This window comes from Glycine max, chromosome 1, assembly GCF_000004515.6.
Source record: "Glycine max cultivar Williams 82 chromosome 1, Glycine_max_v4.0, whole genome shotgun sequence".
In the NCBI taxonomy this organism is placed as follows: Eukaryota; Viridiplantae; Streptophyta; class Magnoliopsida; order Fabales; family Fabaceae; genus Glycine; species Glycine max.
This window is the reverse complement of record NC_016088.4, coordinates 23725033-23797121: the sequence shown is the minus strand read 5'-3', so window position 1 is coordinate 23797121 and position 72089 is coordinate 23725033. Positions and strand designations below refer to the sequence as shown.

At 33.4% G+C, this 72089-nt stretch overlaps 2 protein-coding genes across 2 annotated transcripts; both read right to left on the bottom strand.

Annotated features, from left to right (window-relative positions):
• Positions 1–31863: 31863 nt before the first annotated feature.
• LOC100810311 (protein NRT1/ PTR FAMILY 3.1) lies at positions 31864–36136 on the bottom strand. The gene is made up of 3 exons (XM_041017913.1): positions 35924–36136; positions 34767–35326; positions 31864–33136 (listed from the first exon to the last, which is right to left on the bottom strand). Exons 1-3 carry the CDS (start codon positions 36092–36094, stop codon positions 32251–32253), a joined length of 1617 nt encoding a protein of 538 aa, XP_040873847.1. The 5' UTR covers positions 36095–36136; the 3' UTR covers positions 31864–32250.
• Positions 36137–51423: 15287 nt separating this feature from the next.
• LOC100809610 (protein NRT1/ PTR FAMILY 3.1) lies at positions 51424–56568 on the bottom strand. Its single transcript, XM_006573175.3, has 4 exons — positions 56287–56568; positions 55919–56136; positions 54602–55161; positions 51424–52445 (listed from the first exon to the last, which is right to left on the bottom strand). The coding sequence occupies exons 1-4, from the start codon at positions 56351–56353 to the stop codon at positions 51560–51562; spliced, it is 1731 nt and encodes a 576-aa protein (XP_006573238.1). The 5' UTR covers positions 56354–56568; the 3' UTR covers positions 51424–51559.
• Positions 56569–72089: the final 15521 nt, after the last annotated feature.

The following is a 72089-nucleotide window of genomic DNA, read 5'->3' as shown; positions in this document are numbered from 1 at the left end:
GAGGATTTATCCCTAACCAGTTCAACCACTTAATCCAACCCTAAATTAAGCGAAAATTAACATAAGGCTGTCATTATGTGATTAAGCAACACATACACCAATTAATCATGAACGAAACTGATCATTAAGCATGAACGTAAATTAAGCGCAGAGACAATTAATCAAGCACTAAACATGCATGGATTAATAGCAACAAATACATAGTAATTGGTGAAGAGGAAAAATTGATCAGAATTCAATAGTAATAACAAAACCTCAAAGAGAGTTGTGCTTGATCCTCAAGAGAAAACAACGTTGGAGACTTAGCCTTCTATTAATCTGCAGAAAACGAAATTGTATATTGAAGCAGAAACGAAATTGCAGAAAACGAATTTTATTCTACGTGAACAGTGTGCATGAACAGTAATAAAAAACTGGAATTGCAAAACCCTAAAATTATTCTCCTCTTCCAAAAACTCCCTAAACTAAAACCCTGGTGTTGCTATATAGGTTCTCAACCCCAAAGCTTACAAATCTATTTTCAGTCCAAGCCCATAAACGAAATAAAATAAAATCTGGACAAGATAAGATAAGATTGGATGAAATAAAATCTGGATAAGATAAGATTTGATAAAATAAAATTGTGTGCTCTCTTCAAGTCCAAGCCCAATTTCGGATTCAAGCCCAATTGCTTATAATTCTCCTGAAATTAAATTAAAAACACAAAATTAGTCAAGTAGGCCCAAATGATAAAACTGCATAATTAATTTGACAATTAAGGCTAATCGGTAATTAAAATGGTGACAAAAAGGGTTAAGAAATAGGAGAAAATAATGACATATCAGTGACAACAACAAAGGTAAAATTCTTAGGGTCGGAAAAATAGGTACGAATCCATCTACCTCCATTGAAAATGTTTTACTTGTTGATGGTCTCAAGCATAGTTTACTAAGTATTAGCCAATTATGTGATAAAGGCTTTCTAGTATCATTTGATTCTCACAATTGTTTTATTGAAAATAAACATGACAAGAATATAAAACATATAGGATATAGAACTAATAATGTATACATGATAAATTTAGATAAAACATCAAATCATGTTCAATGCTTTTTAAGCAAAGATAATGATTTATGGTTATGACATAAGAGAATTGCTCATATAAATATGGATCATTTAAATAAATTAATTTCTAAAGATTTAGTAATCGGGTTACCAAAACTCAGATTTGAAAAAGATAGATTGTGTGATGCACGTCAAAAAGGAAAACAAGTAAGGGTCTCTTTCAAATAAAAAAATATTTTTTCTACCACTCAACCCTTACAACTTTTGCATATGGATCTCTTTGGTCCTTCTAGAACCATGAGTTTTGGTGGAAATTATTATGCCCTTGTTATAGTTGATGATTATTCAAGATTCACATGGACATTATTTCTTAATCACAAAAGTGATGCTTTTCATGCTTTTAAGAAACTTGCTAAACGCATTCAAAACAAGAAAAATCTTAACATTGTATCCATTAGGAGTGATCATGGAGGAGAATTTCAAAATAAATATTTTGAATTATTTTGTGATGAAAATTGTATTGAACATAATTTTTCTGCACCTAGAACCCCTCAACAAAATGGAGTTGTTGAGAGGGAAAATAGCTCTTTAGAAAAATGGCCAGAACTTTGCTAAATGATACAAATCTTCCTAAGTATTTATAGGCTGAAGTTGTTAATACGACATGCTATATAATGAATAGAGCTTTAATCAGACCTATCTTACAGAAAACACCATATGAATTGTACAAAGGAAGAAAACCAAACATTTCTTATCTTTATGTTTTTGGATGCAAGTGTTTTGTGTTAAATAATTGGAAAGACAACTTAGGTAAGTTTGATGCAAAATCAGATGAAGGTATATTCCTTGGCTATTCCTCAAATAGTAAAGCTTTTAGAATTTATAACAAAAGAACTATGATTATTGAAGAATCTATTCATGTTATTTTTTATGAGATGCAATCCTACCATGCAAGGACATTGGATAGAAGACTCCAAGTAGATTGGGCCAGAGATGCAAGAGAAGGCCCAAAGGTTCTCATGAGCCTTAGGGCAGATTTTGGGCCCGTGGGCTAAGTATGAGCCCACTTATCTCAGTACATATTAGATTAAGGTTTCATTATTTTTGGGCCTTGTATTTAGGGCTCCATAATGTAGGTAACGTATCCTAGAATTGTAGTATTTTTCAACCCTTGTATTTTAGGGCACCTAGACTAGTTTTTGTATTAAGGGTAGTCTTGTAATTTCACATGCATTAAGTGAATATTTGATGTGTGTGTTGGAAAATAAATTTAATTGAATTGGGATAAGTCCAATCCAATTAAATTTTAGAGGGGAACGTGAGAATTTGCTTGCTACACCCCATTGCCACATCATATAGTCACACTTTGTGCATGTGCTTCATGCTTTACATGCCTCATGCCACCTAAGCATACTTAGTGGAGAATCTTGGACTTGATCTTGAATTAGTGGGCTGAACCATAGCTAAAATTCACTAATCATAATTAGTGAAATTTTGGCTCCAAAGTTTGGCTCCACAAATTCAATTTCAAATTCAAGTAAAATTTGAATAGAAATTCAAATTTCCCTCCAATTTTGTGTGACACTTAGGCTATAAATAGAGGTCTTGTGTGTGCATTTCTTTTCAACTTTGATCATTTGAATATTAAATTTCAGATTTCAGAGCTCTTTTAGAGCACAAAATTTCGTGCTCTTCTCTTCCTCTCCCTTCATTCATCTCCTTCTTCCTCCAAGCTCTTATCCATGGCCTCTTATGGTGGTGAACTTCTTCTAGACTCATCTCCTTGAAGTGGCATCTCCTCTCTCTCTTCCTTCTCCATTACGCTGCCATTCATCTTCCAAGAAGCAAAGGAATCCATTGATGAAGAAGATCCTAGGCCTACAAGCTCCAATGGAGCTTACATTATGTGGTATCAAGAGCATCTTCATCTAGGTGATGTTCTTTTGCTTCCTCTATCTTTTTGTTCGGTGAATTCTCTTTAATTCCTTGTTCTTCATCTTATTCTCCATGTATATCCTCCATTTTCTTGTGGTTTGGTGCTGTTTAGAGTAGATTAAAAAAAATAAACTGATTAAATCTTAGATCTACACTTGTTCTTGCATTTCTATGGTTCAAATTTTGTAGATCTACTCTTGAATCATGTTTTTGTGTTGATTTTAGGTTCTATAATTTTTCATTCATAATATTCTGGTGCTGAACCTTAGATCTAAATTTTCTTCCAAAATATTGATTAGAAAAAAAAACACAAAAATCTAAGTGTAAATCACTTAATCCATGTTGTCTTAGAGTCATGTTTAGTCATAGTAATTGTCACTTTATGTTCTAAGTTTGTGTTGAATTTTTATTATGTTGATTTAATTCTAGATACATTTGTTCATGTATTCTTGTCATTCTTAGTCTATCTTTTGAATTTTGAGTCTAATTCATGCATGTTATTTAGTTCATAACATGTTCTAAATCAATTCCTAGAAGTAGTCTTGTTGTTGAACTCTTTTTTTTGTTTTCTAAGTTTCCTACATGATGTCTATGATGAAGTTGAGTTGTGGTGCTGAGTTGTGGCTGGATTTGTGAATCAAAATAAGTCTTAAGCTCTCTTGAATTGTGTTATTCAAGATAATTGAGCTTAAGCAAACACAACTTGTAACTATCCAAGCCTTAAGCAACATAAACACTACTCTTGATTTCTAGGTTGAAATTGCTGGTGCTGACAGCTTGAACATACGAACTTGTATAAATTACTGGGAATTGGTCACTACGTGTTTTGAGCTGAAATTTTTACTGAATTTTTTAGTCTGGACCAAAATTATGAAAAAAGAACCAAGCAATTTGGATTAAAGGAAAAAATAAAAAAAATCACACAAGTTGGCTGAAAAATCAGTGTCCAGGAAAAAAAAAGTGAAAGGGAAGTGTGCTTGTTGTTTTGGCTCAAAATTTGTTCTATAATTGGTGCCTATTTTATACCAATCCTAGTTCTGAAACTTCAATTGAAAATTATTGTGAAAACAAGTGCCAAAACTATAGGTTTCTTGAGTCTTTTTTTCTTTTTTTTATAGTTTTTCTACTCTACTCTAAAGCCATTCTAGGTTTCTCTTTGAGTCCTAGCTTGCTTTTGTGTGCTTTTCATTGCTTTAATTGTTGAATAATCCTTGAAAAATTGTCTTGTTAAAACTCTATTGGTTTAGCTTTCATTTCATTTTTTTTTGTCTTTGGTTATTGCTTATCTCTTTGTTTCCTTGCTTGTGAGTTGCCATATAGGGAATTGGAAAGGAGGATTGGTGTCATACCTTGAAGAATTTGAGTCAAGAAGCAAGGGGCCAACCACCTTAAGAGCTATTAGACTAAGAAGCACTCCAAATAGAGTGAAACACCAAAGAGAGAATAGCCACCACAATTGAGGACTTTTTTTTTGTAATTGGCAATTTGCTTTGCTTTCAAATTTTGTAACAAAAAGGCCTTTCATTGGAAGTAAGTTGGGAGCCTCCAATAGGTCACCCTACTTCCATTTGTGTGTAATAATTTTAGGTGATTTTCCCTTAGGATAGTGAGTGTTTTGTTGGGAACCTTAAATGAGGTCATCCAAACACTCTTAGGATCCGCCAAGTTTGCATTTCTTGCACTTTAATTTCTTGTTTACTTTCATAGTTTATTTTCTTTACTAGCCACACCTAGTTTATCTTGTTATTGCATATTACTTTCTTCTTTCTTATCACGCTTATCTTGAGTTCTTTTGGAACCTTAGCTTTTACCTTTTTTAACAAACCCCCAACTAGAAAGAACCACAACTTAGGAACCAACATGAGTCATCATTCATCTAGTGTTAATGGCAAGGGTACTAGTCATAAGGACCCTCTATCTAGAATCTTAGATGAGTTGAGTTCCCTCAAGTTATGGAAAGAAAAACTAGAAAGAAAAGAAAAAGGAAAAGAGAGGGTAAAACTAAATCAAGATGAGAGGTGTCATACCCTAATTTCGTCCGGGGACCATTGTTTGATGGCATGCAACCTTTGTTTGACCGCTTCGAGGTACTTGGCACCCTTTGTTACAATACGTGAAGTTCCAAGACATGCCGAAAATCAAAATGAAGCATTGTTACGCAATCCGTGAAATTCCGTAACATGCTGGAAATCAAAAGGAAGTATTGTTACGCAATCCATGAGTTTCCGTAACATTCTGAAAGCTAAAAAAAGAGTAATTACATGACCCGTAAGGTTCCGTAACCTTACGGAAAGAAAACAAGTATCGCTACGAAATTCATAAAGTTTCGTAACGTTACGGAAAGAGAATCACCAAAAAAAGCAAAGGGGTGTACTTAGTAAAAATAGGGGTGCAAATAGCAACTAGACCCATTTGGGCCTTCCAAAATATTCCTCCAGAAGGCGATTGCTTCTGGAGGAAGCAACCTGGCTCGCCTGGGCGAACTGGGTGGCAAGCTCCTCCCCTATTTTCCTATAAATAGGGGGAGGAGTGAAGAAGAAAGAGGTTCAACTCTCTTGGCATTTCGTAATCACTTAAAATTAGTGAGGAAAATTGTTTCCGTGAAGAAAATCCAAGCCGAGGCGCTTCTGTAACGTTTCCGCGGGTGATTTCGCGAAGATTTTCAACTGTTCTTCGTCGTTCGTCGTTTGTTCTTCGTCGTTCTTCGGTCTTCAACCGGTAAGTTCCCGAAATCGAACTTTTCAATTCATTCTATGTACCCGTGGTGGTCCCCATTTGTTTCGTGTACTTTTATTCTCGTTTCATTTACTTTCCGTACCCCCTTTTGACGTGCTTCAGCCATTTACTTAAGTCATTTTCTCGCCTAATCAAAAAATAAAATAAATTTCCACCGATCATTTGATTTGTAATATCCGTTAATTTCTGTTAAAATGAAATCCGACCGTTCGGTCATGCCGTAACCACGTTGGAAACCAAGAAGAGGTAAAATAATAACATAATAATCAAAAAAATATCTTTTAGTAAAATAAAGTAAAAAATCAATCAGACGTTTCTCTTTGGGATTTCTCTTTCTTAATTGAATTGACTAATAACTAAAGTGAAACTAAGGCTAAAATCAACTCGCAAAGTCAAGCTCGTCCGCAAAAAATCACTAAAAAGGATTTTAAGGTTCAATATCTCAGTTTTTCTTACCAAGTAAAAATGGATCATTTTTAAGGTCCAACGCCTTAAAAAGATCACATTCCAAGTAAAAAGAATCGCTTGATTCGCCCTTTAGAAAGAACTACGTAGGTCTGATTTCCTCTTCGATGGAGGGTACATAGGAGCAAGAGCCTTGCTTTTGTCGACCTCAAAAATAAAAAAGAAATAAAAGTTAGGGTACACAATTTCACACAATTCTAAAATTAAGGTTGATGTCCTTTGGGACAAATGTGAGAGGTGTTAATACCTTCCTCAAACATAAATACAACTCCCGAATCTGGAATATTCTTCATGACCGATTTCCTTCGGTTTTTTCGACATTTTCCACAAATAAACGTTGGTGGCGACTCCACGCATTTTCCTACTTTGGAAGACACACCCGTGAGCCTCGCCTCGCTCGCCCGCGAAAGGGTAGGTTGCGACAGTTGGCGACTCCACTGGAGACTGTTTTTGTGAGTTAGGCCTATTTTAGGAAAGTGTGGAATTATGAAACTTTGTGTGTGCGTTTTTTCTTGAACTATGTAAAAATAATAAATGTTGTCTTTTCCACATTTTTACACCGCATTCTAAGCACCCATGGGTTTGAGTAAAAAGGGGCCCTATACCCGGGTTCAGGAAATCTAAGGAGTTGAGGTGAATCTATGGTCATGCTAGGTCTTCGACTTGCTTGATAATAGTGAAACCTCATCTAGAGCTTTCTCTCTTTATAATGTGTTGTCGCTGGTATTCCATATCGCCGCAATATTATTATCTTGAGTGATGATACCTCTAGAAAACAGCCATGTGAGATATGGATCGTTAGGAGTAGTTATTAGAGACCCCTAGATATTATCCTATAGGTCCCTAAAATAGGGGCACAGAGCAAACACATTGCGTGCCATTTTTAACGCTGCCATGCATGTAGACCTAAAATGTCATGTACGCCTTTGCTGTATGATTATTTGTGGATATTGCCATGCTATGTGCATCCCCGTGTTATGCTTTTGTGCGTCTATATCATGTCGTCACATGCGTTGTGTGTTGGTCTCGTCTTTCGTCGTGGGAAGCCGGAAGATCCATATCACCTTCTTAAACTGCACACATGGGGCACTGCACCCCCAAATGCGCAAGTAAGAAGAGATAATTTTTCGGGCCCTCGTGTCCATAAATGCATTTGTATCATGCATCGCATAAGTATCTCTTCATGGCATCATAATGAACATATCATTCCTGCATTTGTCATTTATCATATTCTAGCATCACATTTTGCATGAGTCATTGCATCATCATGCATATGCATTCAACATACTTTTCATTCTACAAACTGCATACCTTTTGTTTTCATGCTCGCTCATGCATGATCCTTGCATTTTCCTCTGCAAAACAAAAACAAAAAGGGAAGCATGAAAATCCATGATGCATTCTTAGTTGCATATATTCGGTACCATGAGTCAACCATGTTGGGATCATAAACTCGTTTCACTTAAAAACAAAATGACTGAACATGGTACCTAATGCATGGTTAACTAGGAAATGATGTTTCTTCGGGCATCTCAATTTCATAATTACATTTTCCATGCATAGCTTAAAGTATACCCGAGTCATTCATCCCTATGAAATGTTGTTGAAGTATTGGCGATCAGAATTGTCATTCCTTGGATTATAGGGTTGAACCAAGCTCATGCTTTTACGAAAAGGTTCATCAAGTCAAGTTGAAGCATGGAAGTAACCATCTTGCAAAAAAATTGGGGCAAAAGATGGATCGAGTTACATCACTACTTCGTCTACTGCCAAACACATTTAGGATTGTCGATGTCCCTGTTACTTCCAGTTTCACATTGACGAAGATGTCATGGACCATGTTGAAAATCTAAATTGATTCAACCCCATGTCCTGCATAAAAATTCACAATACTTCAACTATGCATCATTCGCATACATCCATGCTTTTCATTGGTTGCATTCCTCATTGCATTCTTTCCTTGAAAAAAGAAAAAATGAACTTAACCATTGTTATAAAAAAGAAAAAAAAAACATGCTTTATGGTGCCCTTACCGAACCCGTGCTAGAGCTAGAGTAATGGATAAAGTGGAGGAGGTACAAGAGAAGATGAAGGCCGACATGGAGGTACGAATGTTGCTCAGGTACTTTGCCGCTACCAGCACTGTTGCTAAGGTGAACCCGATGCCCCCATCTGGCCTCAACCAAATGAATCATCCAACCTTAGCTATGGTAGGCAAAGATTTGGGAAGTATGAATGGCCCCATGATGTGCAAATTCAAAATGAGCACGCCTTCCCGCCACAATCTAGCCAGCTTCGAGCCTTGCCTCGGATATGCCACTGAAGGACAAGCAGTTGTTGATATACCCCTGCAAAACACATTGGAGGGCCCTTAGTATCACCCACAACTACACCTCTTGCATTCCACAACAAGTAAAAACCCTCGTGCTATGGCAGAAATGGGAAAGTTGGATCATCTAGAGGAGAGGCTCAGGGCCATTGAAGGAGGTGAAGATTATGCCTTTGCTAACCTAGAAGAGTTGTTCCTAGTACCCAATGTCATCACCCCTCCCAAGTTCAAGGTGCTGGACTTTGACAAGTACAAGGGGAGTACTTGCCCCAAGAACCATCTAAAGATGTATTGTCAGAAGATGGGGGCATACACAAAAGATGAGGAATTGCTAATACATTCCTTCCATGAAAGTCTTACTAGGGTAGCTGCTACCTGCTACACTAACTTGGAACCTTCCCGAGTCCATTCTTGGAAGGACCTAATGGTTGCCTCCGTTAGGCAGTGTCAGTATAATGTCTTCGGATAGGATGCAACTACAGAACATGTGCAAAGAAGGGGGCACAGATCTGTCAAAGAATACGCCCAAAGGCGGAGGGATCTGGCAGCCCAAGTGTTTCCCTCAATGACGAACAAAGAAATAATAACAATGATAGTAGACATATTACTAGTATTCTATTATGGAAAATGGTGGGTTAGACACCTTCAAGCTTTGCGGATTCGGTCTTCGCTGGCGAAATGATCGAAGTGGGTCTAAAAAGAGGCAAATCTGATCATCATGCTTTGATAAATTCAAAAAAAACTGGGGCAAGTGAAGAGGGTGAGAATGAGGGAGAAACCCATGCTGTGACTGCCATTCCTATATAGCCAAGTTTCCCACCAACCCAACAATGTCATTACTCAGCCAATGACAAACCTTCTCCTTCCCCACCACCCAATTATCCACAAAGGCCATCCCCAAATCAACCACAAAGCCTGTCTACCACACAACCAATGCTAAACACCACCTTTAGCACAAACCAAAACACCAACCAAAAAGGAATTTTGCAGCAAAAAGCCTGTAGGATTCACCCCAAATTTCGGTGTCATATGCTAAACTTGCTCACATATCTACCGATGTCATGGAGGAGCCCTGGGGCATTCCATTGAGCATTGTATGACCCTGAAGCATAAGGCGCAAAGTCTAATTGATGTGGGCTGACTGAAATTTGAGGAGAATCGCTTGTTGAATCCTAACACTGACAAGCGACACCACACATGGGGCAATTTTGAAAGCTGTTGTTAGATGTCTCTAATGACTCATCAGGATCTTCAAGTTTATGCCATTATTGTAAACCATAGTTACAATGCTAAATAAAATGGATAAATATGACATCTTTGTCCCTCATCCTCTCGTAATTACATCTTTGCTTCCACTGGAATGTGGGTGCAAGCTATTGGTTTGTTTGCTCGAGCGACATGCGCTCCAGAGTGCTGACTTCCAAGACTGTTCAATCAGAAATTACTCGTCTTGCACGTTGGTGGGGGTGCCATAAAAAAACGAGTAAAGTTCAAAACAAATAAGTTTCAAAATAGAAAAAAAAAGTTCAAAAAGAAAAAGAAAAAAAAAGCATTTGATTGACTGTGTTTTCAAGACGCTCATGTGACCTCATTTTATCATTCCGGAAAGTTTGTCTTTTTAGAGAGAAGTGAGTTATCAAGAATAGGATGTTGGACAAATGGCCTCAGTTATCTTAAGAAGGGGGGGTTGAATTAAGATACAAAGACTATTCCCCAATTAAACTTTCACTCTCTCTTTTTGGATTAACAATGCACCCTTAACATGAATTACTCAAAAGACAATTCAAAATAAACTTCTTTAAAGCAAAAGATAAATAGCAATAAATAAAAGAAGTTTAAGGGAAGAGAGGAATGCAAACTTGATTTATATTGGTTCGGCCACTTCCCGTGCCTGCGTCTAGTCCTCAAGCAACCCACTTGAGATTTTCCACTCTCTTTGTAAAACTCCTTTTACAAAGTCTGAACCACACAGGGACAACCATTCCCTTGTGTTCAAGAATCCTCTACAACAAGAGACCCACGGTCTCTTAATCCCTTTTCAAATATAAGAAGAAGAGAAGAAGAAATCTCTCTTAAAAGAGATAGATTGTACAATGAAGATCAATCAAAATTCCTTATTGAATATACAAGTGGTTGACCAAGGAATCTTTTTGAGAGGATAAGACATTTCAGTTCAGAAAAACTCTTAATCTTTTGAGAGGATAAAACTTTTTGGGCAATGAAAACTCTCTTTAAATTTGTGTTTCCAAGTCACCTTTGATGGTCATTCATAAACCATTTGAATAGATGTGACTCTTGGAAATTATTTTCTGAAAATCCCCTCTGGTAATTGATTACAAGACTTGTGTAATCAATTACATGCTTTAAAATTTGAATTAAAACATTCAATAAACTGCTGGTAATCAATTACTCATTATAAATTTTGAATTGAAATTTCTAGTGACTGTGATGAACATTTTCAGCTGCTGGTAATCAATTACCAGAGAGTAAATCTCAATTTAAAATGATTTAGATAGAATTCTTTGGCCAAACCTTTTGCTTTTTCAATTTGGAAACTTCTTCCTAAGATTCTAGAGATCAACTTGATCATATATCTTGATTTTCTTGGATTCTTGTCTTGAATAAAACTTAGAAGCACTTGATCCTTTGGCATCATCAAAACATCAAAGCATCTTGCTTCTACATAGGAGTCATTTGACTTAATCCGTCAACTGAAAAAATCCTTCAAACTATTTCTCGTCCTTGAAAAATTCTTTTTGCGAGAATCAAACCGCCTCTTTCATTCTTCCTTGCTACAAGGTCGTGAAAACAAAAAATGGATACCTCAAAGCCCTACACTGGGGAAATGAAAGGCACCATGCATAAACCTCAAACGAACCTAGGGGTTGATTAGAAGTTCTCACCCAATAGGTTCCTTGCTACAAGGTCATGACGAAAGACAATGATTGGTACCTCAAAGCCTTACACTGGGGCAATGAAAGGCACCATGCATAAACCTTAAGTGAACCTAGGGGCAGATTAGAAGTTCTCACCCAATAGGTTCCCTGCTACAAGGTCATGACGAAAGACGACGATTGGTACCTCAAAGCCTTACACTGGGGAAATGAGGGGCACCGTGCATGAGCCTCAAGTAAACATAGGGGCCGATCAAAAGTTCTCACCCATCGATGTTTATAAACAAAAAAAAAAAGGGACAAACCCTAGGATTTTCATGGATTGATTAAACATCAAATGACTCCATTGTCGTCACTCCAAAATGGTCAAGTGACTAAATCGAACAGAACACACACTCTGAGGGAGTTTCTGGAGAGACTTGCAAAAGATAGGATAAGGTTGCATGGACTATCACCTCTTTCAAAAGGACAGTCAATCTGTGTTTTCCAAAAAAATCAAATCAAAATCAAAATCACCAAAATAGGGAAAGAATGTCATGAACATTGTACAACTTTCCATTACATTGTTTCATATGAGGTCCGCATTTACCAAATTTCACGACAAAGGTTGCATGCATCTGCATCCCTAAAAATCATATTAACTGCATAGATTTCCTACATCTAATGTCCAATCTTTTGAATTTGGGATGATCGGCCCTCTCAATGAATCAATCTCTTGCTTTCTCATAAGGGTGGACCCTTGGGTACTGGTACCCTCACCTTTAGAGGGCTACAAGCCCTCGCCTTCATAGGGCTGCACGCCCTCGCCTTCAGAGGGCCACACGCCCTCGCCATCAGAGGGCTGCACGCCCTCACCTTCAGAGGACTGCACGTCCTCGCCTTTAGAGGGCTACGCGTCCTCATTTTCAGTGTGCTCCATATCCACACCTTAAGAGAATTTAAGGTCCTCTGCCTTTAAATGCTTAACCGAGACTTGCGCTCCCGGTTAAGGGGCCAGTAGTTCCCTTTTATTAGTTCCTGGGCCACCCCCTGATATTGAAGGGCGACCAACTGTGCGAGCACAACCAGAGAGGGAGGCTATCACGCAACTTCTATGCATACCGGGGCAAGATTTCACCTGTGCCGCTGCAAAGAGACGAGTGCGGGACATGCGCACCAACATGACCACTCATACACAGATATGGATGACGTTGCTACTTAGCAACATTCCACCCGGCGACCGCAATGTCGATCTCCCACTGTGGAAATATCAGTTGGTTTGTGTCGTTCCGACATAGGTAAGTATGCATTTCTCTCAACTGGTTTCTGATGTTATCTATTATTTCTAGGGATCGCGCCCGCAAGACACCCAGTGGACTCGGAGAAGTCCAACAGGGCCCTGGGGTTTCCAGCTCGGGTTATGGGCCTTTGACGGTCCTACAGGGTGCCCGTCCCCCCAGCAAGGTCATGCCATCATGACATTGGTAAGTATGCACATCGCTCAACTGATTTCTAATGTCATCTATTGTTTGCAGGGATCGCGCCCGCAAGACACCCAGTGGACCCGAAGAAGTCCAACAGGGTCCTAGGGTTTCTAGCTCTGATTACGGGCCTTTGTCAGTTCTACGAAGCACCCGTCACCCCCACCAAGTTCATCAGGCTCCCTATTAATCGGGCTTTCATCAAGAAGTACTGCACCCCCAGGCAGGCGCAGGGCGAGACACCACGGCAGCCTAAGGATGGCCGGCAACGAGCAACAGACGCACCGCCACCACCTCTAGAGTTCACCTCAGCTCATCCACAATAAGGTTAGAGCGTTGCCTATGACACATGGTCAACCAATAGGCGACCAAGTCCAAAGCCAAAGGTAAGCAAAGTACTAGGCCCGTGACCGACAAGTCATAAGGTGTCCAGCTCAAGACGTTAAAGAAGCGCTACTAGGAGGGAACCTAGTACCTTTTAAATCTCTGCTTGTTATTTGATCACCTTTGACACACCTAGCTGCTCAGGATCCTAGGAATTTAAATAAAACAAGCACAAGCTTGGAAGGTGGTCATACTTCACAAAATATATATGTATGTTTAGGTAGAAAGATACCTCGGATATGCATGTATGTAACAAAAATACTTCACAAAATATATATATGTATGTTTAGGTAGAAAGATACCTTGGATATGCATGTATGTAGCAAAAAATACTTCACAAAATATATATATATATATATATATATATATATATATATATATATATATATATATATATATATATGTGTGTGTGTGTGTGTGTGTGTGTGTGTGTGTGTGTGTGTGTGTGTGTGTGTGTGTATGTTTAGGTAGCAAGATACCTTGGATATGCATGTATATAGCAAAAATATCTCACAAAACATATATATGTATGTTTAGGTGGCAAGGTACCTTGGATATGCATGTATATAGCAAAATGTCTCACAAAACATATATATGTATGTTTAGGTAGCAAGAGACCTTAGATATGCATGTATATAGCAAAAATACCTCACAAAATATATATATGTATGTTTAGGTAGCAAGATACCTGGGATATGCATAGCAAAAATACCACACAAAAATATACATATGTTTAGGTAGCAAAATACCTCATAAAAAAAACAGAAAACAGAAAAGTAAAATATTGTCTAGCTGAAAAGTCAACATGCTTTTGAGAAGAGATAACCTCCAGCTTTTCTTTGAAAAAAATTTCACTGATCATAACCAGTTTTTGAAAGAAAATGTTTGTAATACACCTGAAAGGTGAATGCTGTGAAAATTTTCCCGAACACCCAAAATGGACTCGGATGAATGCATGAATTGATAAAAGAACATATTTTGGAAACATTGGGTTGACTTAAAATAGGGAAAATGAATCATGAGCCCTAGTGTCACATGACCGTAAAAACTTGATGCTTGAGTGTCCACATGGGTGCATGCATGACTAGTTTTGCATAAAATTTCCTAATCGTCATCGTTGCATGTGTGTCATGGAAATAATGTGGGGCATCCCCTTTATCCCTGAACCGCTGGCCAAACCAACACCCTGACATATATCATGACCAGCCGTTCTACAAGCCTTGAGCCAAAATCCCAACTTATCATAAACCTTGACCCAGGGTGAGAATGTCAATCCTTGCCCTCGGAAGAAAACAAAAAAAAAAGAAAAGGAAAATTCCCAATCAAAGAGTGGGAGAAAGCAAAAAAAGAAAGAAAGTTCCCAATCAAAGATCGGAAGAAAACCGAAGAAATATGCAGAAAGGTCTTTGGACCAGACAATATCTGAACAATACAGAATTGTCACCAAGTAAACAAGAAAAAGAAAGGAAACCACGACCTAAAGTGGTCCTCTCCCTTTGATTGCCAACCAAAATCCTGTGCGCTAGCGACTTTCTCGCCCCGCACTAAACAAAAATAGGAAAGGAAAAGGCAAAAACACTCAAAGCCAAATTCCCCACCAAAAAAAACCATTCCCAAGAAAAAGTCCTATTGATCCATGATCACGCATGTAATCTTTGATTTGATAGGAAATGATTTGCAAAATTAAGTTATGACATATCTATGATTCGGAATTAGGATAAAACACTTACCTGTGTGAGATTGATACACTTTGAGTGATTTTCTCCTATTTTTGTTGGACCCAGTGTTCCTCTAAATGGTCATTCAGAAACGAAAGGCTAACATCCAAAATCTCATTTATGGTTATGAGAAAATTTCATCAGCATGCTCTCCTTCCCCGATAGACACATTGTTTTTCATCCAAAAAGCATATGCTGCTCTGATCAGTTGGAAGTTTTGTCTCTTTACTAGAGCATGTTCACATTTTAGTGAAGAAAACACCGAGACTATTTTTAGTCTCCCAGTTATCAAGAACTACGTAGGTCTGAGTTCCTCATCACAAATTGAGGATACGTAGGAGCAAAAGCCCTGCTTTTGTCGACCACCCCACCTTTTGTTACCATGACCCAAGAGTCCGATGGCATGCGGAGCCACATGACCGTGGGATCCCTAGATTCATATTCTCTTTTATGTTTCCTCTTTTATCTGTTACATATCATTTTATTTTTATAAATTGAGGGAACTAACGTTTGTTTTGTTTTGATTGACCCTTGTTTTGTGCATAAATGTTGTTTGGACTGTTGCGTTGGTACTTACTTCGTTATTGTCGATAGTGTTTGTTGAAATTCCGAAACTGTGTAGAGTTTTCATTTAGGAACGTCGTCCTAAAAATAAAATGAACAAAAAATCATGATAACGCCAAGAATAGAAAAAAGAAAGAGGCGTTGTGAACAAATGTCATGTCTATATCTAAGGAAAAGAAAAGAGTTTTTATATGTAAAAATGTATGGAAAGATTTTGTGTGTGTGTAAATAATGTGCGAAAAGAAAATTCTTGTGTGTGAATAATGAGGGTATATAAAGAAATTTTTGTATAAACCACGAGTGTATGTTAAAAAAAACGAAAAAGAAATCTTTGAACAGGAATAGAGTTGTTATATAGATCGTGTTGATATAAAGAGAAAGAGTTTTAATGTGTGTGTATACAAAAAAAGTTTGTCGTGTATAGGATGTAGGTGTACAAAGAAAAAGTTTTTCTCATAGATAACGATGGATGTATAGTTTTTGCGAACATAAAAAAATGAAACACAAAAAAAGAAAAAGAAAGAAAGACCTCGAAGGTCGGCATGTTATGGTCATAGGAAGCTTAAATCATTCGTAGAGAGCAAACATATCTTTTGGAAACAAAGGACTGACGCTAAGAGTTTATTTTCCGGAATAACCAAGATAAGAATGGATGGATTCATTGAATCGATGAAAGAACATAATTTGGAAATATTGGGTCTACTTGTGTAAATCCCCAGCCGTAGTATCACAATGCCATAAACTGGATGCTTGAGTACCCACCTAGCTGTAGCCATGACTAATTTTGCACGTTGTTTCCAAATCATCATTGTTGTGCATGCCTTGTGGAAATGATATGGAAGTTTAATCTGAAACCGACACCCTGACACATGAATTTGTCTTGCCCCAAAAATCAAAATCGGGCACACACGATGAAAAGACCAGGTTGAGACACAACCTTAAGCTACTTTGAACCTTGGCCTATGAAGAGAATCCTAACCCTTTCCCCGAAGAGAAGGACGGCAGAATCTCCTCAAGGGAGAGCGAATAACAAATGTTAAAACCCGAATTCCCAAAGAAAGAAATGGAAAGGGAGAAATGAAAAGAAAGAAAAGAAAAGGAAAAGAAGGTTTCCTTATCAAAGATCGGAAGAAAGTAAAAAGGAAAAGATCGGAGGAAAACAGAATAATTCCCGATCAATAAAGGAAAGAAAGCAGAGGATCTTCAGACCAGATAAATTTTTAGCGAGGTAAAAAACCGCTGACAGAGGGAAAACCCTTTTTTTTAAGTGGTTCTTCCTTTGGGATTGCCATTCAAGGTCGCTCTCGACTGGCGATATCCCGCCCCACATAAACAAAGGGGAAAAGACTGAAACACCCAGCTTCCTCTCCAAAAACACTATCCTCGAGAAAATCCTATTGATCCGCGATCGTGAGTGTGATCTTTTGGTTCGACAGGAAATCATGTGCAAAGTAAAGTCATGGTGCAGTTATGGTTTGGGATTAGGGTAAAACACTTGCTTGTGTGAGTTTTTATACACTATGAGTGATTTTAATCCCAGTTTCAGTTTGACCCGACGTTTCCCCTGAATGTTCATTTAAAAGCTAAATGTTGACATCCTACCCTTCATTTTCGGTTACAAGGAAAATTACTTTTGGCATGGGTATATTGTTTCTCTAAGATATGGTGCTCTCGCGAATGATTTATTTTTCTTTGCTAAAAGCATGTTCGCCTTTTTAGGTGAAAAACCCGGTGGACCATTCGGTCCTACCCTCAAATCTTATTTGGAGACCCATGAATTGATTGCCTAGCGCTGTTCATGCATCCTCCACCAACGAGTCTGGAGCCCCGCGAATTGATTGCCTAGCGTTGTTCGCCTATCCTCCACCCTCAAATCTTATTCGAAGACCCATGAATTGATTGCCAAGCGCTGTTCATGCATCCTCCACCATCGAGTCTGGAGCCCCATGAATTGATTGCCTAGCGTTGTTCATGCATCCTCCACCATCGAGTTTGGAGCCCCGCGAATTGATTGCCTAGCGCTGTTCGCCTATCCTCCACCCTCAAATCTTATTCAGAGACCCATGAATTGATTGCCTAGCGTTGTTCATGTGTCCTCCACCATCGAGTCTGGAGCCCCGCGAATTGATTGCCTAGCGCTGTTCGCCTATCCTCAACCCTCAAATCTTATTTGGAGCCCCATGAATTGATTGTCATTCATGCATCCTCCACCAACGAGTCTGGAGCCCCGCGAATTGATTGCCTAGCGCTGTTCGCCTATCCTCCACCCTCAAGTCTTATTCGGAGACCCATGAATTGATTGCCTAGTGCTGTTCATGCGTCCTCCACCATCGAGTCTGGAGCCCCACGAATTGATTGCCTAGCGCTGTTCGCCTATCCTCCACCCTCAAATCTTAGTCGGAGCCCCATGAATTGATTGTCATTCATGCATCCTCCACCATCGAGTCTGGAGCCCCGCGAACTGATTGCCTAGCGCTGTTCGCCTATCCTCCACCCTCAAATCTTATTCGGAGTCCTATGAATTGATTGCCTATCGTTGTTCATGTGTCCTCCATTATTAAGCGCGGAGCCTCCTGTGACTGGGAAGTATGGTTTTTGTTATTTTCCCGGTCGGTTCCTTCGCCAAACATGTGTATATATGTATATTATGTTATTGGTGTTTTTGTTCTTTGTGTTTGTTTTGTGTTGTGCAGAGAAAGAAGAAGGAAAGACGGAAGTCGTCATAGACTAATCACAGAAAGGGCGAAGGCGGACGAAATCAGTGTTTTATCTTTGCTTTCCTCTTATCTCCGATAAAAGGTAAGTAAAGAGGGGCAACTGTCATACCCTAATTTATTTCGGGGACCATTGTTTGATGGCATGCAACCTTTGTTTGACCGCTTTGAGGTACTTGGCACCCTTTGTTGCACAATACATGAAGTTCTAAGACATGCCGGAAATCAAAAGGAAGCATAGTTACGCAATCCATGAAATTCCGTAACATGCCGGAAATCAAAAGGAAGTATTGTTACGCAATCCGTGAGTTTCCGTAACATTCCGAAAGCTAAAAAAAGAGTAATTACATGACCCATAAGGTTCCGTAACCTTACGGAAAGAAAACAAGTATCGTTACAAAATTCGTAAAGTTTCGTAACGTTACGGAGAATCACCAAAACAAGCAAAGGGGGTGTACTTAGTAAAAATGGGAGTGCAGATAGCAACCAGGCCCACTTGGGCCTTCCAGAATATTCCTCCAGAAGGCGGTTGCTTCTGGAGGAAGCAACCTGGCTCGCCTGGGCGAGCTGGGTGGCAAGCTCCTCCCCTATTTTCCTATAAATAGGGGGAGGAGTGAAGAAGAAAGAGGTTCAGCCCTCTTGGCATTTCGTAATCACTTAAAATTAGTGAGGAAAATTGTTTCCGTGAAGAAAATTCAAGCCGAGGCGCTTCCGTAACGTTTTCGTGGGTGATTTCGCGAAGATTTTCAACCGTTCTTCGTCATTCGTCATTCGTTCTTCGTCGCTCTTCGGTCTTCAACCGATAAGTTCCCGAAATCGAACTTTTCAATTCATTCTATGTACCCGTGGTGGTCCCCATTTGTTTCGTGTACTTTTATTCTTGTTTCATTTACTTTCCATACCCCCTTTTGGCGTGCTTCAGTCATTTACTTAAGTCATTTTCTCGCCTAATCAAAAAATAAAATAAATTTCCACTGATCATTTGATTTGTAATATCCGTTAATTTTTGTTAAAATGAAATCTGACCGTTCAGTCATACCGTAACCACGTTGGAAACCAAAAAGAGATAAAATAATAATATAATAATCAAAAAAAATATCTTTTAGTAAAATAAAGCAAAAAAGCAATCGGATGTTTCTCTTTGGGATTTCTCTTTCTTAATTGAATTGACTAATAACTAAAGTGAAACTAAGACTAAAATCAACTCGCAAAGTCAAGCTCGTCCGCAAAAAATCACTAAAAAGGATTTTAAGGTTCAATATCTCAATTTTTCTTACCAAGTAAAAATGGATCATTTTTAAGGTCCATCGCCTTAAAAAGATTGCATTCCAAGTAAAAAGAATCGCTTGATTCGCCCTTTAGAAAGAACTATGTAGGTCTGATTTCCTCTTCGATGGAGGGTACGTAGGAGCAAGAGCCCCGCTTTTGTCGACCTCAAAAATAAAAAAGAAATAAAATTTAAGGTACACAATTTCACACAATTCTAAAATTAAGGTTGTTGTCCTTTGGGACAAACGTGAAAGGTGCTAATACCTTCCTCAAACGTAAATACAACTCTCGAATCTGGAATATTCTTCATGACCAGTTTTCTTTGGTTTTTCCGACGTTTTCCACAAATAAACGTTGGTGGCGACTCCGTGCATTTTCCTCCTTTGGAAGACGCACCCGTGAGCCTCGCCTCGCTCACCCGCGAAAGGGTAGGTTGCAACAAGAGGGAACAAATAAGGGAAGAAGAAAGAAGGAAAATACTAAAAGAATTAAGAAAAGAAAAACATGCCTCCTATAGTAGTCATAACTCTTGCAAGAGCCTAAGTGAAGAACTTTGTGACTATTATGAAGGAAGGCATAGGTCACATCTTAGACCTCGCTCCCATATGAGAGAAAAGGAAAGAAAGCCTCAAGAGGCTAACATTAACCTCTCATACTTCCATGGGAAGGACAACGTAGAGGCTAACTTAGATTGGGAAATAAGGGTAGAGCAAAACTTAAAAGAAAATCTACTTTAAAATCTTATGGCTCTCACTCTTATCCAAAGAAAGACCAAGGTCTAGGCATCTTAGGGGCTGCACCTTCTAAGCCCGAAGATGATAAGGGGAAGACAATAGAAAAGTAACCCCTTAAGGCTAGTATGCAAGAGAAGACTAGCTCTATGAAGTGCTTTAAATGTCTTGAAAGAGAACACATTACTTCTCAATGCCCCACCAAGAAAACCATGATTTTGAGGGGCCAAGACATTTATAGTAGCCAAGATGAGGCTACTACTTCTCCTTCCTCTAGTGAATGTGAAGAAGCAAAAGGGGAAGAATCTAGTGAAAAAATCTACCCCCAAGAAGAAGGACAACCATTAATGGTTAAGGAGGAGTGTAAGGAGGTAATTGTCTCCTCCAAGAGGTTAGCTAAGAAGGAAAGTCATTTTACAATAAAGACAAACATTAAAGAAACTTCCCCTCTTAGACAACCTGCACATTTTCTCATTTGTAAAAAGACACTTGTTAGCATTGCCACACCTCTTGGGCTTAAGTTTATTCCTCAAGTAAAGGAGTTGTTGGATGAGGATTTGATTTGCAAGAGCTTAAATCCTTGTACTTTGTTGGTGCCCAAAATAGGTATTATTAGGCACCAAATTCCTAAAATAGGTGGTCTGATGAATGTTTTGAGTGGTGCAACCCTCGTTTATAAAATCACTCATGCACCACCATCTTCATGATTTGTGTACGTAAGGACTCATTAGGTAGGTTTGTTTTTATTTTTAATACAAACTTAGGTACTCATATGGGACACCTTAGGTTTGTCATACTTTTTGGTAGGAAAAATCAACATGAAAATACAGAAAAAGGTATGTTTTATTGCATTACTTTTCTTAATTTTTTAAATAGTGATCAAGGGGTTCCCATGAACCCTAAGAGAATAAAGGTCATTCCTGAATGGCCCACTCCACCAAGTATAAGAAAATTTTGGGACTTCCATAACTTAACAAACTTTTACAAAAGGTTTGTCCCATATTTTTCTATACTTGTAGCACCACTCATTGAGTTGGTGAGGTACCATGTTCCTTCATGGGAAGATGCCCAGGAAATGGGTTTGCAAACCTTACCTTACTTCAACATACCAAACATCACTAATATATATGTTTTTGTTCTTTTTACAGGTGTTCATGCATGATGTAAGCTCCATTGGAGCTTGTAGGTCTAGTATCTTCTTCATCAATGGATTCCTTTGCTTCTTGGAAGATGAATGGCAGCGGAATGGAGAAGGAAAAGAGAGAGGAGACGCCACTTCAAGGAGAAGATGAGTCTAGAAGAAGCTCACCACCATAGGAGGCCATGGATAAGAGCTTGGAGGAAGGAGGAGATGAATGAAGGGAGAGGAAGAGAAGAGCACGAAATTTTGTGCTCTAAAAGAGCTCTGAAATCTGAAGTTTAATATTCAAATGATCAAAGTTGAAAAAAATGCACACACAAAGCCTCTATTTATAGTCTAAGTGTCACACAAAATTGGAGGGAAATTTGAATTTCTATTCAAATTTCACTTGAATTTGAAATTGAATTTGTGGAGCCAAAATTTCACTAATTATGATTAGTGAATTTTAGCTATGGTTCAGCCCACTAATTCAAGATCAAGTCCAAGATTCTCCACTAAGTATGCTTAGGTGGCATGTAAAGCATGAAGCACATGCACAAAGTGTGACTATATGATGTGGCAATGGGGTGTAGCAAGCAAATGCTCACCTCCCCCTCAAAACTTTAATTGGATTGGGCTTCTCCCAATTCAATTAAATTTATTTTCCAACACACACATCAAATATTCACTTAATGCATGTGAAATTACAAAACTACCCCTAATACAAAAACTAGTCTAGGTGCCCTAAAATACAAGGGCTGAAAAATCTTACATTTCTAGGGTACCTTACCTACGTTATGGAGCCCTAAATACAAGGCCCAAAAATAATGAAACCTTAATCTAATATGTACTAAGATAAGTGGGCTCATACTTAGCCCATGGGCCCAAAATCTGCCCTAAGGCTCATGAGAACCTTAGGGCCTTCTCTTGCATCTTTGGCCCAATCTACTTGGAGTCTTCTATCCAATGCCCTTGCGGGGTAGGATTGCATCACTAACCCTATAAGGTCAAGAAAGGAAACACTTGATGATATTACAAATTCTTTAGAAAATATGCACATTCATGAGGAAGGGCACGAAGGCAAAGGAAATGGAAATGATGAAGACTCTCAAATTGATGAAACTAAAACAAGTACAGATCTTCCAAGAGAGTGGAGAACTTCAAGATATCATCCTCTTGACAATATCATCGGTGACATATCAAAAGGGGTAACAACTCGACAATCTCTCAAAGATGCATGCAATAATACGGCTTTTGTTTCTTTAATTGAACCTAAAAACTTAAATGATGTCATAATTGATGAACATTAGATCATTGCTATGCAAGAAGAGTTGAATCAATTTGAAAGAAATCAAGTCTAGGAATTAGTTGATAAATATAATAATCATCCAGTTATATGAACTAAATGGGTATGTAGAAACAAATTGGATGAACATGGAATAGTTATTAGAAACAAGGCCAGATTAGTGGCTAAAGGGTATAATCAAGAAGAAGGAATAGGTTATGAAGAAACATATGCTCCAGTAGCCATATTAGAAGCCATTAGAATGTTATTAGCCTTTGCATCCATAATGGATTTTGAATTTTATCAAATGGATGTTAAAAGTGTTTTTTTAAATGGTTTTATTCAAGAAGAAGTGTGTGTTAATCAACCTCCTGGTTTTGAAAATTCAGATATGCCCAATCATGTCTTTAAATTGAAAAAGGCTCTATATGGTTTAAAATAAGCCCCTAGGACTTGGTATGAACATTTGAGCAAATTTCTATTAGAAAAAGGCTTCACTAGAGGAAAGGTTGATACCACACTTTTTATCAAAAGAAAAATGAATGATATTCTTTAAGTACAAATTTCTGTTGATGATATAATCTTTGGGTCTACTAATGATTCTCTGTGCAAAGAATTTTCTCAAGATATGCAAAGTGAGTTTGAATGTCCATGATGGGAGAGTTGAATTTCTTCCTTGGACTACAAATAAAACAAACAAAGAATGGAATATTTATTAGTCAGTCAAAATATTGCAAGGAACTACTTAACAGGTTTGAGATGAAAAATGTTAAGCAAATGGCCACTCCTTTGATCACTGCTTGCTATCTGGATAAAGATGAAACCGGTCAATCAATAGACATAAAAAATATAGAGGTATGATCGGATCTCTTCTTTATTTATCAGCATGTAGACCTGATATAATGTTTATTGTTTGTATGTGTGCAAGATATCAATCAAATCCCAAAGAATCTCACCTTAGTGTCGTTAAAAGAATAATGAGATACTTATTAGGCACTATAAATCTAGGGTTATGGCATCCTAAGAGTTCCTCTTATAACTTAGTAGGATACTCTGATTCTGATTTTGTTGGATGCAAAACTAATAGAAAAAGTACCAGTGGAACTTTTCATTTTATTGGTTCTACTCTAGTATCATGGCATAGTAAAAAGTAAAATAATGTTGCCTTATCAACTGCAGAAGCGAAATATATTTCTGCTGGAAGTTGTTGTGCACAAATCCTTTGGATGAGACAACAACTTTTTGATTATGGCCTAAAACTAGATCATATATCTATCCGTTGTGCCAATACAAGTGCAATCAATCTGTCCAAAAATCCTATTTTGCACTCTAGAACAAAGCATATTGAAATAAGGCATCACTTCCTTCGAGACCATGTTCAAAAAGGGGATTGCATATTAGAATTTGTTGACACAAAGAATCAGTTAGTTGATATCTTTACAAAACCTCTCCCCAAAGAAAATTTATTTGCCATTAGAAGAGAATTAGGACTCATAGACCTAAATAACTTAGATTCCTAGGCCACTTTGATTGTTTATAATAATTATTTTTTATGGTTGTTTATCATGCTTGTTTATGATGATTGTTTACTTTGATTGTTTATAATAATTGTTTTTTATGGTTGCTTATCATGCTTGTTTATTATGATTGTTCACTTTGATTGTTTATAATAATTGTTTTTTATGGATGTTTATCATGCTTGTAATAATTGTTTATCATGCTTGATTGTTCATTTTGATTGTTTATAATAATTGTGTATATTGCTTACTTATAATAACATGTTTGTCATGATTATTAGACTTAAAACTTATATTTTAGGGTCTGGTAATCAATTACCAATCCCTGTAATCGATTACAATAGGCTGTAATTGATTACCAGAGGCTATGGGCAGTTATAGGTTAAGCCTGTAATCGATTACCATGAGTTGTAATCGATTACAGCTCATCCCTGTCTATAAATATAGCTTTTTCTCTCTCCTTACGCGGAACCCTCTTCCTCCCTCTCTCCTTGACGGCGCCCTCCATTCCAAAATATTCAAATCCTCATAACTTTCTCGTTTCTTAACCAAATCCTTTCAAACAAAGTGAAAACTTCATCATTTTCAATTTTCTACAAACCCCACCGATCAAAATCTGCAGAAAATGCACCAAATGGTAGAATCATCTAAGAAGCGCAAAGGTTCAACTTCAACTACTACCGCTACAAGCCAACGTTGCCACGGCACTTCCGGTGACTCTACCGCACCACCAAATCCCACCATTTCTTCCCCATGCTCCTTAACTCTATTTTCCTTCAACGATCAATGTCAAAGGTACTATTCCTCATTTTCTAGTCGAGTCATTCTTGATCCCAAATATTTAGACTTAGAATTCTTTGAAGGAGAGACTTTCGATTGTTATCAAGTCTTTCAAAATTTTGAATTAATCGATTTTATGACTCTTTAACTGCCATACTATCTTGAGTTACTCCGTGTCTTTTATAATAATCTGAAAATTCAAAATGGTGTTATCTTTTCTGAGGTGCATAAAATTCCCATTGTGGTTGATCAATCTTTATTTTATTCATTAACAAAATTAAGTAGTCAAGGTGTACCTTTTGAGGACACTTTGGTTGATGACTGGAAGCATATTTATTCAAATCATGATGCCCGCAAAATGGTTTGCACTGAATATTCTGATATGACTGGTCGATTGCTTGCTAGTTTATTCACTTTTGAATGTCGTATCATGCACTATATTTTGTGTCGTATCTTGCTTCCCCGTTCAACAAATCTTGCTCAGGCTTCTAAGGAGGATTTGATTCTGTTGTGGGCCCTTCAAACTGGTTGTCAAATTGACTAGGCCCATCTTGTCCGGTACCGTGTGCATAAGGCATTACGGGCAAATGCACCTCTTTCATACCCCCAACTTGTCACTCTTTTTCTCCAACATTTTAATGTCCCTTTAGATGAGGAACCCTTTGTTAAGGTTAAATGTTCTTTTGCCATTGGAGCTGCGGCTGTTGCATCCTTTGGGTATCGGAAAGATATGGATGGTCAGTGGGTATGGAAACAAGACCTTTCACCTACTGTTCCTGATGAAAGTACACCCTCACCACCACCACAAAGGGATTCCTCGTCTTCATTGCTGCATGATGTTCTCACAAAACTTCAGGATCTTCGGGCCTTTGTAGGTGATCATTTTGATGTTATGGATTCATGTATAACGCGTCTTGAGGATGACTTGAGCTTCATTCATCAATGCTTTGATCCTCCGGTAGATCCTTAGAGCTTTTTCCGTACTATTTTCTCTAGCATTATCTATCTTTAAATTTTTTGTTATTTCAAACTTTTTGCATTTTGTTTATAACTTGGTCATTTCTAATTCTATTTTGGACTTGCTATATTTAGCACTTGGTTGCTTATTATGTGAATGCTTTGGTCCTTTATAACTCTGTTTTGGACTTGATAAGTTTAGCACTTGGTTGATTGTTATGTGAATGATTAGTCAATTCTAGACTTGTATGGATCTTTCTAGACAATGTGGATGATTGTTTATTTTATGGTGCTTCCTTATTTTTGATGTTGCCAAAAGGGGGAGAGAACTATGTAAGTTACAGGGCATATTTTCTAAAAATATTTATTCTACTAAGCAATGATTGCAACTTTAAGGGGGAGTGATCGTATCACGAAAAATGTTTTCTGTACATTCTTTCAGATGGTTGTCATCATCAAAAAGGGGGAGAATGTGAATGTATGTGTATGAAGGTTTTGATAATGCCAAGATGTAAGCAACACAAGAGTACTTCAAGTCAAAATTCAAGATCAAGAAAATAAGATAAGACTTAGTTTATTATTGTTAAAAGAATCTCTTATTGGTTGAAAAGGTTTGGCCTCAAAACATGATTTTCAAAATGATTACAAATTTTTTTTAAAATATTTTATCATTGCTAAAATAAGGGTTTTTCCACTGGTAATCGATTACTAGGCATTGTAATTGATTGCCAGAGACAGATTACTATAGAAACTTTTCAAAAAGAAGTTTGAAATTTGAAATTTAAATACTATAATCGATTACCACTTGCTTGTAATTGATTACTAGTAATGAAACTTCAGAAGTTCAAATTGAAAAGTCATGACCCTTCAATTTGTAATTGTGTAATTGATTACCAAGAGGCTGTAATCGATTACCAGTAAGATAATTTTTGAAATATATTCTGAAAAGTCACATCTCTTCAAAAGTTTTTGAAAATCCATCAAGGGCCTATAAATATGTGACTTGTCTACAAAAATCTTCAAAGTTTTTCAGAACCTTATTGTCTTATTCTCTCATAAACAAATCATTGGCCAAACACTTGTAAATCATTTGAGTATTCTTCTAAAATCTTCAACTTGTATTATCATCTCTAAAAGAGAGAAAAACATTTGTACATTCTAAAAATATTTATTGTGATCAAGGGATTGTTTGTCTCTTGAATTGTGAGAATCTTGAACACAAGGGAGGGGAATCCCTAGGTGGTTCTGAAGTTGTAAAAGAGTTTTACAAAGATAGTAAATATCTCAAGTGGGTTGCTTGAGGACTAGACGTAGGCAGGGGAAGTGGCCGAACCAGTATAAATCGAGTAAAAGGAGGTTAAAACTTGTTAAAAACATCTTGCACGTTTAAAGAACATCGATTAAATTGATTGCTTCTTCATCTTCTGCATTATAAATCTACCATATATCATTTAAAGAGGGGATTAAAACTTGTTAGTTAGAAATTTTTAGAACTTAATTCACCCTCCCCCCCCCCCCCCCTCTTAAGTTATTAAGGCCACTTGTCCAACAAGAACATGGCAACCAAAGGTCCTGATAATCTCCGAGTCCAAAGATCTTACCTCCATCACACATGCTGAGCCATTCGGAAAATTAAGAGAATATGAAATGGACATGACTAGGATGGCTGGAGAGGAGGCTAAGGAGAAGAAGAGTAGAGGCTTAGTACTAAAATCCTCTAAACCATATCTAATGATGAGAGTGATAAAGAAAATGCAGAAGGTACTGAGAGTGAGAATCCAACATTAATTGTTAGAAAGTTTAAACAGAAGAAGAACTTTAAGAAGAATGACTCAACCTCCTATAATTTTACTTGTTTCGAGTATGGCAAATCGAGCCGCATAAAATCTGAAAGCTCAATCTTTCTAAAGAAACAACAAGAAGGAGAAAAGAAGGAAAAATGTTATAATTAGAAGAAGAAGGCTTAAATAGCATGGAAAGAGAATGATATTTCTTGACTATGACATATAAGGGTAGCTCACATTCATATGAATCATTTAAACAAACTTATCCTTAAAGAGTCATTTGAAGGACTTCCTAAACTCAAGTTTATGAAGGATGGGTTGTGTGATTCATGTAAAAAGGGAAAGCAATCTAGAGTTTCTTTTAAAGCTAAAAATATGATTTCAACCTTTACACTGCTTGAACTCTTGCATTTAGACTTGTTTGGTACTTCTAGAACTATGAGCATCGGAGAGAACTATTATACCTTAGTGATTGTGAATAACTATTCTAGATTTACATGGACCTTGTTTTTATCCTTGAAAAACAATGCTTTCAAAGCTTTTTGTAAACTAGCCAAATTGATTCAAAATGAAAAAGATTTGAAAATCAAAGCTTTGAGAAGTGATCATGGGGGCAAATTTCAAAATGAGAAATTTGAAACTTTTTGTAAAGAAATGGTATTAAACATAATTTTTCAGCTCCAATAACCCCTTAACAGAATGAAGTTGTGGAGAGAAAAAATAGATCTCTTGAGGAATTAGCAAGAACAATGCTAAATGAAAACCATCTACCTAAATATTTTTGGACAGATGCGGTAAGTACAACTTGCTATGTTCTCAATAGAGTGATTATAAGACCACTTTTGAAATTGACACCATATGAGATCTACAAAGGTAGAAAGCCAAATATATCACATCTCAAGGTTAGTGGTTGTAAGAGCTTTGTGTTAAACAATGGTAAAGAATCACTTGGCAAGTTTGATGCAAAAGCCGATGAAGATTTATTTCTAGGATACTCATCTACTAGCAAGGCATATAGAGTTTTCAGTAAGAACTCATTAAAGATTGAAGAATTTTTCCATGTTGTGTTTGATGAGTCTAATCCCCAAAAGGAGGGAAAGGTGTCTATTTTTTATGATGATGTAGGGAGTCCAAGAGAAGCTTATCTAAGGAGTGAAGAGGTGGTGAGCAATAAACCTCAAGAATGACCCTCATCACAACACAATTATCTTCCCAAGAAATGGAGAGCACCAAGGGATTTCTTTGTAGGAAACATCATTGGAGACATATAAAAAGGAGTAACTACTAGACACTCTTTGAACTTATTTTGTGAGCATATTGCATTTGTGTCACAAGTAGAACCCTTGTCTATATAGAAGGCACTCAAAGATAAGTTTTGGATAATGTTCATGCATGAGGAGGTGAACCAAATTAAAAGAAACGATGTATGGCAATTGGTACCTTATTCTAAAAACATGAATATCATTGGCACTAAATGGATGTTTAAAAATAAATTGGATGAACATGGTTTGATCACTGGGAATAGGACAAGGCTAGTGGCCAAGGGCTATAACTAACATGAGGGTACATATAGACTTTGGTGAAACCTATGCACCGGTAGCTAGACTAGAGATCGTAAGATTGCTACTTGCTTATGTTGTGGAAGCAATGCTTTCCAAGTTTATTTTGATGATGCCAAAGACTCAAGTCAAGAATCAAGAGTCAAGCAAGTTTCAAGAATCAAAGAATCGTTCAATCAAGAATCAAGATTCAAGTGAAGATTCAAGAGAAGACTCAAGATATGCAAGAACATCAAGAAAAGCATCAAGATAAGTATAAAAATATTTTTTCAAAAGAAAAGATTCAATAGCACAATTTGTCCAAGAAAAATCTTTTATCATAATTTTTACTCTCTGGTAATCGATTACCAGAAGGCAGTAATCGATTACCAGAAGCCCAAACAGTTTTATAACTGTTTTACAAAGTAGTAATCGATTACCATGGACATGTAATCGATTACCAATGTTTTTAAACGTTGGATTTCAAATTTCAAGAGTCACAACTTGTGATAAAAACATTTTCAAACTTGTGTAATCAATTACACAATATATGTAATCGATTACCAGTGTTTCTAAACGTTGATTTTCAAATTTAAACATGAAGAGTCACATCTGTTGATGTGTAATCGATTACACTACAATGGTAATCGATTACCAGTGACTTATTTTGAAAATTAAATTACCAAAAGTCACAATTCTTAAAGTGACTAGTTTCTGAAGATTTTTTAAAGAGTCACAACTTTTAAAGTGACTAGTTTTAAAGAAATTGCCAAGAGTCACAAACTTTAACTTGAGTCATCAAATGACTATAAATATGTGACCATGACACGAATTTCAAAGAGAGATTTCTTTCATTCATTCAAAGCATTCATCTAAGAGTTTTTTGTTCAATACTTTCTTTATTCAAGAAAAGTTCGTTGGCCAAAAACTTGTGCTATTCTTCTTCTTCATGCCTTCTCCCTTTTGCCAAAAGAATTAAAAGAACTAACCGTCTGAGAATTCTTTTGATTCTTTCCTTCTCCCTGTTGCCAAAAGAATTCAAAGAACTAACCGTCTAAGAATTCTTTTGATTCCCCAAACAAAGAATTCAAAGAACTAACCATCTGAGAATTCTTTGCCCAAACATTGAATTCAAAAAACTAACCGTCTAAGAATTCTGTGTAAGAAGCGGGTAGCTTATTGGTTGTTATAGTGAACACAAGGAGGGTACATCCTTTGTGGTTCGCTTCAAGTAGAGGGTACATCTACTTGGTTGTTCAAAGAGAATAGGGGAGGGTACATCCCTTGTGGATCTTTGCTTGTAAAGGATTTTACAAGATTATTGGAAATCTCAAGAACCGTGGGTTGCTTGGGGACTGGACGTAGGCACGGGTTGTGGCCGAACCAGTATAAATCTTGTATTTGCTTTCTTCTTCCCTACACTCTTTACTTTTTCACTGTGCACTTTTTATTTCCACTTTACGTTTGTCTAAGTTATTGTTTCTGTTCTTTACTTTCATAACTTAGTAGTAAAGCCTAATTGAATCTAGTAATATTAAGAAGGATAAATTTTAATTAGTCAAGACACATTAATAATTAATTCAACCCCCCTTCTTAATTATTCTGAGGCCACTTGATCCAACATATGCTTGTGTTATGGATTTCAAATTATATCAAACGAATATCAAAAGTGTTTTCCTAAATGCATACATTGAAGAGAAAATTTATGTTTCCCAACCTCCTAGTTTTGAGGATCATAAAAATCCAAATTATGTATACATGCTTAAGAAAGCTCTTTATGGACTTAAACAAACAAAAAGACAATGGTTTGAGAGACTAAGCAACTTGCCTCTTGAAAAAAAGTTGAGAGAGGAAAAGTTGATAAAAAACACTTTTCATTGAAAATTCATCTCATAACATTTTACTTGTGCAAGTTTATGTGGATATATTTTTGGTTCCACTAACAAATCTCTTTGTGAATATTTTGTGCATTAGATGCAAGGGAGTTTGAAATATCAATTATGTGAGAGTTAAATTACTTTTTTGGTCTTTAAGTAAAGCAAATGGACCATGGAAAATTTCTTTCATTTCTTTTAATTTGATTTGAAATTTTATGAATGTTTTAATACATTTAAAAACTATAAAAAGGACCCTAAAACTTTAGGCAGACTATTTTGGAGGAAATTGTTTTGATAGTGTATATTCTTTTTTTAATAATAAACTTAGTATTCAGAGAGGAATTCACACCAAAAAGTTAATCATGATATTTCATGATTTGTTGTGGATTCTAAAATATTGGTTGGTATTTTTTTGGTTCGCCTTTTTTCTTGTAATTAATTAAGAAGGCTAATTGGTCTGTAGAAACCAACAACTGCCTACAAAAGTGGTTTTATAAAGTAAAACAAGCTGCAGCTGCAATGCTAAAATGGATTTCTTTTTTATTTAATTTTTACATATTAAAGTTATGCGAAGGAGGAAATTTACTTAGACTATAGAGATTTAAAAAAGATATTGACTTACAAGAGAATCAATAACAACCAATTATGTCATAAATAGTTTAAGTACAAAAGATTCTATGACATGTTTAAGAAACATTCAGTTCTGGCACTTCCACATTAAAAACTTGAGAATAGAACTTCTTATAACTCTAATGATCTTTGCGAGTTTAGGGATTCATCCCATTGGTGTTGGTGATCAAGATAAAAAACTACTTCTGTTTTGAGGCTTCGACATATTCCTTGATTGTTGCCTATTTACTTCTCTTATTTCTATGGTAACAATCATTATTTATAGTAAAGACATATTAAAACATACAAGCTAATGTAGTCACTTTTTCCTAGTCTCTAAGCATGGTAATAATAATAATAATTAGTATTATTTATTGTTTAGTAGTAATAACAATTTGACCACGTACCCACATGCCACAACCCCAATCTCAATAACGGAGGCATTTTTTTTCATGCTTTCCTTATTGTTTAAGGATAATAATATATAGCACATGGTTCTCATGGTCTCTAAGCATGGTCCCAATCCCTACAGCGTCACACTTAAACTGTGCTAGAGAGCTCAATTTGATTCCCTTTTGAGCTACTATCCCCTTTGTCTTGGAATTCAATTGGCTTGTAAGTATACAATTTGGCACAAATCAAGTAGTAAATAAGATTGAAAATTTGCAGTATTGTGATGAGCCAATAAAAGTACTCCAACTTCCCCTTGTTGAGGTTGTTGTCAGGGAGCCAATTTGACCCGTTAGGCCTAGCACTAAACTTGTGGACCAAAGTAACCAAAAGGGTACTCACATAATTCCCAGCAGAAATTGAAGCCCAAAATAGTGCCATGGCAGTGCTCCTCATACTCTCAGGAGCCTGGTCATAAAAAAACTCCAAGTGCCCAATTGACATAAAGGCCTCGGCCATTCCATTAAGGCTATATTGTGGCAAAAGCCAAAACACTGATATTGGGATTATGGCATGTGGATGGTCAAGAAGCCCATGGGCCGAAGCTGCCTTCTTTCTCATCATTTCAACAAACCCAGCAACCAATGTGGCCAAGGTTGAGATCACAAACCCAATACCCATTCTTTGGAGTAAGCTTATGCCACGGTCCAACCCAGTGAACCTACGAGCCACTTTGATGAAGACTCGGTCGTAGAAGGCAGTGGTTATGAGCATGGTGAGGATGTTGAAGACAAACATGGATCCTGCTGGGATTTGAAAGGTTTTGGTTAGGTGTCTATCCATGGTCTTGGCTTGTTGGAGAAAGAATGTGTGTTGTTGGGCAACAGCTGTGATGAGAAAAATGCCTGAGGCCCCTATTGGGCCCATCCTTATTATGGTCTTCAATTCCTCCACTCTATGAACAGTGTTTAATCTCCACAAGTTAGATATTTTGTTGTCATCTTCTTCTGTCACAATTGCAGCCTTATCCAAAAATCTGTATCAATTTTGAAGACAAAAAAGTAATTTAGTTAAAAAAATAAAAATCCAATTCAACTTTACTCCATTTACAATTTTCTCCTGTCATTCAAAGGTCATTTTTGTAGAAATTAATATTTTTATCACAATTATTTAAATGAAAATGATAAAATTTAGACGAAAATATACTTTTGATCCTTCATTTTAATTTTTATATATATATTTAATTCCCTAAATTTTAAAAAATATATACTTTGATCCCTTTTTTCCTTCTTTCAATTTTTGCACCAATGGAATTAGTTTTGGTTGATGTGATAAATACCTATTTGTTATAATATTTCTCACATTTTGTTACATCTCACCTAGTTATGGGATGACTAACTTGATTTAAAAAAGACATCTTCAGGGACTAAGGGAAATTTTTTTAAGCTTAGGATATCATAGTAAAATAAAAACAATAAAATGAGAAACTAAAAATATGTTGACCTAAAATTTTCTGTACCAAAAATAAGATGTAAAAAGAAAAGTTTAAAAGAAAACCCAAACTTTACATCATGTTGTTGTTGACTTTGATGACACTAAGAGACAGAGAGATAAATTACACTAACAATTTATATTATAAACGGCACACAAAATTCAGGAACTTTAAAGAGTTATTTTTTATAAGCCAATAGAATTAAAAGATAAGAAACCTGGAGGTACATAAGAAAGGGAAGGGCCCCCTCAGGTCTTAGAATTGGCCTAAGCATCTTACAAACAAATCACAAACTAGCAATTTAGGCCACCACATGACAGACCAAAATAAACCACCAAAGTATGACATCCACTATAAGTAATGAACCCCAGAGCTACCACGTAAGCACGTAACCATAACCTGCATTATATGAAAACTGTACACCTGATAATGTGAATTATTAGTTTAATTACATTTTTAATACACATGCTGTCATCAAAACTTAAATTCGGTTCTTCATTTTTTTGTGCGAATTTAATCATTTATTCTTTTAATTGTGTAATTTTTATTTATCTAATAATTTAGATGTTTGATATATTTACAAAAATACTGATATGATTAATGCAGCAGAGGAACTAATAGAATCATCCTAGTGGTAAGGATTTTGAGAATTATACATAACTGTTGTCACTATTTGAAAAAAAAAATACAACAGAGTATCACATATTCATTTATGTTAAATACTAAATATCAAATTAATAAATATAGACCGAAATAGTAAAATTAAAACAGTGTGAAAAGATCAAATTCAAAAAAAAAATGGGAAAAGTAAATTTAACTTTAATAACAATAGGAAACCAAAAGTTTAAGCCTTATTTATTTCATCTGGTTATTAATACACAATAAAATATGCTTATCAGCTGATAAAAGAATCTGCTAATCAAAATATATAACTGAGAGAGAAAAAAACATGTGTTTGGTTTTTAAAAATGTATTTTTTTTTATAAAAAAAAGAGTCCTTATTTAAATATTTTAAATTTAATTTTTAAATATTATAAGAATTATGTATTTTTAGTTAATCATGACAAAATTAAAAAATTATTTTTATTGAATATAGAAATTAAAAAATATATTAAAATCTCATATTTTCAAAGATTAAAATCTATTCAAGCTAAAGAAGATTTCAGACACTTACTTCATCTGTTCAGTATGAAGAAGCTTCCCTTCCAAAGAAATAGAGGCATCTAGTTCATCATTTTGGTAGAGCAAACTAGGGTTTGACAAATACGGAACATTTCTCTTGTGAAATGCAGCCACAATCACTTGCACCAACCGAGTATACGGGCTCCCATCCGGGTTCAAGTTGCGGTAAAGTGGGTACCCGACAATGAATGCAGCAATTGAGAAGAACATTGCAATGGTGGGGATTCCAAGGCCTATTCCCCATCCAATGTTGTCCTGAATGTACACCAAAACAGTCACAGCCACAAGCATTGCTACTCCCATGACAAAGTAGTACCAGTTGAAGTAAGACCAAGTCTTTGTATTCTGCTTGGGATCCGACTCATGGAACTGGTCTGCCCCGAAGGCAACTATGCAGGGTCGGATCCCACCCGACCCGAGTGCCCCAAGAAGGAGTGAGATGTAGAGCACTGCCAGCTGTCCTGCACTTGCTTGCCGGCACACCTCTTCACCTTTGCAGGGAGGTGGCCTAAACTGTGGAAGCACTGCTGATAGGGTCAAACTAATCATCCCCTGATTAGTTACAAAAAAAAAGTGACAAAATAGGGAAAAAAGTTACTTTTGTAAACATTCATTCAAGTGGGGAAGACAATTTATATGACATGACATGTTTGACAAAAAAAAATCAAAGAATCTACTCTGATTTATTTTATAAAAAAAATAATCATTCATAAATAAGACTTTCATATTTTTTATTTTATCTTTAGACTAAGCAGCATGGATGCTCATATCTAATTATCTGCTCTAGTGACAAAAACTAACAAAACTAACCGATTGAGTTGGTAGTTGAGTATTGTAGAAGTAAAAAAGAGATACTAAATTTAAATTTCTCTCACTAATAAAAACTAATAAAAATAATCATAATAACTAACCAATAAAAAACAAAATATTCCGATACAATTTTCAATAAAATTAGGGTTAGGGAAAGGGTTCCCTTGATCCTCTAGCTCCATTACCCTAATAATAATATCCATATCACTGCAGATAACATTCTACTTTTCTCGAATGGTAAGAATACAAAATACATGATTGGAACACCAAGAAGTTAAAATTTGATATATAAGTAATACTTGTCAATCATAAGAAAAAGAGTCGGGAGAGGATCTTTACTATCTGGTATAAAATGGAAGCAACAGTAACAGTCCAGAACTTTCCAGCATAAGAATCAGCAATGAAAGCACCAAGCAATGGTGTCAAGCTTGCAGTTCCACCAAAGTTAGTGAGGGTGTTAGCTGCTTTCGTTAATGGCATATGAAGCTGTGTTGTCAAGTAGCTATTCATGTTTGTGTTGAAACCGACCACAGCCAGCTTCTCACAAACCTCATTAGCTGCACCAAAAACAAATTATATAATGAAAAGCTTATACGTCAGATCCAAAACCATATATTAAAAAAAACATATATTTAGAGTGTTGTGTTTGGAGGAACTAGTTAGCAAGGTTTTGCATTCTTTTTGAAAAACTAAAAATATATTGAATAAAAACGTGAACTTTATTTAAAAAAAAAAAAGATCTAGAGTGAATGAAGCAAAGACCACTGGTGACTTGCCCAGCCATATCAGTACACAAAAAAGTCCATGATAACACAACAATCTTAACAATTGAAAAATAGCCTCGTATACATAAGCTTCCCACGTGACAATAAAAAAAAAAAAAAAAAAAACCATGCAGTGACAGTATTCCAATTAGGCTCAGAAAACTGCAACAACGACACATGAATCGCAAGATATATCTCCGAATAGGCACCAAATAATTTACATAACATCCTCTGCACTATTTTCATGTTATTGCCTCAGTGCATGATCCTGGGTCATTTAAGCATTTCTATTTTTCCACGAGCAAGGTTTTGCATTCTAATGGATTTAATAAAGTTTCTATATATTCTTTTCTATTTTTCCACAAGCAAGGCTTTACATTCTAATGGATGCAATAAAGTTTCTAGATATTCTGAAGCTTACCAAAGATGAAGGGCATTGTGATGAGCCCTCCCTTTTTCCTTATACCATCATTTTCTTTCTGGTCCATCTTTTCCAAAACCAAAACCCCTTATCGATTCGTATTCTAGTGCATAATATGGTGTCACAAAGTTGAGTATTTATAGTCTGAGCTTGAGGTTTGGAGGATCTGTGCATTCCTTGGCAAGCGTTCACACAGAACACTTGTGGATTTATGACCACCAATAATATATATATATATATATATATATATATATATATATATATATATATATATATATATATATATATATATATATATATATATATAAGGGAGTAATCTTTTATTACTTAAATTAGTTTAATTGTCAAATATAATAACGGGTCACACTATATTGATATTGATACTATACATAAAAATTGACATATTAATTGTATACTGATTGACAAATTAATATGGATAATTTATATCGAATTCAGTAAGAATAAATTGACAGATTAATTATTTGATTGTGTGATTACTGAATAATTCAACATTACTGATAGATTAATATGGAATAAAAGGATGTAAAAAAAGATTAATATGGAATGTAACAGTTTCAAAATAATATATGAAATGTAACACGCATCCGTAAATGGTCCTGAATATATTAGTATTAATTGAATTCTTTATACAAAAATGCTGTTATTCGTTATGAATGTTTTTTTTGTTCAAATCACACGTAGTCAGACTATTTTCATCAAATTATGTACTTCCTGTTTTTAAATTTTTTTAATCAATATTTACTTTAACAAACTATAACTATTTACTTCACTTTTTTTACAATTCGTACGTTTTAGTTTCCATGACAAATAGTTGACTTAATTATATAGATAAGCATTGTATAAAAGTTAGTGATATCTTTGACTTATATATTTAGTTATAAATAAAAACTTAGACATAATTGGACACAAGGAATAGAGATTCTTAAGACACTATCTCTATGATAAAAGGTGAAGTTTGTTTGATATTTTAAAAAAGCAAAGTATATTCTTTAAAAATTATATAATGATATTTTTATTATTTTTATATATTTTGGTTTAAAAAACTTAAAAATATATATTTATTATTTAATTTATTTGAAAAAATTAATATATTTTATTATAAAATTCAGCTATACTTAAAATAATTTATTATAGTAAATCTAGTTTTATCAAATACCAACATATGATATTCTTTACGTTGTTTTAAATTTTTTTTCAATAATAATTGGATGCAATTAGTGTGAAATCAATTAATCGTACGATTATTTAATAATTGTTCCTTTTAAAGGTTTAAAATAATATATCATAATATATATATATATATATATATATATATATATATATATAATACATATTATATCTCAATTTGATAATTTGATTCTTTTTTTTATTAAATTATTACTCAATGATTTATTCTGCCATTAATACTGATTACTCTGTCATTAATATATCTTTCTTATTACTTTACAAAATCATAATTAATAAATTGAATTATAGAATTGATATTGTCTTTATTTTTTTAGATGTAATTGATATTTTCGTTACTCCTAATGTTGATATATAAAGTTAATATTTTTTATTAAATTACTTTGCGCTTTAATCTACCATTAATACGTCTCTTAATTTATTTTGTTTACCTTTAAGTAATTATTATTTTTTATTAAAGGTTTTTTTACTTCCATTAAGGTTAATTTTGAGGACTTGAAATTGTCAATAAAAAAATTATAACATTAAATATTAATATTGACCAATTATTATATATGTAGCATTAAAAACGGTTAAATGTTATTTTTAGTCTTTTATATTCTAGTATTTTTTTTTTCATTTTGATATATTAAATTTTTGAAGTCTCATTTTGATGTTTATGTTTTTGAATAGTTTTATTTTGATTTCTTAAGTATTAATAATAATTTATCCTTATTCTTATGGGGTTCTCAAGAAATTTTTTTTTTATAAATTTGTATTATTTTTTTGCAATTTTTTATGCAAAATTTGTAATGACTTTGGAAAAAATGTAAGTATTTCCCTAAATTCTTTGAAAAATCTGTATACAGTTTTAATGTTTTATTTTTTGTGTATCCTAGTATAATTTTTATTTTGTATAAAAAATTAATGTTTTTGTAGTTTCACAAAAATAAATTAAAGAAAATTTATTTACTGTTTTATTCAATAAATGATTAGATCAAAAGTCATAAAAAACTTTAAGAGTGTTTTTAATAAACACAAAAAAATATATTTTAGTGTCATAAAAATAAAATAACATTTGAATAGTATTGTTAAAAGCTTAAATTTGCTTGTGACAAAAAAAACCTTAAAATTGAAATATCAAATATCACACTAAAAAGATATTGAATAGTGTTAACTAATGTACAACAAATCAAATTAGAAGGAGAGTTGAATAATGTCTTAATCAAAATATAAAACATTTTCGAAACGAAAGATATTAGAATAAACAAATTTATAAAAACCGTCGTTCAATGAGATGTAAAATTTATCTTTCAATACCTTATGGACAGAGTATATCAATAATGGACAATGAAATACTTTAATAAAATAATGAATAACAGTAACAATACTTCATTTTATATTGGTTCATTCAACCTGAGTTACGTCCTGTTTTCATTTATCAACCAGTAAAAGTGTTAGTGCTTAGCTCTACTGAGTGTTTAAAAGATTGGCTAAGATTTTGTTAAAACATAAGCACTTAGACAATGAAGGAAAGCTGGAGTTGCTGCACATGATGTCCAACGTTATGTCAAGGAATAAGATCGGGCTGCACAATGCACAAGGCAAGATAAAATGTCAAATGAAGAATTGAAGCTGCAGGATCCACGATGTCGGATACAATGTCCTGGACATCCTGCCCGAAAACACTGGAGGTGCTGCACAATGCACAAGTCAAGATAAAAGTCAAATGAAGCTGCAGGATTCACGATGTCGGACACGATGTCCTGACATCCGGCCCGAAAATACTGGACACATAAATCTGTTATCTCTTTAACAGATTATTGTGCAGTTAGCAACAGATTAGACGATCTATCTTTAGGAACGAATTAAAAGATAATTAAAGTTCGAATTTCAAAGTAGAAGAGTTCGTTCAGGGATTAAAGATTAAAGATAAAAACTAAAAGATCAAACTGTATCTTTTAGATCTTTAAGCGCAGATTTTCAGGAAGAATGATAGATCTCATCCAGCACAAGAAGTTGCAGTCCAGAAACGCACACTGCTATATAAACATGGAGGCTGCACGAGTTCGGTACTAAGTCCGGGATTGAAGAGTTATTTTGTGAGTTTTGGGACTTGAGTCTTTTGTGAGCCACCTTGATGTTACTCTAACATCAAGTGTTGGACCTGAGTGTGTAGAGTTGATCTCTAGAGTGTGTAGAGTTGATCTCTATAGTGTGTGGAGTTGATCTCTATTGTTCAGAGAGCAATCTCTGGTGTGTATTTGATTTGATTGTAAACACGGGAGAGTGTTTGAGAGGGAGTGAGAGGGGTTTCTCATATCTAAGAGTGGCTCTTAGGTAGAGATTGCACGGGTAGTGGTTAGGTGAGAAGGTTGTAAACAGTGGCTGTTAGATCTTCGAACTAACACTATTTTAGTGAATTTCCTCCCTGGCTTGGTAGCCCCCAGATGTAGGTGAGGTTGCACCGAACTGGGTTAACAATTCTCTTGTGTTATTTACTTGCTTAATCTGTTCATACAGTCAAATATAATCTCCACGTTCTGAAGCGTGATGTCGTGACATCTGGTACGACATCTGACCTCTGTATCAGAATTTCAAAAAGGTTTCACTAATCATTCTTGATTACAACAACTATTCTTTCGTGCCACTTCTGGCTTACAAGAATTCTCATGGTCACTCCCAATACAAACTTTAGACTCCCCTTAAATCTAATAGCACCCCAAGTATTGTTTTGTCATTAATTATTTCCTGTCTTTCATAAACAGAAGTTTGATACAAAATCAGAGATTCTTTACAACACTCAAATAGTGGGTTTACAATAAGGTTCAAATCTTTCATAGGTATTTTGTATACTACAAAGGATGAACTCTCTTAAGCGCAATGTGTTTCTCAACAAATGTTTTCCTTTCTCCCGTTTCTTGATTCACGACTCATCTTTCTATGTACGTTCATCAATGTTCTTCAATCTTTGATGTCATATTTATAGGTAGAGAGACACTCATAATTGTGGAGAATATCTTCATAATTGAATGTTTTGACCATAGTACAAATTGATCTTGTTTCTTGAAATAAGTGGATACTACATGTTTCTGTCTGATAGGATCAAGACTTTTCATATTTGTCATTCATAACTCAATATGACCATTAAACATATAAAAGGAAATAAAAGATAGATTCATAGATATGTCCCTTTTTAACAAAATCATATAAACTAGAATAAATTAATAATTCAAAAAAAGTGCTTATTCCACTCATTGTTTGGATAGACTGGACGAGTACTTCCTGCTTCCAGTAGACAAGGTATCCATTAATGGATAAGTCTTGCTTAGTGTTGCTTCTAGTCATCAAACCTATTAACTTACATGCAGCAAAGTGCTTAACACAAATTTATATCTTTGTTTTTTTATCAAAATCGTAAGACACGTTTGGGTTGTCTAGTGATGGATCGTCCGGTGTCAAACATTAACCGAAGATATAAACTTTTTCACAAAGGAGTGATTTTCACAAGTTAATATGCAAGAATACAGAGATTGATTGTGACGTCCAATGAGTTAAAAATAGTTTTAGTGAAAAAAAAAATTGTCATCCAATGTATGATAAAATAGTTTTCACAAAGGTTTTACAAATAACACTTGTGTGACTTAATGTGTCAAAGTAAACTTGTAAAACTACTAGTTAAAGCTTAAGAAATAAATAGAAACATTTAGTTTGTACCAGTTCACTCAAACTGAGCTACATCTTGCTCTCCTTTACAAAATGTAAAGAGTTCCACCAATCAATAATGATTAAAAACAAGTTTTCTAATATATCACTCTTGGCTACACAAGTATTCTCAAGGTCACTGTTGGCTCACATCTTAGACTTCCTCTGAATCTAAGAACACTCAAGTATTGTTTAATCACTAAGTCACTCCTGACTTTCACAAATAGATTGTTTGTTTGAATACAATGATTCACAGACTCAATGTTTGGATAAAATAATAAGCTCGAATGCAAAAGATAACTTTGCTAAGCTAAGGATGAAACTATTTTAAGTACATAATGTATCATCCAATGACTATAGAAAATATCATTTTCACTTTGTTGCTTCACTTCCTGTTTCACTTTAGAAATTGAGTCTTTATATATAGACTTTAGTGAATTATTCGTTGAGGGATCTGTTCTCGCTTTCTTGATATGACCATTGTCTCACATCTAGGCATAGAGTAACATGACACACTTTGGTTGGAGACAATTGCGAACAAGGCATATATAGTTGCATTTGTCTCTTCTTGCAAAATCAACCCAAGAGGGTTCATTCCTTTCTTTCTAACATTACCTTAAATTCAAATGTTAACAATTTAAACATAAGAGAGACAAAATAAAATTTCAAGAGGTTAGGTTTCTGCACTTCCTTTTTTGTCGCCAACACTAAACTTAGAACTATCAAGGACATCACTTATCCGTTATATAGAAAAGATAGTGTAAGTGATTAGGTCCATTGGACGCGAATAAAAAAAACATAGTGTATAGGCACTGGTTTTCACAGAAGAGCAAAGAATAGTTTTATAACAACACATTGGACACTTGATATTACTTTTAATAAAACAATTTCCACTTAATAATTTGACGCGTACTTATAAGAGTTGTAAAGTATGAAATAATACAAAATGTGCTCATATGTAGTAGGTCTTGTTCACTTAAAAATAGCTCATTAGTTTATCGACAATTTATACCTTTGTAATCATCAAAATCATGGGCAAGGACAAATCGTCTAGTTATATCATTGAATTGTCCAATCTGAACAAAAATCACTCATAACAAATGATACTATCAAAATTTAACGACCCGCCTTCAATACATATCTAACAATATGCAAGATTTATTTCTTATTTATCTGTAAAGCAATTGAATTGGTGCATTTGTGAAAATGCTAACAAATTTTTCATAGATCTAAAACTAGCAGTTAGAGGACAAACCCTAAAGATAGACCATTCATAAACAAACATATGTTTATAACTCTTTGCAAGGTAATACATAAAATCCTAAGTTGGTCCCACTATACATATATGAATGACTATAAAACAACACAAAAGAAAATGTAGTCTTCACTTCCAAATGCATATGTCCATGATGCTTCATAAGGAACGATCCATCTCCAAGAAGAAGACCTACTTGAATACCATTTGCTCCCCTGTAAACAAAGTTCGGGATCATCACAGGCATGAATCACACATGCAACATGCAAGGGTAAGCTCACTAGAAAAAACATAAAAATACAAATAATCCAAAATAATTTATTGAAAAAGGAGAATACTAAATTTTATATATTTTGCAAATACTTTTCGAACCAGTTATAATAAAACCTAATTCATACACTTACCTCAAAGCCCAATTTGTATAATAGACATATTCTATTGTTCAACAATAAACATCAATATGCATCATATCGGATCATCCATCTTAATCAATATATATATAACATAACCTTAAAACACATTCCTTAAACTATTAACAACAACATAGTTCCATCACCATTCATCATCACGAGTCACATAAAATCACAGTTGACATCAATTGTCACAAATTCTTGCCATACTCAATCAACACAACTGATAAACACTGACATTCAACCTGACCACTACTAGCATACACCAACAACTAACTAGGTCACCCTAAACTCAGACATCAACATTGACTCTACTCCATGGAGTTTCAACACAATATGAGAGGTCCCCTATGAGCTTCATCCCCTAACACAGTGTTCACTTTGACCATTCAGGGAGTTTCTTGGGCTGACCCTATGGAAGAAATGTGATTTTATCAAATATAGACAAGTGTGTGTATTGGCTTACCTTTGTAGGTTTGCAAGACCATACATCTAAAGGGATTTGTCCACTCGTTTATTCTATAGCCCCATTCCCGTTAGTCATCACAAAAACCTCCATCACTAGGTTGAGAGCCCACCCAATACCCTCAACTTACGTGCCTACTCATATGTCTGTGCACCTTCCATATACCAATGTCAACAATACATCTTTGTGCACCTAAGTGTTCTAACAACAACAATTGTATATTTTTGTGCACACATTGTGCATCAATAGCAATAACAACAACAACTCATTCGCTATACACCAAATTCGTCAACTAAATCTCTTGGGAAGTAGTTTTAAGCACTCTAACAAGTCATTCAAAGTCAAAACATAGGGATGATTCTCATACAAGACATCCATTATTTTCAACATTACATTTCATTAAGTTCTTAATATCACATCCAACCCAATCATTTCCAATACCAAAACCATAACCCACACATCATCTTATCTATAGTATATTTAGCACACTAGAGAACATAATTATCTCGACATCAATATAATATAATGTTCTTAACAATAAAAAGAAAAGTCATAGACTAACCAAAATATTCCAACACCAATCCACACTCACATGATACTTTTCATTATATTAATCATCAAAGTTTAGTAAGTTAAACCATATTAAGATAAAACTTTGTTCTATTAATACCGTAATCATTTCAATAATATAGTTATCTTGATAACAATAAACACTTAGGATCGTGGCCTAGCATCAAGAAATGACCTTCTTCCATTCTTACGCAAGGCCACAACTCATTTGGAGGTATATACACCATTTTGTCACTTTCTGGCCCAGCCAAACAAATTCTTGTTGGGCTAAATCCCCCTAAAGTGAAAACACCATTCTTTCACTTTTCTGGCCCAACCATAACAAGCTCTCGTAGGGCCAAAACTCCTTTGTTACATTTCTGGCTTAGTTGAACGCAAGTCTAGTTGGGTCATAACCCCCTGAAGCTTAAAGCTCCACTCTATCTCACTCATGCCTAGCCGAAACAAGCTCTTGTTGGGCTGAAACCTCTATGGAGCTTAATGCTCCACTTTGTCATGCTTTGGTCAGTCAAAACAAAACTTCGGTTGGGCCGAAATGAAAATGAAGTTGCGAATTGCAAACTACATGGCCAATAATGGTATACCTACTCATCCCAACCTTCTGCAAAGACTCACCCAAACTTATAAATATCAATAAACACCAAAAACATCATCATTCCAAGCATTAGTCACACAATCAAAATAAAATTTAGAGCTTCCCTTACCTAATCAACCTTCCCAGGGTTCCAAGTTTCTTGTGAAGGTAGAAATGCAAGAATGCACCTCAATGAATCTCTAGGATCTTTCTTAGATTTTGATTCAAGAGCAACTACTGAGACCTAGATCAACATCAAAAAAGCTTTGATAACTGCTAAATATGAGTTTTTTTATAAAAATATATTGAAAATATCTTTAAAAATATTTATTTAGCAGTTATTTTTGGCTTAAATGATAGGAATTGATATTTTTCTTATTTATGGCTTGCATATATGTAAAGAAAAGATTAAAAGAAAAAAAATCCAGAAGATATCAAAAATATAAATAAGGAAGAATTTTTGGCATCAGGCCTAAGTCCACTCCAGCAACTATAGAAAGAGAGTCAAGCCCAAGTCCACTTCAGAAACTATAAAAAGGGAGTCAAGCCAAGGAGAAAAGACACACTTAGGGGTGGGAATAGGCTAGGGCAGGCCAGGCTTTAAAAGGCCTGAGCCTAGCCTACGATTAATTTTTGAGGCCTGAGCCTGGCCTATAGCCTATGAAAGGCTTTTATTTTGGCTCAGCCTGTCCTTTTTAAAAGCCTAGCCTGGCCTGGTAGCCTATTTAAAAGTCTTCTTCACATTAAATCTTTAATATTCCTAGTTGTTTTTACCAAAAAAAAAAAATAACACACCTTCTATAATAGGCTAAACACAGAATGTTAATTACCTCTATCAAAAAGCTTGAAGTGAAAAGGATATGATTTTTGTTTGGTTACGAACATAATAGGAAAGTTAAAAAAAAAAAAAGGAAACCTAATAGAAAAAGGATATGATTTTTGTATATGAACTTAATAGGATATGATAGGATATGATTTTTGTATAGGAATGTAATAGGATATGATAGGATATGATTTTTGTTTGGTTAGGAATGTAATAGGAAAGTTAAAAATAAAAAAAAAAAACCTGATAGAAAAAGGATATGATTTTTGTATAGGAACGTAATAGGATATAATAGGATATGATTTTTATTTGTTCTAGAATACATGAACGTAATAAAAGAAAAAGGAAACCTAATAGGAATAGAAAAAGGAACTGTTAATAGAAATAGGAAAACTAATAAAAAAATGAGAAATATAAAGGAACACCTGACTCACACCTTGTAATTAAAATTTTACTTAATTATAGGGATGGAATCTGCTAGTTTTTTAAAAAATAATATTAATTGTATCCAAAAAATAATATAAGTATATATATATATATATATATATATATAAGTGTATATATATATAGGCCGGCCTATCAGGCTTATAAGGCTTTTTAATAAGCCTAAGCTTGGTCTATTTAATTTAATAGGCTTTTAAAAAAGCCTGAGCCTAGCCTTTTAATTAAATAGGCCAGGCTAGGCTAGACTTTATGTAGGCCAGGTCGTAGGCCCCTGTAGGCCGGCCTAGCCTATTCCCACCCCTAGACACACTGAGTCTCAGAGCACTCTAATACACACTTAAAGCCTGAGAACTCTTCCTTAGAGAATTCTTTCTTCTTTTCATCATCTTTTATTCCCTTTTTCTATCCCTTCTCTTCCATCAGTTCTTATACCCCTTTTCTATTGTAAGGTCCCTTATGACTATGAGAGGTTAAACACTTAGTTAGGGCCGAGCAGGCCTAAAAAGTCAAAAGATGTATTGTACATTTCATATTTATCAATGCAAACATGTGTTTTCTTTCCTATTATCCTTTCTTACTTTTAATTTCATGCATTATTCATCCTTGCATCATCTTTGGGGTTAAGTGTTCGAGAGATGGTAATCCTTAATAGAAAAACAAGGAAGGTTTTGCATGCATCTGTTTTAGGAATTAGTCGCTCGACAGAGGATAATTTCTAATAGAACTAAAAGGAAGGGGTATCTTAATAAAATCATTACTAGACATAGAGTGATTGCATTATGCCCATGCATCAAAGCAAACATCTAGAATTATAACTTCATGCATTTTATCTATTGACTCTTTGCAAAGACATTTGGGAGATAGATAAGTAAAATAGACTTGTCATCGTGAGACATCAGGGGCAAGTATTCTAACATATGTGGGTAGGATAAATTCACCTGATTGATAGAGAAAAATCACAAATAATACATCTTAGGAAAACAAGACATGTTAGGTCCTAACATTCTTATCTCATTGAATTCCCTATTATTTCTTTTGTTTTCTATTAATAGTTATTATTTTATACTTTGTTCTTTTATATTTATCTTTTATACCTCATCTCATCTTTTTCTCTTATAAATTGGAAATTATCCAAACAAGTACAAAACAAAGTCCTTGTGGAATTGATTACACAGAGACCTTTTCCCCTGTATCTAAGAAAGACTCTCTTCGAGTAATTTTGGCATTAGTAGCTCATTTTGATCTTGAGCTACATCAAATGGATGTGAAAACGATGTTCCTGAATGGTGATATAGAAGAAGAGGTTTACATGAAACAACCTGAGGGATTCTTATCTAGTGTTGGTGAGCACTTAGACTGCAAGCTTAATAGATCCATCTATGGATTGAAACAAGCCTCCCGCCAGTGGTATTTAAAATTTCATGAGGTCATTTCTTCATTCAGCTTTGAAGAGAATGTCATGGATCACTATATATACCAGAAGGTCAGTGGGAGTAAGATTTGTTTCCTTGTATTATACATAGATGATATTCTGCTTGTGACTAATGATAAGGGTATGCTATATGAGGTGAAATAATTTCTCTCAAAGAACTTTGACATGAAGGATATGGGAGAGGCATCTTATGTCATAGGCATAAAGATCCATAGAGAAAGATCTCGAGGCATTTTAGGCTTGTCTCAAGAAACCTATATCAACAAAGTTTTAGAGAGATTTAACATGAAAGATTGTTCACCAAGTGTAGCTCCCATTGTGAAGGGTGACAAACTCGCTTTGATTCAGTGCCCCAAAAATGATTTTGAGCGGGAACACATGAAAAATATTCCATATGCTTCAACAGTTGGAAGCCTTATGTATGCTCAGGTTTGCACTAGACCTGATATTGCGTTCGCTGTTGGAGTCTTGGGAAGATATCAAAGTAATCCAGGTATTGACCACTGGAAAGCTGCAAAGAAAGTGATGAGATATTTTCAAGGAACAAAGGATTACATGCTCATGTACAGACAAACTGATTGTCTGGAAGTGATTGGCTACTTCGACTCAGACTTTGTTGGTTGCATTGATTCACGAAGATCAACATCTGGTTATATTTTTATGTTAGCCCGTAGAGCTATATCTTGGAGAAGTGCCAAGCAAACCTTAACTGCTACTTCCACTATGGAGGTTGAGTTCATTTCCTGTTTTGAGGCTACCTCGCATGGTGTACGGTTGAAGAGTTTCATGTCTGACCTTAGAGTTATGGACTCTATTTCTAGGCCATTAAAGTTGTATTGTGACAACTTTGTTGCGGTGTTTATGGCTAAAAACTACAAAAGTGGAAGTCGAAGTAAGCACATCGACATCAAGTACTTAGCCATAAGAGAACGTGTTAAAGAAAAGAAAGTGGTCATTGAACACGTCAACACTGAGTTGATGATTGCTGATCCTTTAACTAAAGGCATGCCACCAAAGAATTTTAAGGATCATGTAGTACGAATGGGACTTGGTTCTATGATGTAATTTCATTGTACGTACATTTTTTATTTTCAATGAAACTCTTATTCAGTTAGAAATTTTCTCATATGGTTTTGTGCACATATTTATTTATTTCAAGAAAAATCATTCGGTTTAAATATAGAATAAACATATGGTTTATTCATTAAGTTGGGAGCTAGTGTTGAGAGACTTGATATATTGTGGTACATGAAAGATATTACTCATCATCAGAGGACCTATCATCATGACTCATATATTATGTTTCTTATTACGGTTGATGTTGAGTTAAATGGATCAAGTTGGAGAATGATGGAGTGGCCCACGTTCAAGCTTTATTTTTCCCCACATTTCACGTTCTGTTTTAGTTATTTCCCATTGCAAATTTTGGGAATTTTGTTATTTCAGTATCTGGTCTATTTTTCATCCACATTCAACCCCCTTATCACTGCCACCTTCAGTAACAAACTCACGTACCTATCCTCAAGCCCACGTTCTGATAACAAGTTGGTTGAGCTCTGTGATGGACAGACTCTATAAATAGGATAAAGTGCTCTCAATTTTGCATCACCAAACCCACTTCTCTATTCAGAAAAATACATCATTTATTCAAAGCGAGTAAAGGTCTGGAAGAACAAAACTGCCTTCAGGTTCGTGTATACACTGCTTTGCGTTCGATTTGCAATGACTTGAGGTATGCTTGTAATATTTAATTTCCTCCGAATATGCCATTTAAATTGATTTGCAAGTTTAGATCAATATCTGTATATTTTTTTATCAACATTGACTTGATTTCCCTGGTGAAAAATACTGAAAATGAAAATCTAAAATGAGAAAATAAAATAACGTGAGTATCATTATATCAAAATTAATGTTTTACAATAATAATAAAAAAAAACTAGTATTCTGATAGGAATCCACATCAAAAAGTTAGTCATATTATATCATGATTTGCTGTCGGATTCTAAAATATTGTTTAGTACTTGCTTTAATTTTTTGTTCGTCTTTTCCTTGCAATTAAGAAGGCTACTTGACCCGTAGCAACTGCCTACATATATTATTTTCACACACAAGTGGTTTTAAAAAGTAAAACAAGGTGCAGTGCTGAAATGGATTTTTTTTACATAATAAAGTCACGCGAAGGAAGAAATTTACATAGACCATAAAGAAAATAATTTGTTTTAAATGTAAAGTAGACAAGATATTGACTTACAAAAGACTCAATAACAACTAATTATGTCATATAAATAGTTAAGACTAAGGAAGTTCTATGTCCTGTTTCGGAAATTTCAGTCCTGACACTTCGTGTTTCATATCTTGATTTGACTTTTTAAACGTTCAAAGATGTTAATTAGACATTATCTTTGTTCTAATTGAATACTACTCTTATACTCTTATCTACATTTCATTTGAGTTTTCGGCAAGTTAAATGTCAGATTTAGAGTAGATAATGAAATACAAAATGATAATCAATTCAAATTAAAATTTCACTTGTACTGCGAGAATGGGATTCGAGGGGCCCAATCCTGGCTAGTGCAGTGATAAAACCTTTTTAAGCAATAGTTATCCATGATAATTGCCTAATGTTATTAATCGTTAGTTCTCTAGGATTATTACTTGTACTTGTAGTGATCGGTAGTTGATTTGGATATTGCTAGTGATTTTATATTTATAGGTGTGTTATGTTTTCAGAGAATAATGAAAAATACTATTTCAGCTTCTTTTGGTTTTTGAGTGTGTATCATTTAGTAGCAGAGCTATCTTATTATGAAGATTCTAACTTCCTTGGCCTCCAAGGCTTCCACTTTATATAATGTGGGGGATATCTCCTTAATAAATTCTAATTCTTTATTTCATTGAAGAAGACTTTCCTTATTCTTTCCCTCCTTTTCACACTTAAAGAATCACCTAGCTAACTTAGGAATGCGAATGTTTCTGTAAGTACATCTTCTATCTATTCTATTGTCAAGGAGTAAGAATATCCAAGTAATAACACAAACAAGCGATAAAACTCAAAAGGTAGAAAGAGGAGGGGAGCATGGTGGGAGGAAAAAATGAATATGAATAAATAATATAGCCATATAGGGATGATTGAGGAGTACAAACATGAACATTGTGGAGGTCCTTTGTTCTCACAAATAACATATTTATGGGTTTTTTTTTCTTTTTATCACAGTTTACTTGATTGGGCGTTATACCACATTGAAAATGAATATGAATAAATAATATAGCCATATAGGGATGATTGAGGAGTACAAACATGAACATTGTGGAGGTCCTTTGTTCTCACAAATAACATATTTATGGGTTTTTTTTTCTTTTTATCACAGTTTACTTGATTGGGCGTTATATCACATTGAAAATTCATGTTGACCTTGAAAGTTGAAACTACCATACAATGCGTTAAGAAAAATGTGTGTTGATGACAATGTCACCGTGCATCAGGACATGTGCACTATCCATCTTATTCCACATTTTCTTTTCCCACCTCTCTTAGTTGTAGAAGAATTTATTAAAAACATGAGAATAGAACTTCTCATAACTTTTCTCTAAAAAAAAAAAAAAACTTTAAATGCCTTCAATGATTTTTGTGAGTATAGGGATTCATCCCTTTGGTGTTGGTAACCAAGATAAAAAAGGCTTTTGGGACTTCAACATAATCCTTGATTGTTGCCTTTACTTCTGTTATTTTGTAGCAACAATCATTATTTATAGTAAAGACATGTTTAAGTATACAAGCTAATGGAAGCACTTTTTCAACTATTTTAGTAATTAATATTAGTATTTATTATTTATATACAACACGTGAGACTCCCAATCTCTAAGCATGGACACTAAAAGGGTAAGAAACTCTAAATCTAAACCACTTAATCCCTACAACACCACACTTAAACCGTGGTAGAGAGCTCAATTTGGTTCCCTTCTGAATTGCTATCCCCTTTGTCATGGACCTGAATTGGCTTGTAGGTGTACAATTTGGCACAAACCAAGTAGTAAATAAGATTGAGAAACTGCAATATGGTGATAAGCCAGTAAAAGTACTCCAACTTCCCTTTGTTGAGGTTGTTGTCAGGGAGCCAATTTGACCCATTAGACCCAGCACTGAACTTGTGGACCAAAGTAACCATAATGGTACTCACATAGTTCCCAGCAGCGATAGCAGTCCAAAATAATGCCATGGCAGTGCTCCTCATACTCTCAGGGGCCTGGTCATAGAAAAACTCCAAGTGTCCAATTGACATAAAGGCCTCAGCCATTCCATGAAGGCTGTATTGAGGGACAAGCCAGAACACTGAGATTGGGATTATGGCATGTGGGTGGTCAAAAAGCCCATGGGCCAAAGCTGCCTTCTTTCTTTTCATTTCAACAAACCCAGCAACCAATGTGGCTAAGGTTGAGATCACAAACCCAATGCCCATTCTGTGGAGGAAGCTTATGCCACGGTCCAGCCCGGTGAACCTACGAGCCACTTTGATGAAGACTCGGTCATAGAAGGCAGTGGTGGTGAGCATGGTAAGGATGGTGAAGACAGACATGGACCCAGCTGGGATTTGAAAGGTTTTGGTTAGGTGTCTGTCCATGGTCTTGGCTTGTTGGAGGGAGAATGTGTTTTGTTGGGCATAAGCTGTGATGAGGAGAATTCCTGATGCCCATATTGGACCCATTCTGATTATGGACTTCAATTCCTCCACTCTATGAATTGTGTTTAATCTCCATAAGTTAGGTGTTTTGTTGTCATCTTCTTCTGTAACTATTGCTGCCTTGTCCAAAAATCTGTATCAATTTTCAAGACAAAAAAGTTATGAAAAAATTTCAAGACAAAAAGGTAATTTAGTTATGAAAAGGAAAAATCTCATTCAACTTTTACTCCATTCACTATTTTCTCCTAATCATTTGAAGGTGCATTTGTTGATAGAAATTGAGATTTTTGTCACAAAGTTTTTTATATTGATAATGAAAATGATAAAATTTAGACAAAAATACACTTTTGATCTCTCATCTTAATTTTTTTATTCCAATTTGATTCCTAAATTTATTTATTTATTTTACTTAGATCCCTTAATTAATTTCTTTCTCTTAGATCAAATTTGTTATCCCGTCAATTTTTTGCACCTATGGAATAAGTTTTAGTTGATGCGGCAAATACTCATTTGATGTAGCATCTCTCATAATTTATTACATCTTACCAAGTGAGTTTGGTAAACTCACAGAATGACAATAAACTAAAATTAAAGAAAATGAAAAAATAAAATCATATTTTAAACTAAAAAATTTTGTGTGCAAAAAAAAAAAGCCTAATGTGAACAACCATGATGTTATGTTGTTGATTTTAATGACAATAAGACAAAGATGAATTACACTAATAATTTCTTAAACCACACACAGAATTCACGAACTTAAATATGCTTTAAGTAAAGAATTGTATTTTCATATTCGTTCAGGGTAAAAAAAAGTTTAATCTAACCACATAATATGATAATAACCAAAATATTAGAGAGTTCAATAAAGTATAAATTAGATGGTATGATAATATATTGTTACTTGTTATCTGTCAATTGGAAAATATCCTAGATGCATAAAAAAAATGTCGTTATAATATTGTAGAATTGATTTGTACAAGCTAACTTGTATATCAAAATTAAACTTTGTTTAGAACATACTCGATAGATCCAAAAGTACAGTCATGAGAAACACGAAATTACTACTGGGAAGGTAGTGAAAACAAAAGGATAGATATTCTATGGACCAAAATCATGGTTTAATACCATCATGTAGCCACTGTTTTGTAGTCGGTAAGGTGGGGACTAGTGAGCCATATATTGCCAAGCCGAATTTGTTTTTCAATAAAAATCAAACAAACATGGTGATCTTAAGAAAAACAAAAAATTTCTATATTGATATAAATTCATGACTTGACTACGGACAAGACATCAGTGCTGTGGTGCACAGGACCAATCACGTGATAAATTAAGTTGAAATTGAAAAATGAAGGAATGCACAATTAATTATGATATTTATCTACGACCTAACACAAGAAATTAGTGTGGTTTTAGATTAAAATTTGTAATTTAAATTTTCACATTAAGATAGACTAAAAGCAATTAAAAGTTATATTTGTGATTCACGTGAGTTGTATAAATAGAAATTCAAACACGCTATTAACCTATGAAGGTGGAGCTTTGATCAAATCATGAATTTCTTTGCTCATTTAGGATAGAATACAGTTGTGAATTATTAATTTAATTAAATTTTTAATTCTCATGCCGTCATGAAAATATAAATTCAGTTCTTCATGTTTTTGTGAAAATTCAATCATTTTTTGTTTTAATTGTATAATATTTATTTATTTAACAACCTAATGTTTAACATTTGCATAAATACTGCTATGATAATGTAGTAGAGGAATTAAAAGGATCATCCTAGTGGTAAGCAGTTTGAGTAATATACATAAAGATCGTAAATTTTAACTTTATTGTCATTATCGAAAAAAATACAATAGTGTCACATATACATTTATGTTAAATATTATAAATATCAAATTAATAAATATAGGCCAAAATGGTAAAATTAAAAGTGAAAATATCAAATTAAAAAATGAGAAAAGAAAATTTGATTTTAATAATAATAGGAAAACAAAAATTAAAGCCTAATTTATTTCATCTAGTTATTAGGACACAATAAAATATGCTAATCAAACTCTATAACTGAGAAAAAAAAACATGTATTAGGTTTTTAAAATGTATTTTTTTAAAAAATGAGTCCTTATTTAAATTTTTAAATATTACAAGAATTACGTATTTTTAGTTATTCATGAAAAATAAAAATACATTATTTTATTAAATATAGAAATTAAAAATAAATATTTTCAAAGATTAAAAATCTCTATTAAAGCTAAAAAAAAAAATAAAGAGAAGATTTGCGACACTTACTTCATCTGTCCACTGTGAAGAAGCTTCCCTCCCATAGAAATAGAGGCATCTAGTTCATCATTTTGGTAGAGTAAACTAGGGTGTGACACATTTGGGACCTTTCTCTTACGAAATGCAGCCACAGCCACTTGCACTAACCGGGTAAACGGGCTCCCGGACGGGTTCAAGTTACGGTAAAGCGGGTATCCGACAATGAATGCAATAATTGAGAGGAACATTGCAATGGTAGGGATTCCAAGGCCAATTCCCCAACCAATATTGTCCTGAATATACACCAAAACAGTCACAGCCACAAGAATTGCTACACCCATGACAAAGTAGTACCAGTTGAAGTAGGTCCATGTCCTTGTTGTCTGCTTGGGATCAGACTCGTCGAACTGATCCGCCCCGAACGCCACGATGCAGGGTCGGATCCCACCCGACCCGAGTGCCCCGAGGAGGAGTGAGATGTAGAGGATTGCCAGCTGTCCTGCACTTGCTTGCTGGCACACCTCTTCACCCTTGCAGGGAGGTGGCCTAAACTGTGGTAGCACTGCCGATAGGGTCAAACTAATCATCCCCTGATTAGTTACAAAAGAAAAAAAAGTGACAAATTAGGGAATAAATGGCTTTTGTAAACATTCATTCAAGTGGGAAACACAATTTATGTGACATAACTTGTTTGGCGAAAAAAAATCAAAGGATCTACTGTAATTTACTTATAAAAAGTAAAAGAATTAAATTAATCATTCATGAATAAGACTTAAATTTACACCTACTTCAATGTTTTTATTCTATCTCTAATCAATTGAATTATACTAAGCGTGTGCTAAGAGACCAGTGTGACCTTTTGCTAGGTTCTAACCTCTATATACCCTCACGTGAAAAAATAAAATATCTATATATTGCAATCAATTGCTTTATCAAGAAAGCTAGTATACTGAGAGTCGCACTAAGATTATATAAAATCCTATATATGCATGTATCCTTGTTCAGAAGTTATCAAATTAAATATGGCATGTGAATGTTTTTTTTTTTAATACTGAATATAAAACCTCTATTATGAGTAGTAAATTTTTAAAAATATCCATATGCAAAATAATGGATGAACAGCCTCATGAAGACACTTAGAGAGATAAATTAAAGAGAGAGAGAAGATATCTAGAAAAGTACATATATATAATAAGTGAAATAATTTAAGTTTAATGGTAAGAATATAAAGAACTCGACTTAAGTTTTATTGTAGCACCAAGAAGTTAAAATCTGAGTTGTAACGCATATGTATAATACTTTCTCAATTCACTTCAACACAAGAAAGAGTTAGGGGAGGGTCTTTACTATCTGGTATATAATGGAAGCAAGGGTGACAGTCCAGAACTTTCCGGCATAAGAATCAGCAATGAAAGCACCAAGCAATGGTGTCAAGCTTGCAGTTCCACCAAAGTTAGTGAGGGTGTTAGCTGCTTTGGTCAATGGCATGTGAAGCTGTGTTGTCAAGTAGCTAATCATGTTTGTGTTGAAACCTACCACAGCCAGCTTCTCACAAACCTCATTACCTGCACCAAAAACAAATTAATCCAAATTAAGTTTATACATCAATCCAAAACCATATATTAAAAGAAAAACATTGTTAGGAGGAGCTAGTTAGCAAGGTTTTGCATTCTAATAGTGGATATAATAAGGTTTCTATATATTCTAAAGCTTACCAAAGATGAAGGGCATTGTGATGAGCCCTCCCTTTTTCCTTCTAGCATGATTTTCTTTCTGCTCCATCTTTTCAAAACACCCCTTTAGTCTATTCGTATTCTAGTACATAACATGGCCACAAATTTGAGTATTTATAGCCTAAGCTTGAGGTTTGGAGGATCTGATGAGTTTGTTTGCCACTGCAACCACTCTTTGTCAAGCGTTCACACCACCACTTTTGGAGTTATGGCCACCAATAGGACATATTTTTTTTTACTATAAAATAATTTTGTTTTCGACAAAGAAGAGTAATATCCGAGTGAAATCATATTATAAATTATAAATTTGATTTAATATGGTTGGCAGGTGTGGGACAAGAAAGTTTTGTCATATGCACATTTTTTTCCCTCCCAACTTACAATGTTTATACTGTATTTTGTGTGCTATAGATATTATTAGAGTTAGACGCGATGAACTGCATTAGACAATTATTTGTTTTTTTATTATTTTGTTTTCGGTGATCTGACCTCGTTAACTTTTTCTTTTGTAGTACAATAATAGCAGCTGAACACATGTATATGCTAACCTCTCGTTTTCCCTTTCTTGTACTTAGTACAGACACAAGTAAATATATATACAGTGTAAATGTATGCTAGGCATATTGTAAGATTTTCTTTTTTCCTTTCTATTTATTAGCAAGTTACTAATTAATTTTGAAGATTTTATTTTTCTTTTTACCAAACTTAATCAATCAACACCTTTCGAAGGAAAAGGGGGGAGAAAACAGTGCTTAAAAATTAAAATAATCATATTAATTTTACTTTTAAACTATGCTTGATCTGGCCGATCCAACCAATCAAATTGGAAACCGATCGATGGTATAGCTGATTCGAGTTTCTTCTCTTATTAGATCGATTATGTTACCGACTTGGATTGATCTGTCTGGTTCTGTAGTTTAGTCAACAAATTGGTTCGGTTGGACTAGTATTAATTATTTTTAAGAAAATACAAAATTTAATAAAAAAATAAAAACAAAAAAAAAATGAAGCATTCAAGAATTGAATCAAGGATATCAAAAATTATTTGGTGAATCAACTTACTTACAAACTATCATGATTAATTATTAAACTTTTCACACAATCAATCCAATATTTAGATTAGGTTGAGTAGCGATTCAATTTTAAAACATTAGTTCATATGACATGATTACTTAAAAAGTTATTACTGAGTATTTTTTAATATTTACCATTTAAATAAGACATAATTTTTTATATTTATAGTTCCAATTTCTTATACCTCTATATATAAGATTTTTTGAGAAATTTATTTATTCATTTTTATAAGAGTCTTTTTAAATTACCATTAATTACTTTATAATTTTTTTAGTCAATAAGCAATATATGTTGCAAATTAATAAAATAAACTCATTCTTTCTTCTGAGGATTGATGAAAATAACTACCTGGCTACATATTAATTAATTAATTAGGTAAAAAGTGTGAACTGATTTAAAATTCTTAAAAAATAATAATAATACTAACTATTTTCTTTATTTGTATACTACTAACGAAATTAACCAGCTTTTTAAATAATTGTAAATTAATTAAAAGGTCATATATATAAATACAAAAAATGTGAGATACATATATGAGGAGTAGCTTATCTATCAGCAAGTTATGCGTGGATGAAAAAGACACATGATAGGTAAGATATTCGACCATTTGAAAACATATCCCATTTATTATAAGGCTTTAACCAACTTTCTTAATTCATCTAAATTAATCAAAAGGTCTTATAAATAAATACAGAGGCAGACAAAAAATGAGATACATATGCCTACGAGGAGCTCATATATGCTATCAGCGAGTTATATATAGAAGAAAAAAAACACATGATAGGTAACATATTCGACCTTTTGGAAATTTATTGGGTTACCTATATGTTGATTTTGAGTAAGAACAGTGCCCTCCTCCCCCTCCCATCTCCCATCTCCCATCTCCCATCTCCTAAAGCTATAATTTCAAGTTTCTTAATTCTTGATTGTTTCGTAACTTTAGACGAAAACAAATTATATATGTTTTTAAAACCTTAATACATAAATGCAACATTTTTGTATATTTGAAATAAAACATACATTAAAACCCCTTTCCTATTTTAAATAAAAATGTATGATAATTAATTTAACAAAATGAATTATACACATCGAATAGTTGTTGAATAATTTTTCGTTGCTAATCTAAACCACTCAATTAATGTTACATACAGAAAAAATGAATACACATTAATAATTTTTCCGTAAATCCTTTCGATTTTAATTAAAAATCAAAAAACATTTTAAGAATTTGCCACTTTTACTAGTCGCTTCAACTAGCATAATTACCAAATAATATTAATGGTTAAATAGGAAATTAAACAAAAAAAAAGAATTTATTTTATTTTTAATTATCATATTCAGTTAATGTAAATATTTTTTTGCAATCAATAATTGGCAATCACCATAAATATGATTTATAAATTAATAATTTTATAGTATATAATAATTTATGATTAAATCTTTAATTATCATGTCAACGTATTCTAATTTTTTTTTTTACTCTTTTATCCAGTTTTGTATCTTCATTCATTAATAAAAGTAAGCGACGTGGACATGTTTCTCGTAACGAGCTCGATAGTTAGAAGGGAAAAAAAGAACAAAGTTGTTGTTTTTCTCTCCCTTTGGATAAAAATAACCTTGATAATTAAAGTTATCTGAATATTGAAGTAATATTATAAAATAAATAGTCATTTTCGCCAAAAAAAATAAAAATACAAAAATTAATTCCTAAAAGTATAAAAGTGAGACAAATTTACTCCACCGTTAGCTTTCATCCATTAACGTTAGAAAATTTTATATACGTGACATGCATAAACAAAAATGTCACGAAATAATTACTAAAATGACATTCATTTGTTGACACTGACACAATAACTCATAAGAACGGAAATATCAATATAATTTTTGTCTTTGTTATTATTTTGGTCAGACCCAAACACAAGGTCATTTACCCTTTGTTACTTCTTCTCTTTTCACCTCCCCCTTTATGTCTTTTGAGACTACCCATGACCTCCATAGTCAAGGAGCACCGTTCTTCCACTGTTGAAGATGAGGTCGTTGTTTCATGTTCTATTATGACGTGCAAGGTAAGAAAGTAACTCTCTTTTAAAGGACAAAAATGTCAATAAGTTATTTAATTCAAGAATGTATTTGTTAGTAACTTAAATGAATAGAGGTGAGATAAAAAAAAGAAATGAGAAACATCCAAGGAGGAAGCACAAGAAGTCCCGTCCTTCATTCATGGAGAACAATATATAAGATGAAAGGAAGAAGAAATAGTGGTTGCAAGTCTAACAATCAAAAGGAAAAGGGATAAAAAAAAAAATTCATACTAACAAATTAGTTCTTATGTTCACATGAACAATTATTTCATGATATTTTTGTCCCTACTTGTCATGTAGGCAAACTGACTAATGTTAACGGACGAAATTTAACTAGAGAATAGATTTGTTTTCCTTTTAACACTTTTATCGACTATTTTTTTTTCATCTTTTAGGTATAAATTTCTCAGCGTTATACACTTTTAAAGACAAAAAATAACTATTTATCCGGATATTATATGATACCAAAGTACTATACTATATTTAATAGCAAATGAAACGTAAATTACTTTAGAGTAAAAAACTCGCGAGATGTTTCTTTTTGAAATAAAAGGCAATGTGTGTCTCATTATTTTTTGGACAACTTCAAGCATATTCCAGTACACTTTTTCTCTATTCAAGCATATTACATACAAAAAACAGATATTTCTATACTGACGAAATAGAAAAGGGTATAAAAATACACACACAGAAAATTAAACGTTACTGGCTAGAATATTTAGACTAATAGCGAAAGATTTTCGCAATTTTCGTAGATATCCCTTTACCCCAAAATCAACTAGCTGTTTTGGCATTCATCATTCATGGCTGAATGGCCATTTGCGACCTGTGATAAATGTATGGTCATTTGGCTATTGAATCATCTTGTCGTATGTTTTGTTATCGTCAACAAAAGAAAATGTCTCTATAAGAAGTTCGAACTAAAAGACGTACAATATGTTTGCAGGGATCAATTTGCAATATATATGGTCGGATTCTCATTAATTTTATTGTACGAGTTACTTTGGTACGGAGCGTAGTCATCATAAAAAGGAAAACAAAAAACTGAGTGGATTCATCGTGCTTGGAGGCATTGATATGTAGGGGTTTTCTGGACAGCAGATAACTGGAGAAAGTTTGATTGCGAGGGTATGTAGTTTATGTCATCATACCTATCTTTTGTTTTTACTAATATTTGAATAATTTCTTAAATATTGCTCTAATAAATTCCTAGCATGTTGTCTGACTATACTGAAAACATCCATGAGCAGAGATTGAGTAGAAATACTAGCTAGTAAGGACTCTTATGCTTAAGTCCGTTTAATATATAAGTAGAGATGAATATACTTGAGATATTTCGTAAGTGTTTGTTTGTATATAGAGAGAGTGTCTTATTAAAGTATGATTTGGGTAGCTTTTATAAGGATTGACCTTATTGATATATACTGATTGAGGGAATCGTATAATCAGTTATTATGGTCAAAATTGATAATGAGGGGAGTGGTATGAGGAATTGTCCGGTCTAATCATGTTAATTGAGGTCTATGTGATCGGGAGGGTACATAACTCCTAAAATTAGAGTTAGGTACATGGTCTGTGACACTCATTTAACCTACTTTTTTTTCTTTTGGCCACCGATCGATGCAATAGTTTGGTGTTACTAAAAATTTAAGAAAAAGAGATCATCTAGAAATGTAAGAAAGAGGTGGTCTGTTTCCAAAAATTTAAGAAAAAAGATCAATTGAATTTCAATCAATGCTGTTTGATTATTCAAACTAACAATCATTGGTATATATCATTTTTTGTTTTGTAGGTGAACAAACATAGTGGAGAGTGATCTGATGAGTGATGAGGTAATAATTATGGTATAATGAAAACAGCACAAATAGTTTTATAATTAAGAAGCAACACCATACTTGATTTCCACATATTAGAATTGCTATTATCTTCAAAATGTCAGTTATCTATATATATATATATATATATATAAAGAAAATGTTAATAAGTGTTTTTAAGATATTAATTAAGAAATTAAAATAAAAATATTTTCTTAAAACACGTAAAATTATCTTATTTATAATTTTTTTATATTCTTTTATAATTTTTACAATAAATATTTTTTATTTTAATTTTTTAATCAAAGTTTTAAGAACATTTATTAGTCAGATTCATATAATAAAAAATTAACAATAACAATTTAATCATGTTGAAAATAAAAATTTCACATTAATTAAAAATAATTTTATATTAAAATATATAAATAAAGGACAACCTTATTCTTTTGAATTAACTTTTGAAATCTCAATTCATTTATAAAAGAATCGATATTGTTCACTCACGGATAAGATTCAATGGCGGTTAGTGGGCTGCAAAATACATGGTACGGCTCAATCATAATGTTTCCATTTTGGTTTACGTGAGAAGGAGAAACTCCACAAACTCAAGAACTGCTTTGGGTTTTGGCCATTAGCTTGGTAGGAGGATCCTCTCATATCTAAAAGAAAACACGTGTATACATCTTTTTAAAATATGGCCAGCTATTACCGGCAACACTAATGTTGAAGCAAATCATTTGGAGACTAAGCTAAGATAGCTAGATCAATATATATGGAAAGAGATATCAAATTCAATTGTTATTAATTTTGATAATTATTATATTATTTTATAGTTTAATATAAAATATAATTTTTATTAATTTAATTATTAAATTATATTTATACGTTATTAAGATGATTTATATTAAATTTTATTAAAATTAAATAATAAAAAAATTTAATTTATATAAATAAAGTAGTAAATAATTTTAGATTAATATAAAAATTTATATATGATATATGTGAAAAGAATTTTTAATCAAACGTTGAGTTTTAATAAAATATTATATAATTACAAATTATAGAATTATATAATAGTTGGTAAAATTGATATAATTTAATCACTTTCCTCTCTCCCACCCCCTCTTCCTCTCTCTATATATATGCTAACTTTATTTTTTTTTCTTCAATTTTATCCTTATTATTTTATTTGGTATTCTATTTTATCTTTTTATTCTATTTAAAAATCCTCTTATCTTTTTAATTTGTTCATTGTCTAAAAAAAACTCTTATATCTAATTTTATGTTCTTAGATGCATACTACATAGCCGATAGTCAATTCATCAATTCTTATCAACACATCACTCCTTAAAGTTAAAATTCTTTTGAATCTTATAAACTCTTACAATTATTTCATAATCATACAAGTAAGACACATTCTTATTGTATAAATAAAAATGAATTTTTAAGAAAATTTATAATGAAAAAACATTTTATTTTTATTTTTTGTAGTTTTAAAATAATATTATTAATAAAGTGTTTAATTAAAAATGATTTTAAACAATATAATTCTAATAAATTTAATTTAATTTAATTTTAATTTTCAAAAAATGAAAAATTTAATTGAACCATTTTTTATAATACAAAATTTTAAAAATTATTATTTTACTTTTTAAGATAACAAGTTATTAAAAATAAAATTCAAATATTAGAAATATTAAATATATTTTTTTACATTATTTGACATTTATTAGTTATCTTATACACTTTTAATTAAATTAGTTAACTTATAAATTTTCAACTAGCTTATAATTTTTCACGTCTTAACTTATAAATTATAAGTTTCCAACAAGCTTATCAACTAGTTATACTAAACATAGCAATAAATACTTATTCTAGATCACTGTTAAATGAAATTAAGGATTTGTTTATTTTAAATTTTAAACAGTCAAATGTATTAATTTAAGATTTGTATCTAAATTGTTTTCAACTATATATAATTATATACATTTGTATTAACATGTATAATTTTAGCATAAAGGTAGTTTTTAGAAATATACCATGTGACTCGATCATGTTTATGTTTGAGTTGATAATCTTCTTGGAGGAGTGTTAAGATTCAAACACATTTGTATTAATATGATGTGAGAGTCACAAATTTTTATCATTTTCAATATATTTCAATCAATAACAAAGAATATATTTAAAGAGACTCAACAAATATGTTTCTACTGTTTTTCACATTATTATTATAATTAATTGCTTGATAACGATCAGTTGTGACATAATTATAAAATTAGTTGTTACAATAATCATAATAAACACATATTGTTATTCTTAATAGAAGAACTAATAATGGTGGACTTTCATGGTATGGTAATAAGAAGGACGGATCCCTAGTCTTGACACACTCCAAAAGAGACTAATGCTAAAAGATTTTTCTTTTTCTAAATATTAAAATACTTTATATTTTTACTTGTAACCGACTATGTGATATAAAGCTTGATATTAATCTCCTACTCTTGATTTACTGGTTTGAATTTTTGCTGGTGCAGGGTGAGTTTTCTTTTATGGTGTTTATTGCTTTGCAGGAACTATTATTCGACCAAACTTAAGTAACAGTAGGTACACTGTTTAATAGAAATGTTCAGCATCTTAGCTTCTACTGTGAAAGTATTATCGTGCATACCGTTATTTTACTAAACTTTATTAATGTAATTACAATTTCTTTTCCTCAAAAGAATTACAATTTTCTTAGAATACCGAGTCTTAATTAAAAATTACAGAGTATATAAGAGATTTATACATTAGTTTAACTAGTACAAATATAGCTGAACGTAACATTAATTTGTCTGACGAGAAATGGTTCTCTGTTATTAGAAAAAAAAATTGAAATTCCACCGAAAAAAGTTAGACTTGAAATAAAAAATATAGCTGAACGTAACATTATTTCTTAACAGTTTTTCAGTAGTTATATTTGAAATTCCACCAAAACAAGGTATATTTGAAAAGAAACTAAAATACAAATAGTGATATATTTAAATTAATTAATGACAATACAAAATAATATATAAAACTTTTCAGTTTTCATTATATACATGGCGATTTGGCAAACACACAGTAAGCTTTCGGTGAAGAAAAGCTGCCTGTGATACCTGTCCGCCTCCAAAGGTCCATAACTTAGTAGTAGGTAGATATTTGACATTTGAATTGAATGTAGTCAATGCACCAGTGTTTACTGTATATCCTGTCTCAGAAAATATGTCAGATAAATCTTGCATAAGTCGTTCTTCTAAAAACTAAAAAAGTTTCGCATTTATTTTTTACATTTTTTAATAAATTTTTGCTAACTTAAGAAAAAAAGAATTATTGATAATTTTATCATACTAAATATGAATATAACCCATAAAGTTAAAATATTATTATAAGATTTCATTGCATTTACATATGAAAAAAATAATGATCTATTTAATAAAAAAATATATTTAATTTCACAATTTATTTAATAAATAAATTTATATTTAATTTCTTTCATGTGTAAAATTCATTTGAGTCTATGACAATTAGGCAACCTGAATAAAATTAGATTTTGATCATTGAGTTAAAGAATACTCATGATCTTTTTCCTAAAGAAAAAAATATATAAAATATAAATATTTTTTTTAAGTCACCAAGTATATATGATTGTAGAATGATTTGTATTCCTATCTCATCACATATTTCATTTGAGGTACATATATTGCCATAAGCATAAAATTGATACTGGTTAATGGGTAATCAACACTCCCACAAATAAAATTAGTCTCACACACAAAGAATCGTAAGAACATACACAAATATTACACTATAGGAAAAATAATAACAAATTCAAGAATTTAACATGATTCAACACCTCTTATTTATGTCTACGAAACTGTCTCAAAAATATTTTCCTATCACAAAAATGATTACAAGATTGTAACACACCCCAAATAGTGTACCATACTCAATGGTTACAATAAATGATAATACTCTCACACAAAGATATTTTTCTCTTAACAAAGTAACTTTGTTTCACTATCTCTCTTCTCACATACTCTCTCTTCGTATATTGTCTCTCCACTAAATCTCTTTTCTATTTATAGTGAAGATTGTCACCAATTATAATAAATAAGTTCTCTTAGAAGTTGAAACAAAAACAACTTTCAATGCATTCATTCAACTAAGATTCATCTAATAAAATGCAATCTTTCACTTTGCATTTAAGTCACTTAAACCTTAGTGATAAAAATCTAATTCTCAATATGCATGTACCTTATCTCTTGGCTTGAAACTTTACAATTCTCCCCCTTAAGCCAAAAGAGAAATATCCTTCAATCAATTTGAAGGTGAACAAACTCCCCTTCCAACGAAAGTATCTCTCAACACTTTCACAACATTATAAAACTTCACTTTCTTCTTCACTTTGTTATCATGATTCCTCTTCAAGACTTGACCATCAAAATAGCAAAGGTTATCTTTATTTTTCTGTCATCGCAACACCAAGTGTCTCCTCTTGTATACCTTGTATCCCCACTTTGAACCAACATACTTGTACCCTTGTGATGTCATCTCTCCCATAGAAATCATATTGACAACAATAGAAGGTACAAACCTCACATTTGAGAAAGTTCAAACAACACCATCATGGAGCTTCATCCTCACACTTCCTATGCCAAACTTCATTTTTTTACCATTCCCTAACTTGAAATGGTCGAATTCTCCATCGGTTTTCAAAGTATCAAACATCTCTCGATCTATGCAAATGTGCTTCGAGGCAGCAAAATCCATCACCCATTTTGTTTTAGCAACCTCATTGTTTATTGCCAAAAACACAACATCTTCATCTTCAACACTTTTTACTACATTAGTTTGGGAGTTGGTGCCATCTTTGTTCATATCTCTCAATTTCTTCAAGTCCTCTTTGATTTGTTTGCACCTCACTTGCACATAACCATTCTCACCACAATAGTAACATTGTATATTACTTATATCTCGTTATGGACGCGATTGCGATTTTGATCTTCATCTTGGCCCATCATGTCTCCTTGAATGATTTCTCCCTCACTCAGACTCCACCACAGCTATTGCATTGTGTTCATCATCAACATTTTCAGTTCATATAATTCTCTCATTTTCTTTAAGAGCGACAATCACCTCATCCAAATTCAAAGTTGATCTTCCCACAAGCAACGTTTGGGTCAAAGCTTTGAAGGACCTTGGTAGTGAGACCAACAACAACAACGTCTGCTCCTCATCAGAGTTTATGATCCGCATCCAATAGTTGACTTAGTAGCTGATTGAACTTATTGATGTGGTTGTGGAGATCTCCTCCCATCTCCATTTTGAGTTTATACAACTCCATCTTCAAACATAAGCGATTGGTTAGCGATTTTGATGCATAGATATTCTCGAGCTTCTCCCACAAGGCCTTCGGTGTTGTCTCCTTCAACACGTTGTGTTTTATCTCAGGCAAGGGCTAACCGAATCATGTTCACAACCCTCCTTTGGATCTTAGTCCACTTGCGCGATTTCATTTATAGAAGCCGACATTTCATCTTCTAACGCCTGATCAAGACCTTACTGCACCAAAAGGTCTTGAATAGTACTCTGTCAAATCATAAAATTTATTTTTCCATCAAACAATGGTATCTCGAACCTTTGTGTGCTCCCGACCATAGCTTTAATACCACTGTTGGATAATCAACACTCCCACAAACAAAATTACTCACACCCACAAAGGATCGTGATAACAAACACAAAGATTACATCGTAGGAAAAATAATAACAAATATATACAAGAATTTAACATAGTTTGACACCTCTTGCCTACATCCATGAAACTGTTTAAAAAATATTTTCCTATCACAAAATTGATTATAAGATTGTAACTCACCCTAAATAGTGTATCACTCTACAAACTCGAGTACCCCACTCAGTGGTTACAATAAATAATAACACTTTCACACAAAGACACTTTTCTCTCAACAAAGTGACTTTGTTTCCAATCTCTCTACTCACACACTCTCTCTTCATGTGTTGCCTCTCCACTAAATCTCTTTTATATTTATAGTCAAGATTGTCACCAACTATAATAAATAAGTTCTCTTGAAAGTTAAAATAAAAATAACTTCAAATGCATCCATTCAATTAAAGTTTATATTGTAAAATGTAATATTTCACTTTACCCTTAAACCACCTAAACCTTAATGATAAGAATCCAATTTCCAGTATGCTTGGACCTTATATTTTGGTTTGAAACTATACACTGGTTACACAAGTAGGTGTTTAGGTTGATTTAATTTATTTACTCACGCCTTTCTTTGATAAATTGCTTACGTATATAGCACCAAAATATATTGAATACAATTGTATCTGTAAAAAATAGTTATAGCTGCTTTCCTTCTTAATTTAACAGAAATTTCTTTCTTTTTGTATAAAATTCTGTTGTATACGATTAGCTTGTTGACAATGTGAACTATGGCACTAAAAATAATACCATGCTTGATTGCCCGTCTGTCAAGGCTAGTAATTAATTAGGTAATTATTAGTTTTTTTTATTAATTTTTTTTAATTATATCTAGTCAAATATTACAATATACTTAATATATATAAATATATGGATAAATTGCACTAAACTAACCATCTAAACATGATAATAAAATAAATATTATATTCTTTATATTATCTTTCTATAGAAACCAATCTAATAAAAAAAATCAATACGCAACTGGGCTACCAAAGTTCTATTTATTCCTCATATAAGTTTTAGTTTCCATTTTGTTTCCTTCTCTATAAACAAAAGAAAGAAAAACTCGTGTTCAATTTGAAAGTCAAAGTGGACAACGGATGTTGGCAGGAAAAAAAATGTCCTCCTGGATATTCTTAATTAAGAAATTAAAATAAAAAATATTTAATAGATTTAAAGATTAGGGGTTCTTATAATTTAATATTTTCTCTTTGGCATGCAATAATCCTTATATTTTTACTAATTTGGATTTGATCACAACCGGGAAGAGATGTATTTATATTTTTTTAATATGAGTAAACCCCTTGTATGGCTATAAAATTTGGCATGTACTCTCACTTTAATCTCTAAATTCATGAATGAATAATTAGTTCTTAAATTTGTATTTCGTCTATCATGTTGATCCCACTGTTAACTCGATCATCTCGGTTAGCTTTAACGTAACATGTTATCTGCATGGCTTGTTCAGTGCTTATGTGTCACACATGTAGCATAGATATGTATGTACAATCCACATGACAGTTCATAAAACCCTCATGTATAAAAGGACCATTTTAAAAAGTTTGAGGCTAAAGGTGAAAAGTTATAAACATTCCAACATAGTTTCTAAATTTGAATCTCATTGTTATATATTAGTTTCTATATTTAACGAAATTAAAAATAGTCTTTAAATTATATTTGTATTTCATTTATCACATTAGTTCAAGTATTAACTCATTTTTTTTTATCATTAATGAAGTGTCCTAATTGGTATTTTAAGTGCCTTCGTGGCACACACAGGACATTATATTAGTGTCCAAGTAGGGACTAGGATTTTGCACCTTCATATCTATCATGTCACCACTTTTTGCGCTAATTACAACCACTATGTCAACCTCTAAGAGATGAAAAAGCTTTGGCACTCAAGGGACTACCCCAACTTAAAGAACAAACTAATTATAAAATACACCTTCAAGCTCTAGAGATCATATTTTGCTACCACTCCACCATTTTCTTTGAACTCAAACCCTACTTGAAATGCAAAGAGCGAAGTCGCAAGGTGGCCAGTGTCCTTAACCACACATCAAATTGCTATTTATTATCGCCATGCTTTGCGAGAATGAGGAACATAACCCGGCCTACAACTTATGGCATCACACAAACCACTAATCTCATACACCACAACCATTATGCATATATCACTACATGATGGTGTTATATTGGAAGAAACATTGCGAGTACCGAGCTTTCCACAAATCGTAAGGTTTAAGTTCGAAGAAAATGAGGGAGAGAAAACAAACATGAATTTTTTTTTTAAAACAGAAAAAAAGGATAAATATATATATAAAATAACACCAAGGTATAAGACATATCCAGGTAACATGCATATACAAGACAGAGGAACACACTTGTGCCCCTAACCGAGTACAGCAACTGCCAAACCCCAGAACAAAGGTTAAGCTATATTAATGATTTCATAACCTTAAATATATAGTAACCAGGTTTTGAGGAAAGCTACCCACCCACATATAACCAGTCATACAGCAGCATAAGAAAACAAACGTCATGTTGAAAGCATGCAAGGAAATTTTCAAATCAGTTCATTATTCTAGTTAGGCAAGCCCTTGGTCCCTATTGACTAGGAACATGAGGGTCATTCCATGTGTATGCCACGAAGGCACTTAAGGTACAACTATGGTAGTCCGCTATATATAGACAACAAGCACAAGATAAAGTTTGGACTAATGTAAAGGATGGAATGCAAATTAAGAGATTATTGCCAATTTGTCAAATTCGATGACTAAATTGGAAGTTTAAAACTTTTTTGGTCTAGCCTTTTGCTTTCCAAAATAGTTCGTGCACGCATAAATTGTTCAGATGATGTGCCTTATTAACTGTATAAATGTGCCATATGTGCGCCATGCATGCGCTTAACATTTGAGAAATGAAAAGATTATTTGTATCAAAACACACACGCAGAGATTATATATAGAGAAACAGTAATTAAGAGGAGAAGATCCTTTTCTTGAAATACTTATGTATGGTTGGAAGTTCATTTTCTTATTTAAAACTGTTGTTCATAATTAAAAAAAATTACAAAAATATAATAGACTATTGATTTCAGTGAAAAAATAGGTTATTAATTAATTTCATTGTAAAGAAAAGGGAAGTAAACATAATAACAATAAATATAATATTTAAATGAATTGAGAGTTCCAAAAGTATAAAGAATTAATATATTATTAAATAAATAAAAAATAGATGTTTTATCATTTAGTAATAACTTTTCAAATTTATTTTAAAAAATGAAATATTAAATTATTAAAAAAATGATATTTTATCATGTAAAAAAAAGGATAAATAGTCATCTTTATCTCTGAATGTGTAATTCACCAACAAATACATTACTCGAAAATGAAAACATAAAATTTAGTCATCGAAAGTGTAAAAAATGCAATAAATATATCCAACATTTAACTTTTATCCATTACCGTTAATAAAATAGTCTATATGATACAGATTGACAAATTTATTTCTAAAATGATTGTTCACGTGGTCATCTCTAATTGTCAACATAGACACATATTTGTCATAAAACATTTTCTTGACTTTTCTCCTTCCCACTCCACTAATAAATGTGTCATTGAAAGATAAAAATATAAAATTTAGTTCTCGAAAGTGTAAAAAGTGCGACAAATATATCCGAACGTTAACTTTCGTCTGTCAGTGTTAATAAAATAGTCAAGATTTGAAGAAGTGAAATATGAGATATATTTATCTTTTATTTATTGTAGATTGTGACTAATTATTATAATTTGAAAAAATTTGTAATGATTGATACAATGTTACAATGTTTATTTTGATGAATTGGTATAATGTTTATTTTAGACAATTTATATTGAGACAGACAAATTATTATTAGTAATTAATATTATCGTTATTATTATGATTGTTTTAAATTATGTTTGCCAATATATATTTTTAAGTAATTATTGTAATGCTATGTTTGTAACACCAAAAGTTGATAAAAATTTATCCTAAAATTATATTTTACTCTTAAATGAGATGAAATTTTGGATCTAACAAATTAGTCCAATAGAAACATATTGATATTTAGGTTTAATAAAAAAATCATTGGCATTTTCGTCCAATAATGATAACTTATATTAATTTTGATCCAATGGAATGTATTGACATTTAGATCCAAAACAAATTACTGACATTTTTCTCCAATAAAAAATATTGACATTTTTCGTCCACAAAAAATTACTAATATTTACGTCCAAAAATGATATCTTAATGACATTTCCATCCAATTTAGTCAGCATGATCATGTTGACAATCATTTCAGTGATAAATTTGTCTCTATGTGTCACATATGCTATTTTATTAACGGTGACAAACGAAAGTTAATAGCGAGGTATATTTGTTGTACTTTTTACACTTTTAGAAACTAAATTTTATATTTTTATCTTTCAGAGATACATTTGTCAATAAATTGGACATTTAGAGACAAAAATAACTATTTCCCAAAAAATAAATTTAGAGGGAAGAAGTGCATATATACCCATCTATGACAATTATTGTACTTATGTAGACTCAACAAAATAGTAAATATCGGTATATAGAAGTTATTATTAGTTTTTTTATAAGAAATAAATTGTCATTAAAATAGATGTTATTAGTTGAAAATTGATCAAAGAGTTTGGGTTATCCATCTCCATTGACTTGTCCGCCCCTTCTGGACACTCCTTTTCCTCTCATTCACAAGAATCAAAAGCTCAACCGGACCAAAAAAAATAAATATAAAAGAATAAGTACGCGTTATTTGTCTATCTTCTATTAATGGTTGAGTTTTATTTTGACCGTCATCTAAGGCTAAGTGGGTCGATTAGGTGGGCCTTGAGAAAACGACTTGATGGACCAAATGGTCCCTTTGAACTGACCATGATCAACCCACCATCTACAATTCTAGATGCATACCTTCACGCTCTGATTTTGATGCTTGTGTCCTTGTCTTGTTGGCATGTTAATCATGTGTGATGTCACTGATGAGAAGGATATGGTTTTGGGACCAAGAGTGTGACCGCA

Bases quoted from the DNA above. Each gene is read 5' to 3' on its own strand.
- LOC100810311 (XM_041017913.1), bottom strand. From the start codon at position 36,094: ATGAATAGCTACTTGACAACACAGCTTCATATGCCATTAACGAAAGCA. The intron at 35,327-35,923 runs GTAAAGATCCTC...GTAACTAATCAG, and splicing joins CTTCCATTTTATACCAGATA to GGGATGATTAGTTTGACCCT. The intron at 33,137-34,766 runs GTAAGTGTCTGA...AAATTGATACAG, and splicing joins CTTCATACTGAACAGATGAA to ATTTTTGGATAAGGCTGCAA.
- LOC100809610 (XM_006573175.3), bottom strand. From the start codon at position 56,353: ATGGAGCAGAAAGAAAATCATGCTAGAAGGAAAAAGGGAGGGCTCATC. The intron at 56,137-56,286 runs GTAAGCTTTAGA...TTTTTGGTGCAG, and splicing joins CACAATGCCCTTCATCTTTG to GTAATGAGGTTTGTGAGAAG. The intron at 55,162-55,918 runs GTAAAGACCCTC...GTAACTAATCAG, and splicing joins CTTCCATTATATACCAGATA to GGGATGATTAGTTTGACCCT.